The sequence below is a fragment of the Microplitis mediator genome, chromosome 6, assembly GCF_029852145.1.
Source record: "Microplitis mediator isolate UGA2020A chromosome 6, iyMicMedi2.1, whole genome shotgun sequence".
Classification (NCBI taxonomy): Eukaryota; Metazoa; Arthropoda; class Insecta; order Hymenoptera; family Braconidae; genus Microplitis; species Microplitis mediator.
This window is the reverse complement of record NC_079974.1, coordinates 6535171-6607259: the sequence shown is the minus strand read 5'-3', so window position 1 is coordinate 6607259 and position 72089 is coordinate 6535171. Positions and strand designations below refer to the sequence as shown.

At 31.4% G+C, this 72089-nt stretch overlaps 1 long non-coding RNA gene across 1 annotated transcript; it reads right to left on the bottom strand.

Annotated features, from left to right (window-relative positions):
* Positions 1 to 44326: 44326 nt before the first annotated feature.
* On the bottom strand, positions 44327 to 64429 carry LOC130670069 (uncharacterized). The gene is made up of 3 exons (XR_008990305.1): positions 64205 to 64429; positions 44762 to 44831; positions 44327 to 44693 (listed from the first exon to the last, which is right to left on the bottom strand). It is a non-coding gene; the product is annotated as an uncharacterized LOC130670069 (long non-coding RNA).
* Between the last annotated feature and the right edge of the window lie 7660 nt (positions 64430 to 72089).

Genomic DNA, 72089 nt, shown 5'->3' with positions numbered 1-72089 from the left:
TTTTAATCGTCATGAATCGTCTTTAATCGTAAAACAATATTGCAATTTCTGGTCCCACATGAAGTCTAAAAACGATTCATGATGATTTAAAATTTTAATCGTCATTAATCGTTTTTAATCCTAAAATAATAAATCGTTTTTTGACGATTGGAGACGATTTAATGTGAAAAACCATGACGATTATGACTATTGAAGACGATTAAATTTTTAATCGTCACAAATCGTATTTTCTAATCAGGGTAGTCGTACAAAAATTTAATTTGTCAAATATTCTCTGAAAATTGAAAAAAATTAAAAATTCATGACTTTTCTTACTTATGTAACTACAAATCACTGTTAATGGTTGTAAAAAAATAAATATCAAACATTAAAGTAATTAAAAACAGAACATTCAAAATAAACAACATTAAAAAACCTTTTTGTACAACGCAAATTTTGCAAAAATACTGAGAGTAATAACTGATGGTTCAAAACTAATTTGTGGAAAAAATTTTGATGAAAGTTTTTAGACGGCCTGTTTCATCAACCCGACTTACCATTAAACCTTTTCACTTCTCAAATTTCCATTAATTCTTTACAAAAATATAAATATTGTAAATGTAAATTCGATTTTGATATATTTTTTTTTTTATAAAAAAAAAAAACAACGGAAATTAAAAAAATATATTTAATTTTTTCAAAAATCCATAAGACTAATGAAAAAAAAAATAGCAATTGATCTAATGAAAATAACTCGCAAGACCTCAGTACCATAAACCAAAAATCTTACACGACCACATGAATATTCATATCCATCAAAGACATGGTTATCTAAACGCCTAGTATATTTTTTTTGTTTTGTTTAGAAAAATTAGAATGAGATACTTTAGCTGGTTTAAGTTCATCAGACGTTATACAAAATACAAGATATATTTTATAAAAATTATAATGATCGAATTAATTCAACACAATAATAACCAGTGTAATTACTTGAAGTTGTAAGCTGCATATTAATAAACAGAAACAAAACGGGTTGCTCAGCGCAATTAAAATCTTACATCAATTGCTTAGAAAAAAAAAGTAAACAAAAGATTATAATAATTTAAAACCTTTCCATCAGCACCAAAATATTTTTGAAAAATTTTCATGGAATAAATTCAGTATTTTATAAATGTTTCAAAATATGTCAATGTCTGAGAAAAATATAGACAAATAATTTTGAAAATTTTTTTTATTACTCATATTAATGATTACACATATTAATCTACGCTTAAAATTCCTCACAGGTTCCCTGGTTAAAAAAGTGAATTAAAAAGGATTAAAAAAGCACACATATTTAATACTACTTAATACTCTTTTTTTTTTTTTTTATAATTGTTCCAGTGTATAGCCGCATGTACAACCTTTTACACTTTTTGCCTTTACATCGCAACTGCTTCCTTTCTTTATCTGCTTTTCATTGTGCGGCTGTGACCCGACTTGTGCTTATACTGTACTGTACCATTACGGTGATACCCTATCCTCCACCTTGGCTGAGGGGGTATAGGGGCAAGGGAAACCACAGAGAAAACTATTGCCAGTACAGTTCGGTTTGGGTGAAGCTCCAGTGGTCGATAAAATTCTCATTTTACCGATCACTGGATCTTCATCCCGCGCCTAACGGTCAGAGACCTTCGTTCGAACCCAACGCGTGGCTAAACGGTCACCCAGCCAAGTAGTGGCCATGCTCACTGCTACTTAACTTCGGTGATCGCCCGAGCCACGCGTGTGCCGAACGGCTGCCTCAGCCGCTTACTTCTTAATACTCTTTAATACTCTTAATTCTCCGGAGAATTCAGATCGAACATAAAATGAATCTTTTTTAATTCTCCTTCATCTAGCGAAAAAATTATTATCGTTTTAGGATTAAAAAGAATAAAAAAGGATTAAATATTTTTAATACTAACTTATCCTTTCTAATTCTAAAATAATATTGCAATTTCTGATCGCGCGGAGGATTCGAAAGTATAAAAGAGGATTGGAAAAAGTTTGATTCTAACTAATTCTTTTTAATTCTAAAATAACTTTGAATTTCTGTTCTCGCGGAGGATTCAAGAGAATAAAAGAGGATTGGAACAAGTTTAATTCTAACTAATTCTTGGAATTTCTATATAATACTAATAATTTTGTTGGATTATGATATTTAATAAGTACAAAAGTTTATTTTATTTTGTTTATTTATTTTTCATTAAATTACATCTGTTTTTCATTGAACTTCGAAGATATTGGGTTGCTGACACACATATTCTTCATTTACAGTATTACAATTTGATTCCATTGGTTTTATATTTATGTATACAGTTTTACAAGTCATCACGCTTACTGGTATTATCTTTATTTCTTCTTTCCATTCTATCACTTTTATAATATGTTTTAATCCATCCAACGTATATGTAATAGCAATATTAGCTACGATGTATGCTAAGTTTTAATTAGTGTAAAAGTGGTCGATTCTTGCAATTTCTTCATTTTCCAAATAAACTACAGTATTATCAGTTTTGTTACTTCTCGTATATTTTCCACCGTGGTATATTGTACCTTTGAATATGCAGCGATCAAACTCATTTTCTTCCCTTATCACGGGATTTATTTTTGTATCTTTTATTAATACTGCACCATCAATTGTCCTCGTAAAATTTTTGGTAACTTCTTTTCGTTTATTTAATATGCTTTCACAGAATTTCCAGCAGGTACTATCTGGAACTGTACAAAGTTTTGATTTGAACATATTATTTCGCAATGATCGATTAAAAATTTGATTCATAACGCTTTTTGGACTAGTAACATTTTTTTTTAAATTGTATATATTACTTTCGAAAGTAAACGCTGAATAGTTGGATAGTGGCCCGCTTTTTCGAACACTTTCGACTAAGTGTCTTAGGCTGTGAACGTTAAAAGTCATAAAAGAATTACCATACATTTTTTGACAATCACATAAAAAGTGCAAAAGATCCACCTCACAAGCCAGTCAAATTTTATCTGTTAACTTCTGGGAGAGTAATTGATGAATGCTCTTTACTAAAAGTTTATAAGAATTCAACAGTTCATCATTCAATATATCTGTTAATACAGGAACACTGTAGAACAGCAACCATGATCGCCATTCTGTGGCTTTCCATGCCTCTTGATTTGTTATCGTTCTCGGCACTCGGTGAATTTCACTGGGTGGTCTTATATTAAGTAAACGATTTTATCAATCTGTTTTTTATCATTTACTGATAAGTGCGTATTTTTCCAAAATTTCCATAGTTGCTTGCTTAGCCCCAGAAGAACACCATGTATGTAGTCTGGAGGGAAACCCCAAACACAATTGAAGCCAGGTAATGTAGATAATACTGACGTTCCCATTATACCTCTAAAAACACAAGTTTTTTCCTTCCTACATTGAGGAAGTTTTTTATATTGTTTTTTTGCTGTTCCACATCTAGCAAGTATTTTTGATGAGTCCGTTCTTCTGGAATGTTTTTGATGAAAGTATACCTCATTGAACCTTCCTTGTATACTGATTGCTGATAGCACCAACTGCAGCCATGAATCGCATTGAATTGATGACGATTTTGTAGTATAAGTCTAGCAAGGGAATCTACCGGAAAAGCGAAAATAAAAAAAAAATACTGTTTTATGTTATAATCTTCAGTTTTAATTTCGATGCCTTTTTCTGTCAAGTTACCTACTTGTTTCAAAAAAATGTTCAAGTATAAATTCATAAATGATGGTTTCGGCTCAGAGGGGGCAGACCAGCAAGTAAAACTATTTGATGTCTGAAATAACTCGAAATTTCATTAATAATGCATTGGATAGGCCATAAACTATAGCGGCTGCTTTTACACAATGGTGCACCATCTGCATTTACATTTAATGTTAAAACAATTTTGTTAGGATCTTCTCTTGATAAATCCTCATCTGTCAAATACCTGCTACTATCGCAAATGTCGTTAATTTCATTTTTACTTTTTTCTTTTTGTTTCTGTAATTCATCGTCGATAAGATTTCTTACCGATTCATTTTCTAATATTGTTTTCAATTGATACTCTAAATTTAACGAAACAAAATAATTATTCTCCCTTGCTGATATTTTGTAACGTTCTTTACAATTTTTGCATATTTTTGTTTTAATTTTCTGCATTTTATACTTTGTCAACGGATCCATTAATGGTACACTACATGACTTGCAATAAAAAGCATACAACATAGCCTTTGGCGGTGGATGGAAAAATTTATTAATCATATACTTTGATAAATCTAATGCTTGCAATTCCGGACCCGCTAGAATTTTTAACAATTGCAAAATTGCTTGCTGAGTTTCGTCATTCAAATTAAAACGAATCACAATAGCAGTAACCATGTTGAGAACTTCTAACACTGACATATTCGAAAATTTAAACATTATCAAATCAGCCAACACTGGATCGTCTGTTTTACTGGGTAAATCTCGCCATTGTGGGTAAGTATAATTAGTATTAATGGGACGTTTTCACTATCACTTTCTTCAGATATAGATTCCGAATCATCATTGTCCTCAACTTCATTCAAATTATCGTTCGTTTGAGCTAAATTTGTTCTTACGATTTGCCGATCGACTGATCTATTGTGAATTCTTTTCACAACATAACGAAATCGAATTTTTTTTCTAACAGTTTCTCTCACTTCTTCATCAACTTAACTCGAATCCTTGGAAGATGGAGAATCATACTCACTTGAAGTAACTTCGGCCGCTGAAAAAAACAATTTTCAAACTATATAAATAAGATCAAAATTTTTGAATCTTAAAAGAATAAAGTTTTTAAAATATTTTATTTATGTTACTGTTTATTCCTAAATACCCTGATTTAACAAAATAAATAGATTATAATTAAAATAAATGGAATTTAATTAACTTTTCATTATTTTAAATATTGATAATTTTTAACTTCCCGCTAAGAAAATTGCGAATTTTCAAAAAAAGGAAAATTTTGGAATCGACTTTCCATCAGATGTCGACGTTTTGAGGTCCTAGGAAGCTATTCTGACTATGCCTGGATGGACGTACGTGTGTGTGTGTGTGTGTGTGTGTGTGTGTGTGTGTGTGTGTGTGTGTGTGTGTGTGTGTGTGTGTGTGTGTGATTTTTTTTTGTCCGACGATATCTTTGGAACGAATCAACCGATTTTAACGTTCTTGGTGGCAATCCTAAGAGCTCACCAAAACTTAGAATTGATTTGATTTTGAGGTAGATCGATCATGTAGTTTACAAGTTATACGAAGAATACAAATTAAATAATTTTTTTGTTTTTTGCGTATAACTTATAATCCACTTGCTCGATGCACCTTAAAATGTAATCAGTTTTAAGTCTTGTTGTGCCCTTTCGATTGCCACCAAGAACATTCAAATCGGTTCATTCGTTCCAAAGATATCGTTGGACAAGAATTTTAATATTTCAGTAAAGGTATGGTTAACCAGCCGAACAAATTTTTGAATTCGGAGAGCTCAAAAATTTACAAGTAATAATGTTTCCGAGCTCCCTGAGCTCGGAAACAGCGGAAAGTTTTGGGGCTGGCCCGCAAAGTCAGGCGGTTTTCAAATTTTTTTCTATGCTTTCGAATACTTTTAAGATCACAAAAAATATTTGCATTTCAGTTTACTTGCTAGAATTCAAAAGGATTTGGAAGTGTTAGAAATTATAAATACTTGTGAATACTTTATAATTCTAAACTAATGATCGAATTTAAGTTCTCTTCGACAGAACATGATACGATTTTAATATGTTAAAAATCTCAATTCTTCCTCATACGTTTGTGTAAGAGAGACTTTGCCAGAACCCGAGAAAGAGTACGAGCTGGGTTGCATGCGGTAGCATGCGTGACATGTGTACGCAGTAGCCTAAGGGTCCCCGCGTGTCGCACCGACTGCGACTCACGCACTTGGCTTCTAGCTCTCAGTGTGACTACATATTCTATAATACAAAGTTAATTAAAAGTGTCCTATAAGAGTTTTAATAAATATAAAAGTTAACTGCTAAACAAGATTATTATTTAACATCCACATCCCCGGACATTCCTTCCAACAGGTTATGGGCCCAGGTGCACGCATCACTGTGCAAATTTAATAATATTGTTAAATAAAGTTTTTTTGAGTTAAGTGAAAAGTTTTCAAGAGTTTCAGAGGATAAATTATTCTTAAGAATAATATAAGAAGGTAAGCTCAGCATTTTAACAACGAGTTCAATATAAATAATTAAACTCGAAACAAACAGAGATAGAGATAGAAGTATGCACATAAAATATTTAGATGATTTTGAATAAAATGCGTAGGAATTACATAAAAGTGATATTTGGTTATGGATGTGTGAATGTACACAGGAATCGTTTAACACACACACACATGCAGAAATCTATGAGAGGCGGTTGGCGCGTTCGGTATGACTTGAGCGTCTCCGCTTGCAACAAGTCTGTTCAAGCCGGCTCGAGCCTGCCGAGACGCGCAAGCAACAAACACATGAACTCGAGCCTTTTCCAAGAATGGCCGAGTATTTTATTATTTTTTTCTATACAGAGAACAAAAGATATATATATTAGGGTGATCCAAAAAATAACAAATTTTTTTTTTTCTTCCAAACAGGTTCAAAAGTTTCATTTAGATAAAAAAAGACGCCTGTAAAAATTAGAGCTCTTAATATTAACATTAAGAGGTTCCTCATCGCACTTTTCTATTTTCCATAAGAATAACATAGGAAAAATTTTTTTTACGTCTTCTGATTTTTATAAGTTGCTAACGATGCGTCATAGGAATAATTGGCAGGCATGTTTTTGTAGGGAATTGAATGTTCTACAAAAAAAGATTCTTATCATTTTTTGAGGAATCTATTTGTTCAAAAGTTATTTGAGGTTGAAGTCGAATTCATATTAAATTTTGAGATTTTCTACTTTTCCGGCGAAACTATCAGACTTATTACAAAATATCATTCGACCTTTTTTGTAGACAATTTTATTCCCTAAAAGTTATTCCTAATAAAGTTTTTTCGAATTCCGCAGCGTTTTCTAGTTATTTTTATTTTAATGTCGTGCTCATAAAACAATAGTCTTCTGATCGATTTTAAGAGCTTGACATTAAAATAACAATAACTAGAAAACAATGCGGAATTCGAAAAAACTTTATTTGAAATAACTTTTAGGGAATAAAATTGTCTACAAAAAAGGTCAAATGATATTTTGTAATAAGTCTGATAGTTTCGCCGGAAAAGTAGAAAATCTCAAAATTTAATATGAATTCGACTTCAACCTCAAATAACTTTTGAACAAATAGATTTCTCAAAAAATGATAAGAATCTTTTTTTGTAGAGCATTCAATTCCCTACAAAAATATGCCTGCTAATTATTCCTATGATGCATCGTTAGCTACTTATAAAAATCAGAAGACGTAAAAAAAATTTTTCCCATGTTATTCTTATGGAAAATAGAAAAGAGCGATGAGGAACCTCTTAATGTTAATATTAAGAGCTCTAATTTTTACAGGCGTCTTTTTTTATGTAAATGAAACTTTTGAACCTGTTTGGAAGAAAAAAAAAAATTTGTTATTTTTTGGATCACCCTAATATATATATATATTTATTTATTAAGATATAGATAATCAGCTTCCTTTAGGTTCTGCAGTGGAATTGCTTCTCGTACAAGTCTTTTGCTGTGAATTTGGAAGTCCTTCCAATGCTTCTTTTAAATCATCCTTAGTAATTAATTTTTTATCAGATATAACCGATTTTACTTGTGCAGTTACTGCTTGCTTTGACACATGTACAGTTTCTGCTGGTTTCCTTTCAGCAGAAATACTATTAATTTTGTCATTGTCAGTATCCGAATGTTTGTTTTGGGGAGTACGTTTACGATTTGGAGAACTGTCTTCACTAGAGTGATCTATGGCTACATGGTCACGGTTACGTGAGCGTTCCTCCTCAGAATCATCTGACCATCCATAGTATAGCGGTGGTGATTCTTGTTCTCTACTGTTTAGAGGCAAATCTGATTGAGAATCATGAGCATCTTCAGTGTAGTCCTGTCAATAACGGAAAATTATTGTAATAGTTAAATATCTGTTTCAACCTGAGAATTATGTAGTTTCCTTAGAATCGAATATGTCAATATATTTTTACATTGTATTACCGTATTTTTTGCACTATTCTCTTCTGAAAAACGAGCTGATGGCATTCTTGATGAACTAGCTTGACTGTATGGGTTTAATACAGCTACTGGTGACTTATGTGCCTTTTGTGTTGTAATTTTAATTAAGTATTTATGAAGTCTATTTTATCAAAATTGCTTGCATAACTAATAATGAGTTCTTTTTTTTTTTTTTACCTTTTTTCCGCTTTCAGTTACCGGCTAAATGAATAGAGTTTCATTATTAACTGGACCTGCATCAGTACTGCAAGATGCAATTTCTTGGTTTTTTATTATATTTTTTGATTCAGCCAGTAGTGACTCATTTATTGATGAATCCTGTATATTTTAAAAAATATTTATAAGAAAGGTTTTTTTGACTTCTAAAAATAATTATTAGCAGCATTGAAATCAAAACATTAATATAGCCATGGTTAATTGTGAAGTTTTTTTTCTTAACTGATACGTAGTATATCAGTATAATTTAAATATTTAAGTAATAATTTATAATTCATAGATATAGCAGAATTCACAGCTGAGGAATAAATTTTTTCCAAACATTTTTTTGTTTTTCGATACTTCCTAATGTACCCTTATCTCATATTATATTTAAGTAGTTAAAATTAAAAAAGTTTTAAAGAATAAATTTACAAAAAACATTCAATGGATTGATAAATTTCAAGAAGAATAAACATATAAATACTTAGAGTATCACAATGTTGTAAAACTCACTCTTTCTTAGCGTAAATTGCGTTTATGTTGAAAACACAATTGAAGTTTTCGATTTTGAAATTGTTTCCTGAGTGACAAAATCTACTTCATAATTGAAATTATAATATAATAAAAATCATAATTTAAATTCATTTTATAACATTATTTATTACCTCAAGTTTGGAAAAATATGCTGCATCTGCATTCTTTATGACAGAAGACTTAGAATCAGATAATCTTTTCTAAAAAAAATAAAAAGAAATTTCTATAATTAGTATTTTTTTAATAAACAAACATATATTAATGTAATGTATTATGTAAACTGTATTATAAATCGCAGTTAAATGATTACTACTTTATTGACAATTGTTTCCTCTTGCTCTTGTTGGAAAACTTGTGCTCTCTTTAAAGATTTTGGAATAATAGGACTGTCTGTATATATTTTTTTAGTCTTTATTGTTCTTTTACCACATGTAGACATTTTTGATAAATTTTCTGAAAAATCTGTAAATAAATAATAACATAAGTAATTTGTTTCAAATTTTTTTTTTTTTCAAAAAATTATTTACCGTCATTTCCAAGAATAGAAATAGGAACAGTTTTGTTTCTTTCATTAAAAATGACGTATACTTCTTTGTCATCTATTTCATTCTCAAGGACTAATAGATTATATTTAAGCTTCCCATTATTCAACTCTTCAATGTAAATTTTTTTCTTATTCACTATCTCGTCATGATTAGTGTCTTTTCGTTGAATAAGGAAATACTTTGTGATAGTCATTTTGCTGTAGTAATATAGGAACAAAATATGTAATATTTTAATAATTTCTAACCTAATATAATTTGAAAGTAATGTTGTCAAATGAAACTTACCTTAAAGGCAATGAAATTTAACAAACTTACAGAATATCACACAAAAGTTGTCTTTTTTACTTTGGTTCAAATTAGATAAAAAGTCCTGATAAAAAAGAAAAATATGTAACTGCGCTTAAACAGCACACTTGTTGATATCAATCACCCAATATTGTGTACGTTATCTCCTTTAAGTTAAGCTACTTTTAGGAACGAGTAAGAATTTATATTTTTTTACTACCAGTGAATTACGGTGTTAATTTCTTTTAATATAAATCCACAATATTCGATAGTTTACATTAAAAACAAAAATTCTAAACCTTGAGTAAAGGAAAGCAAAATCAAAAATGGCTTCGTATCCTCAAATGAATCGTCTGTGGACACAAAATTATACCTATATCTGTCCCAATGCTTTTTGAAAAACTTACAACATAATATCTTTACTTTCTGTAGTGAAATTCCAGTAGGTGCTCACCTAATAAGAACACATCTCAATTTTTAACCCTACTCAATACGATATTTCTCACACAAACCGTGTACACTATATATATATATTTATAATTCCAATTCGCTTGATATATGGCTAACTATGATCCTGAAGTTAATAGACAGTCGGAAATTTTTGGATTTTTATTTTCAAGTCAATATAAAAAAAACAAATAAAAAAATAAAAATATACACATGTAGAAAATTAAAAAAACTATAAGTGCAATTATTTTCAATTTTTTTTTAATGATTTGTCGATTTTTAAAAAATTAAAAAATTATCAGACGTCGGCTAACTTCAGTATCATGGCTAACTAACTTTCAGATGTCACTACCTGTTAATTAGGCGGTCAGTTTGAATTATATCAATATATGTATATTAGGGTGCTTCGTTTCCGGCGAAAGTATATTTTTCATTGCTCATCAAGCAAAATATTTTTTTTTATGCTGAAACAAAAATTCCTGCCAAGTTTGAGCTCTTAATTCCAATCTTAAGTACATTCCATTTGATTTCAAAGATTACCCATTTAAAATACACGTAAATTAAATTACTTATTTTTTAACTTTCTAATACTCAGCTGCGTTTTATGATATCGACGCGGTTTTGGTCGCAAATTGTAGGGCATTTAGTGCTCTTCAAAAGTGCCCATAGCTACTTAGCTGTGATTCCAGCTGTTTTACTTGTGTCCGTTGCGGAAGTTATTTTTCCTCTGAAATTGACCTTTATTGGCTTGCAGAACGTAAACCAATGAAAGTACACTAAAAATGCTAATGAAAATTTTATAGGAAATTTAATTCCCTTTAAAAAAAGTCTTATGAGTCAAGTCGCTAAAGTCCATAGTTTCCGAGCTATAGTAATTTTAATAGTTTGAAAAATAAAATATAAAAAAAAACAATTACAATTGATGTTTTATTTTTCAAATAAATAAAATTACTATAGCTCGGAAACTATGGACTTTAGCGACTTGACTCATAGGAATTTTTTTAAAGGGAATAAAATTTCCTATAAAATTTTCATTAGCATTTTTAGTGTACTTTAATTGGTTTACGTTCTGCAAGCCAATAAAGGTCAATTTCATAGGAAAAATAACTTCCGCAACAGACACAAGTAAAACAGCTGAAATTACAGCTAAGTAACTATGGGCACTTTTGAATAACACCAAATGCCCTACAATTTGCGACCAAAACCGCGTCGATATCATAAAACGCAGCTGAGTATTAGAAAGTTAAAAGAAAAGTAATTTAATTTACGTGTATTTTAAATGGGAAATCTTTGAAATCAAATGGAATGTACTTAAGATTGGAATTAAGAACTCAAACTTGGCAGGAATTTTTGTTTCAGCATAAAAAACAATATTTTGCTTGATGAGCAACGAAGAAAATACTTTCGCCGGAAACGAAGCACCCTAATGTATATATTTATATTTTTAATTTTAATTTTTGTATTTGATTTACCGTTGGTGTTTTATTATTCTGCGATTAATATAATTTAAATTTTGTCAAAAATTATTAAGTTATTTTAGCGGACACGTTCAATAATATTTTAATCTGAGTATAAAGTTATAAAAAAAGACACAAAAATTAATAATCACAATAATTTTAAGATTTTTATGAAGTTTTTGAATATATAAATTAGGCTATGTGTAAATTTATAAAAAAATAATGAAGCTAGCATTTATTATTTTGATTTGGAAACAAATAAAAATTCCTGAAAGATACATCAAACGTAAAATTGAAAATTAATCGTAAAAGTGAAAAGTACATAGAGTTATTAAAAAACTTAAAATTAGTATTTGCACATTTGCAATTCATCATATCATTTATATTAATGTAATGGTTTAGAATTATTAAAGTAAATAATTATATTTTATTAATACATACTAATTATAATTTAATAAATATTAATTTAGAAAATAATCCAGCTTTATTTACAACTAACTAAGCTAGATAAAAAAAATTTATACATTTTCGCAAGATTAATATTAATATTGACAATAAATATTTATTGTCATTATGTAGCTAAAAATAATCGAAAGAAAACAAATAATCTCATCCCAGAAGGTAATAAAGCAAGAAAGAACGTGCAACACAGACTTTAATCGGTCTCCCAACAATTGGCTAGTTTCAGAACATATAATCCATTTACAGTTGAAATTTCAATGGCTGGCTTAAAAACTTGTGTAAGTTTTATAAATACATTTTTTGTACTTTTTTCCACTAATTTAATGTATTGAGTTCCAAGTGCACTACTTTTTATGGTAAAACGATTCATCAAAAGTCCACGGATTAATTGATTGTCAACAGTAAAACTAACAATTTTAGTAATCTCACCAAAACCAAAGTTTTTAATATATATAATTGAGTTACAATATTTCAATTTTTGCTCATGTCTAGCAGTAAAATCTATACTATCAATTTTGACTTTTTTGTAGGCCATCACATCATCAATTGTGCTATAACCGGCAGCAAGTAATGCTTGTTTTTCAGAATCTACTAGTTTGCAAGTTTTAGGTTTACTCAAGTGGACAATTTTTTGTTTATAATCATGTATGTTATCTATATAATGTAACTTCAATAATTTAGTAATAAAAACTTTTGTTTCAGCAGATAAAAAATTGTCAGACACAGCTACTTCGATGAATTTAGCTATTAAAAACCAAGTAACTATTTGATCTGCCCTCGAAGTCGGGCTTGTAACTTTATCCATTATCCTTTTATTCCAGGACTCAAATGTAAAGGCATTGTTACTCCACATAGGTCCCCAGTTATTCACAGTGTCTGCCAAATGAGTCAATAGATGTATACTGAAACTCATATTCACTTTCCCAAAATATTCTTCAAAAAGTTTTACGTACTTTTCTAAAAGATTACGTCCTATAGTTAGGTCTGCCGCGGTAATAGAATCATTATTGAAAGTATGGATAGCCTGGGATAACAATGCTAAATGACGTATATAATTGGCACTTAAAATTCCATCTAAACACGAAGGTGCATAGTCCAGCCAGTTCCTCCATTCAGACGCTTTCCATGTTTTATATTTGGATATGGATCGTGGTAAGCGTGAACGTCGAACTGGTGGCCTTATTGACAATAATCGCTTATCAATTAATTTAATTTGTTTAGGTTTCTCTACTGAAAACGATTTTTTTTTAACGGTAAGCAATATCCTTGTATGCTGCTTGATAGCGCCTAAAAATACAGCATGCATTGACTCAATCACAACTCCTTTAGCTATATTGGATTCTGGTAGAGCGGTAAGCGATGACAGTCCTCTTATGCCTCTTACAGTAGTGTTTGTATTAAACGCTTTAATCATATCTTCCCTAAGCTCACTATCAGAACGAACTTTCCCGAAAATTTGACTTATTGGGAATGTAAGCCTTGAAGATTCATAGATACCTTCAGTATAGCAGAAAGAGCATCCATAATAACCATTATATAGGACTGTCCGTAAAAGCTTCACTCGAGCAGGAGAATCGACGGTACAAGTTGTAACAATGAACTTGTATGTTTTTGTAATAGCTTCTGATACTTTACACTCCATCCCATCTTTGTAAAGCCGCTTCAGATCATTAAGTATCGGATACAAGAAATTATTTATCACCGGTTGCTCTATATCCACATATATACCAGCCATAAGCATGTGTTTCTTTCTCAAATGGGGGGGGGGGGGGGGGGTAGTTCATTTATTTGTAAATAAATAGGCCACGCGCTAGCCTTTGAGGATTTAGAAACCTCACATCCATCCGTGTTTATCGTGAAAGATAAATGGTCAGGATCACTTAAGAAGTTACCTGGCATGCTAAGTTGACGATACATTTCACCGTCGTATATGTCTTCTATAGAATCTATATTCATCTTTTTTCTGGTAAATCTGTAGAGTAGTGATTTTCGAATACGTTTGTCTTGAAATAATTCTCTTAATTGTGTAGATGAGTCCAGCTGCAAGAAGTACTCTGCCTCACAATTCTTAATTTGAGGACCATTCGCTTTACAAGGGCATTGCTTGGTTACTTTGAGACCCACTCCTAGAGGACCTCGGCAATCTTTGCAATACAAATGTCGAGTAACAAAATTGTTGTTTCGATTTAAGCACTTCCACAATAATTTTTTTGTAGTTGGCAATTTGTTTGCATTATGAGACACTTTAGTCCATTTCAACATACTGAGCATTGTTTCATAACTAAAATTATATTTGCTGAAAATTGCTAAAATAGCAAGTAAGTGGTCTCCTTGATGGATGTTCGATTTTGAAGTAAAAGGAAAGTGAAACATAACTTCTGGAGCTGACATAAAATGTTGAAATTCGTTGTTAAGTTGAATATCATCGTGATCACAGTCTTCATCATCGTTATTATCATGCTCTTCATCATCATTGTTATCATCATCATCATCATCATCATCATCATAGAAGTTTTCATAAACAACAACAGTCCTACTATCATCTGCGTAATTATAACACAGATCATCAATATCAGCTTGTTCCTGATCACAATATATATGGATATCACAGATTACTCTATCACAGTGACAATCTGTAGTGGATTTTGTGCTTAATTTATTATCGTTTGCATCTTTAGTGCAACTTCTGATTTGTTGTTGATCTTCTTTCTCTTTTTCATCATCATCATCTTCTTCTTCTTCACCATCATCATTTTCATCGCCATCTTCTTCTTCTTCTGAATCTTCTTCTTCTGAATCTTCCTCTTCTAAATCTTCTTCTTCTAAATCTTCTTCTTCTTCTGAATCTTCTTCTTTAGAATCTTCTTCTTCTGAATCTTCTTCTTTAGAATCTTCTTTTTCTTCTTCTGCATCTTCTTCTTCTTTTTCTTCGCCTGAATCTTCTTCTTCTTCTTGTTCATCTTCCTCTTCGTCTTTAATGTCTTTGCCGCTATCATCATCCGTACTCATTTTTTCATCTATAGTTCCTCATTTTCCTTCATTCTTGTCCGAACAACCATACTCAGTCAGATTGGTAACGCGATCATCAAAAACTCCAGTCAAAACATCTTTACATCGTATTTTCTATTAAATAGTTAAAAAGAAAAAAGAGATACAATTAGCAAAATACAAGAAAGCAATAGTCATTAAAAACTACTTAAAATGATGGATAAATTTACTAATAGCATAGTATAAATTATAAGAGTGTATTTTGTGAATATTGATGACGGTTGATTATTTAAATTTTAAATTTATTTTAAAATCGACACAAAAATAAAGAAAGAGGGAAAATTACTGTTCCATTATAAGCAAAACAATCTGCTAACGATTTTGACAGGAGATACGAAAGTTTCGTTAGTAGAGAAGTTAATAAAGTAATAAAATTATCTATAAATCGAGAAACCTTATGCGTATCAAGCTTATTATGCATATTGCTAAATAAGAAATTACTTACAAATATAATAGTTACAAATAGAACAATAACTTCTTATCTCATCACTTCCTTAAATTTTCCATTTTGTCAAAACTGTTTTAATTTAATTGGAATACCAGAGTGGAAAAAATTCTTAATAAGACTGTTATATCTAAAGATCTACTCCATGTTTTTTCAATCGACGTTAATGAAATTTAAAATATTGCAGTTTATTAATTTTGAAGAAAAAAAAATTTTTTATTTGACAATTTGTATAAAAGATAATTAAATATAGTTAAACTAATTTTGTTAAACATATGAGGTACTCATATATTCAAAGTTTACACGACGAGCTAGAATAGTTATTGAATTATCAGTAAAAAATGTAAAGTTCGATAAGAATTTAAGTTTTGCTAATTAACAAACCATCTGTCAATGGTTAACTATTTTTTTTATTTTTTATTAAAAATATTTAATCGAATTCTCCAGAAATATTTTTAAACGTCATCAAATTCCTTTGTTTGGAAAAGTGTATTTAAAATTAATTAATGTATAATAACTAATTAATCAATGTTTAATATTGAGTTATCATAGTTCACAAATTATTTATGAGTTTTTTAAATTTATTATCAATTTTTTTCTACATGCATAATTGAAACGATATCAATAATAGTATAAATTATTCAATATTTACTTTTTTCAAAAAACCTTCTTTATCTCATATATCAATTTCACTATAACGTTTTCTTGGCGATTCTTTTTTTTCATTTATGGAATTTCCCATATTTAATTTATATAAATTTATGCAAAGCAATCTTTTATTTGAAAACACAAGTACTCGTCCACGTGCTTATTGACATAATCAATAATCTATATTACATGTTAGATTGTAACCTTAAATACACAATAATTTTTCACGATATTCCACCCAAGTGGCACTCTGATCATTCAACAATTATGTACATCCGGTAACTTAATTCTATAAAATATGATATTTCACGATAAGAAAATGATATCGTACGTCAGTACGATATTCAGTCATGGCTTATTTAAAACTGTATTAACCTACTCGACAAGTTCCTATCTGTATTACTATTAAAATGCTTCCTTTTTATTACATCAGAATAATACCTTTGAGAAAGAGATTATTAATTGTAATTTAATTTTATTATACAAAAAATTAACAAGCACTAATTATTAATTTGAATCGAACAGAAATTTAGCAAATTTTAATTTTGCCACTGGGGCACAATTTTGATAAATTGAACGAAGAAAATAAAATCTTAAACATTGCTTGATCTTGACGTGTTGAGAGTAGAGCACTACCTCAAACGCTTCGTGATATGAGGCGTGCAAAAAACGAATAAACTTCTGGCAAACCAGTACGGGTTCTGACACTTCGAAATCCACTCTAGTATTTTAACATCTAACACCGCAAAATAAGATCATACTACGGGAAAAATAGCGTAAATATACTGGAATAAAAATACGGCATTCTATATTGATGAATGTACATCAAATTATTAATTTTTTACATTTATTAGAAAAAATCAAAGTAGATCGAAAAATTAAAAAATTATTAAATTGTTATAGATTCTAATCTATACCTTTAATGTGAGAAAATCTAGGTTATCTGAATACTTGTAATGATATCGATGTAGATCTACAATTTGAAAGTTCGGTCAACACTGATGAGAACAGATTTCTTTACGATTTGAATAATATCCAGCACTACACAATACCAAATCTTAAAGACACGGTACCGAAATGTCAAGTAAAGACAGTTGTTTACAGTCAAATATCCTATTATCAACAGACATTCCAGTGAAATGCTTCACATTACAGTAAAATACAGCAAATTTACCGCAATTATATGGTGAAATACCGCAATTTTACAAAACTTCTACGGTAAAGTACTACACTGATACCACAACTTTACGGCGAAAATGCGGCATTTTTACCGTAAACTACCGTACTTTCACCTCAACATTGCCGCCAATTTACCGCAGCTTCACCGCAAATTTGCCGTAAATTTGCGGCATTTCGCCGTAAATTACGGCAATTTACCGCAATTTGCCGTAGATTACCGTAATTTACCGTAGATTACCGCAATTTACGGTAATTCTGCTAGGCACCGTAAATTACGGAAAATTACGGTAAATCACTGTATTTACCGTAATTCGGATCCGCTAGGGTGACTATTCAAAATTACTACTTAAACCTTAAAAAAATACAAGACACTTGTCAAAAAAATGTATCTGTTATTAATTTCTTACGTTCTACACTATAATATTTACTGACATTCGGTCCAGGCGCACTGTTGACGAGAATCTCAGTAATATTTACTAATTTGTTTTTCCGTGTAAAAAATAGTCCCCGATACTTAAAGTTTAAATATAAATGCCCGATGAAATATAATTTTTTATAATTATATATCATTATATATGACTCCATATACAATCAGATCTCAAAATTGGCCAGATTTGATCATATATAATCTTTAGTAAATTCATTACAAACACTCGAAAATTATAAAATACGTGAACTACGGTGCTCTCTCTGTGCTTACTACAGCGATTCTGTACCGTGTGAGCACAGTAGCTTCAGTATTCAATAATTTTCTTGTTTTTTAAATAAACCCTAGTATATTCGTTACAAACGCTAGAAAATTATATGATACGGGAGCTTCGGTGCTCACACTGTAAAAAACTTCATTAAATCGGGATTCACTTTGTGCTTACTACTGCAATTATTTACCGTGTGAGCAAAGTAGCTCTAGCATTCAATAATTTCCTAGCAAATTCGCCGTAAATTACGGTAAAGCTACCGTAAATTTTGATAAACTCGTCGTAATTTACAGTAAGTGGTAGTTTTCGGTGGATTACCGTAATTTACGGCAGATTTACCGTTCTTCGCCGTAATTTGGGTCCGTTAGGAATACTGTACAACTACACAATTTGTTAAAAATTTTGTAAATAACATAAATATAATATTTTAGAGGTGATTATTGAAATTATGGAAACATCAGTTAGGCATTTACAGTCGATTGCCGCAAGAATAGATCCTAGTAGAAGGAATGCCAAGACTCTAACGTCGAAAGATTTCATCGAAAAAAAAACGCTTCAACTAGAAAACTCTGATATAAGTTTAAGCTTTTATTTAAAACAAATGAGCACAGAACTTCAGAAGAGAAAGCCTAAATTTGAAGAGCCTAGTGATACGTCTGATGATGACAGTGAAAATAGGAAAGTTGATAGCAATGGTATGTGAAACACACACACACACACACACACACACACACACACACACACACACACACACGCACACACACACACACACACACAACTATTAATAAAAATAGAAAAATTAATATATTTTTTACAAGGCTAAAATATTTCAATAATCGTTATAAATCTGTATAGGTCAGGAATCAACCGAGATACCCATGCCGGCAGTTATTCCACCACACAGTAATGCCCGAAAATCCTCATCAACTATTACGAGCACTCAAGCAACTCAAGATATTGAGAAGCCGAAGCCCAAGGAGGTCTTGAAAATTATTTCAAACGAAATAATTAAACCTGGTAATTATGATCTAATCCTAATAGGTGTACCTCATTTTTTCAGTAAAACTAAAGGCAATTAATATTAAAAATAGAGTTGCTGTAAATAACAACAAAAAATTAATTTCTCTATTCGATTATATGCAGGGAGAAAAAACTGCCTCTATTCAAATGAACCAGTGAAATCCACTGATCCACTAGTGAATTTCACGTTCACTGGTTCATTTTAAGAGAGTGTAGCTACTACAGGACTCGTTTGTGAATACTACAGAACAGTACTGTAGCAGTTTTTTATGCAAAATACTGTGGACCTTAAAAAATAATTGTTACATTCCTAAAGTTTAACGATTGACAAACTAGTAGAGTAACTATTTCTACTATCCCTAAAATGTGCTTCACATTACTTGCTACAGTTTGAAACAGTACTCATTGCTGTAAAAACCCGTGGCTATGGTGGCCGTTTAAGTTATCATCATATATCTTGTTCTTTTGTATATTATATTGACCACATTACTGTTCTGCATACATTAATTTGTTTTTCTACGTCAACTTAATCGCTTTACAAGGTCGATACCTGTTGCATCAACAAAATTATTTATAGTGAAGTTTAACATTTGAAAAGTTACTTTTTTTTGCATAGGTAAACGATCTAACTACGTTCCAATCCCACTGATTCCTTCAGCACGCACTGCCGTCCGTGACAGTCCACCAGTTGTGTCAAGCACTGGATCAAAAACAAGCGGTAATTTTTAACTTCCCGCTAAGAAAATTGTAAATTTTCAAAAATTCGGGAAGTTATTGGTTTCGGGCCGATTTACAAAAATCGAATTTCTATCAGATGTCGACGTTTCGAGGTCCTAGGAAGCTATCCTGACTAATTTCACGATGATGTCCGAGTGTATGTATGTGTGTATGTAAATATTCATAACTCTTAAACGGATGAACCGATTTTGATCGTTGAGGTGTCATTCGACGCGGCTTGTTAATGTCTTGAAGCTGTAAAAATTTGAACTTAATCGGTATGGTGCGTTCAGAGATATTTCAAAAATAAAATGTTTTATTTGGATAACTTTTAATTTGCTCGATGGATTTATTCCAAAATCTAATCAGCTCTAAAACTCTATAAGCCGCGTCGAATGCCACCTCAACCATCAAAATCGGTTCATTCGTTCAAGAGAAACCGTTGACGAAAGAATTCAAAAAAAATTTTTTTTTTGGTTTTTTCGAAATTTCTCAAAAACGACTCGATAAATCGATTTCAAAATTTGATCAGCTTTAGAACTTGATAAAATACGTCGATTGCCGCCTCAACCATCAAAATCGGTTAATTCGTTCGCGAGATATCGTGGGAGAAAGAAATGCTAAAAAATGGTTTTTTACAAAACAATGGCATACAAAAGTATTTGCGAGCTCGAAGAGCTCGAAAATGTAATCACAATAATGTTTTCGAGCTCAACGAGCTCGAAAACAGCGGGAAGTTTTAGGGCTGGCCCGCAGGGTCAACTGACAGCCCGATTTTCAGTTTACAAAAAACGTAAAATCGTATGTAGGATTATTCGTTCAATTTTTGAATACCATGCTATAATAATCGAATATGAACCGAATTTAAAGCGGTTTTAATGAGCCATAGATTCTGCGTTCGTACATATTGCTTAAATTTTTTCGAACTTAACTATCTCTTGATAACAAGAAGTTAATCTCATTTAAAAATATTGAGGAAAAGAATAAAATTGCATTGTAATTTAGATATCAATTGTAACGTAATATTTTCTTACACTCAATTAAACCCAATTACACAAAATTCTTTACTCAATAAAATTACCCAATAACTCAAAAATACTCGAATTACTCAAAATCGGGCTACGTTACACTTCGCCCACCAATCACGCCTCTCATCTCCTCCAGATCCTGACGGGCACCAGCCGACTTTTATTTCCCCGGTATCGGCAACCGGTCTAAACGTACACGTAAATTAAAACCTAAAAACTCTATCCTTTGGAGATGAGAGACATGACCGGTGGTAGCGGCATGACCTGGTGCGCTCAGTATGCTAGGTTGTGGAGAGAGGGTCGCGGTTTTTTCAATGCGAAAGAAGCTGATTAATTAACTAATATAAAAGACATAAAATAGCAAAACAAAACTAAATAAAATACAATAAAGATAACGCGAGAGCGACGCGGAGGGCCCAAAAGACCCGCGGTCCAATACTCTCGGTCCATCACGCAAATAAATACCTGGGCAAGACATCGGGAACCTCTCGACGACGACGAATCACAAACTTTACACACTACTAGATAAGATATAAACTAAAATATAAATAAATAATGCGGTAATTTGCGACAACTATCACGGCAAACGGCTCCAAGAGCATCATACCCAGAGCCACAAGCTCCAAAACGACAGCAGTCCACGGGCGCGGTCGAGATCCACCCTGGCGGAATTTAAAAAAATTAGCATACCAAGAAATAAATTATTCATTGTAGAAAAAAATGTTATTGAAAAGCTGAAAAAAAAAAAAAAATATAAAAAATTGATCAATATGAAGTAAAATAATCAGTTTTCGAAATCAAATATATTGCTTTAATGATAAATAATGAATTTGTTATTGTTTCCCGCACGAAATTGCCATAACATTATTTCAAATGAGAGCGAAAAACTGAGTAAATTTACTCAGGTCTCGATTTTAGACACAGAAAAAGTGATGCCCACGCTGTCATGATAAAATTTCTATGAAAATTAACGTCTGTCGCACTTACCAATGGATTTGACAAATTTTAATATAATGATCTTGAGGGTAAGAAATTCGTGTAAATTAACTCGGGTCTTGATTCAGTACATAAACAAGCCGGAGCCCACGCGGTCATGATAAAATTTTCATCAAAATTAACGTCCGTCGCACGTACCGATGGATTTGACGAATTTTAATATCATGACCTTGAGATGATAAAACTCGAGTAAATTAACTCGGGTCTTGTTTCTGTACATAAACAAGCCAGAACTCACGCGTTCATGATAAAATTTTCATAAAAATTAACCTCCGTCGCACCTACCGATGGATTTGAAGAATTTTGATATCATGACCTTGAGGGTAAGAAACTCGAGTAAATTAACTCGGGTCTTGATTCTGTACATAAACAAGCTGGAGCCCACGCGGTCATGATAAAAGTTTCATAAAAATTAACCTCCGTCGTAGTCCAGTCGGCAGGGAAATATTAGGTCGTTTGTTTACGACTTCCAATGTAAATGGTGTAAAGTGGATTTTTTTTTTTTTTTAAATACTCAGAAAAATATGTAGATCATTCTTTAAAAAAAAAAATTCGAGGAAATTCAATTGTTTAAAAAATAGCCATTTTGCAAGTAGCTTTGGATTAAAATATCTCGGAAACTATGCAAAACTAGTCGAGACATGCTGCATATGAAATTTAGAGAATAAAATAAGGAACAAAATGAGCCTAATCCAATGTCTCTACGACTAATAGTTTACGAGATATTAATTTTTTAATGAAAAAACGCGCGGTTCCGCTCGAGCGCTCATAAATAAATAGCTATAACTCCGCAAAAAATCTTTCGATTTACTTGTTTTTTTTTTTCTAAGTTGTAGATATTGTTGTCCTTTATAAGCAAAAAAATCAGCTAAGCTGAAAAATTTTTTTTTGAATTTATTTATCGAATTTTCAGATTTTCGAATATCTGCAATAAAAAATAGTTAACATTAAAAAAAAATTATTTTTCCTTCATTAAAAAATTTTTTAAACTACAAAGAATCGATGTGAAGAACAAAATGTTAAAAAAAAAATTTTTTTAATTGCAATAATTCAATTAAAAAGTTTAAAAAAATATGAGCTTTGCGGGGACTCGATGCCCAGCTCCGAGACAGTGGGCATGCGCCATTCCCCTCCAACCATTCGACGGAGAAAGTAGGGGAATAAAAATAACAGTAAGCGAGCGCTCGGAAATTCCGAGAAATTTCATTCTGTTATTTTTTATATTTTTATCTAAGACTTAATTAACTTTTAAAAAATTGTTCCCACAATATAGGTATCAATCGATTCAGAATTTTATGAATCGAAAAGATATCCTATCGTGACGGGAACTTTTTTTTCTAAAATTTTTTCTATTTGTTTAAACATTTAGTTAATTATTATTAAAAAATATTGTTTCCACAATATAGGTATCAAATTACTCAGAATTTTATGAGTATTCAAGATATCCTATCGTGACGGGAACTTTTTTTTCTAAAATTTTTTCTATTTGTTTAAACATTTAGTTAATTATCATTAAAAAAAATTGTTTCAACAATATAGGTATCAAATTACTCAGAATTTTATGAGTATTCAAGATATCCTATCGGGACGGAAACTTTTTTTTCTAAAATTTTTTCTATTTGTTTAAACATTTAGTTAATTATTATTAAAAAAAATTGTTCCCACAATATAGGTTTCAATCGATTCAGAATTTTATGAATCGAAAAGATATCCTATCGTGACGGGAACTATTTTTTATAAAATTTTTTCTATTTGTTTAAACATTTAGTTAATTATCATTAAAAAAAATTGTTTCCACAATATAGGTATCAAATTACTCAGAATTTTATGAGTATTCAAGATATCCTATCGTGACGGGAACTTTTTTTTCTAAAATTTTTTCTATTTGTTTAAACATTTAGTTAATTATCATTAAAAAAAATTGTTTCCACAATATAGGTATCGAATTACTCAGAATTTTATGAGTATTCAAGATATCCTATCGTGACGGAAACTTTTTTTTCTAAAATTTTTTCTATTTGTTTAAACATTTAGTTAATTATCATTAAAAAATATTGTTTCCACAATATAGGTATCAAATTACTCAGAATTTTACGAGTATTCAAGAAATCCTATTGGCACGGGAACTTTATTTTCAAAAATTCTATCTCCTACAGAGGTCCTACGAAGCTTCCCCTACCATCTCTGCGCGCGCGCGCGCGCGCGCGTGTGTGTGTGTGTGTGTGTGTGTGTGTGTGTGTGTGTGTGTGTGTGTGTGTGTGTGTGTGTATGTGTGTGTGTGAGCATATGCGTGTTTTGTGATAACTTGTCTCCAACGCTTACTAGTATATACTTTTTACAAACCTTTTTTGCACTTCAAATTGTGCTTTTAATGTATTTTTAACTTTCCGCTAAGACAATCGAAGATTTTCAAAAATCGGGAAGTTATTGGTTTTACCCCTTTTTGAAAAAATCGAGTTTTGATCAGATCTCGACGTTTTGAGGTCCTGGGAAGCTGTCCTGACTATTCCTGCGATGGTGTCCGCGCGGCTGTATGTATTTGTGTGTGTGTGTGTTTATTTTTTTTCATACATCTATACTTAAAATTATTATAATCTAATGTAATACTTATTAAATTTACATCTTAAATTCAATGGAGGAGAATTTATAAAAAAACTAAAAAATTTTTATTTTTAGAAAATTTTTCAATATATTTTTATTGTCGTTATTTACTTTTATTGTTTTGACATATTATATTGATGTTTTCATCCCAGATGGTCCTGCAACACCTTCGTCTTCTAATCTTGATTCTTCAAGCTCTCGTTCGTCAACTGGTTCAAGCAGTTCAGATGATTCCTTTTCGTTATCGTTCATCTCTTCATTAATTATTTGCCAATCAGGCATACTGGCCTTGTTCGTACACATATCTGTGCATTGTTTACACAAGTGTGAGCAATGGAGCCCAGATTTGATGCATGAACAGCTTTTGCGCTTGCATCCTTTTTTGCAAGAGCAAACAATTAAGCTTAACAAATCCTTTGGAACTGGTGGTAATGATGTTGTTACCGGCAAAACAAGCGTGTTACCCACTATATGCCAACCCCATAAAATTGACGGCAAAATGTTATTTTGCCATCGCTGGACTAACCAATAGACTCGGAAAATATGATTGGCTGCTGCTGCTGATGTCGGGGGCAATGTTGCAATGTTAAAGCTAGTTTTTCTTGATGCTTTCATGGCTGCCAAATACTTTTGACACCTTAAGTCATTGAGATTTGTAGCTGTACCATTGTACATCATCATTATTATACGTTCTGCCGCTGAAATCATTTCGTAAATCTGTCCTGATGAACTTGCCAACGTTAATACATCAAGATATTGGGATACTTCTTTTTGTTTTTGGAAAAATCTTTTTAAACAAGTTTTCTTAGAGACATTAAAGAAGCTTGAAGTGACATCACAACCAGTTATAGCTCTAAAAACGTGCAAATACGGATACAACAGTTGATATTGCTTTTGAATAATCGACGTCGCATACCACTTCTTTCCCGGTGTGTAAAAATGAATATTACTATTATTTGGAGTAAATGTAGCAAGTAAACATAATGCATCAACATTACCGCTTACTACAGTGACGAGTTTTTCATTAGATTTGACGATAGCTTCATCAACAATTCTTCGATTAATGTCATCAAGCTGTGTTACTATCATCATAAATCCGTTGGCACGTAATACATTCATCAGTTGTTCAATGAATTTTGATTTATTTTTTTGATTTTGAAATAAAATTTCCTTCTTCTTAGTTGTTGATTTCGACTCGTCAAAATATATTTCCGTTGTTACTGTTGTCTTAGAAAATATATGTATTGGTCGTAAACACTTTTGTATGTGCTATTGATTGCCCATGAAATTTGTTTCAGCAATGTTTCACCATCAATCACAAAATAATTAATATTGTTCGGTTGATCTGTGTGATTAAAAAATGAAAAAAAATCGTCTTTTGAAGTACGGATCATGATTGGACTCTCGAAGATTGAAGGCGGAAATGGACACAGCTCGTACGCAAAGTAAGTTTGATAATTACTTGAGTCTGGCTGGGATTTTTCGAAACGACTAAACAATATTTTTTCATCAATGGGAAACTTATTTTGTCCAATTTTAATTGATCCACTGGAAATTGATAAAGGTATAACTTGCAAATTGTGAGTAAACTTTAAAGTTCCAAAATCTTTTTCATTCAGTGTTGTACTGCCATCCAGGTTATGAGAGTAACTTGGGATAATTCCGTTGTATGATTGAAGCCCGATGTATCTGCATTATAACAGTTGACATCGTGATTGTCGGTTACTCCGGTTGACAACGACATAATCGCATCAGCTGTTGGAAATGGTGGGTGCTCTGAGAACCATTTAATTAATGTTTCAAGGTCTTTCACATCACGAGAGATATTATGGTCCCGAAGATCCTTGTGTTGCTCACTGTAAGTACTTTCATACAGACAAAATTCTTCCAAATCATCGTTGATATATGCAGAACAATTCAAAGTGTTTAGCCAAGATGCTGCAACACTTTCAGTTATACCACGGCCGTGAACTAAACCACCCATACAATGGATTGATCTCATCATGGTTTGTTCAACAACCATATCAGTGCTCACTCCACTAAAAAATTTATTAGTTCGGCGTATGGTAAAGTATCCATTTGTTACATACTTTTGATATTCTTCAGGTGAATCCATTTTCAAATCCAGGTCTAAATTATCTTGTACATATAAATGAGCACATTTAGCATAATTAAAATGATTACAGACGTGAAAGAATGGTAACATATCAATTATTGTAGACAGATGGAGATTGAAGTTTCCAGTTCTTTCAGCCTGAATAAAACTGCGGAACAACGAAACCATCTTCACATATTGAATCCATAACCTAGCAGTTTGTCCTCTCTCTCCTACAACGTTCATTTGTAGTCTAACAGCATCAACAAATTTCATCACTATCGAATTGGCTTCAAGCTTTTCGAGAATCGTCTGCTCATCTGGTTTTGTTTTGAGTCCACTAGCATTAGGGTCAATAGCTGAAAGTCCAGTTAATAATTCGATGTCATTGAAATTACATTCTTTCAAGATTAGCATTAATAAGGCTGCTTGAGTGTAGTAATGAGCTCGAACTGCGCGACTATAACTTTTTCCACTGAGCATTTTCTCTGTAGATTTTTCAGCATAAATTAAGCTCCAGACTTCTTTTAACCCACTTCCTTCCATTATCTTTCCAATACAGTTTAGAAAAGACATAATCAAATGAAAACCACCAAGCCGAATGAAGACATGATCCATGTTTTCATCACAGTTTACTAATTTGTGTTGTACGTCTGCTAAAATTTCTCGCGCCTTGATATATAGTTGTTGATTAAAGGTGAAAAATATATTTTTTTGCTGAATTTTTTTAGCCTCATTGATTCCATACATCATCGCTGAGTATATCGCCGAATTATCTGTAGCTTTCAGGTAAATGAAAGGAAGGTATTTGATTTTTGTGACGTCGAAAATAGCCGAATTAGTCCGAAGCTCCATGAAACCACTCCAACCCGGATGTTCGGGAATTTTTAAATAATAACCAGCAGTCCATAATATTTCACCGGGTAATAAATGAGTATCATTGTTTCCCAATGTTCGGAGAGCTCGGACATCTTTAATTTTAATCTGCTGTAGTCCACGAGTTTCCGGTACCGCGTAATCATAAATTTTAACTTTAAATCTATTGGCAATGGCAGAAGCTGGTGGTAATTGTTTTAAACGTTGAATACTTAAATTGATTCCAACTGAACTTTCAGGTGTAATAGTTTCAATCCCAGCAGTGTAATGGAAGGTATTTTTGCCATCGATGGTATTGGTGTCGTAATCTGCATTGTCATAGACGAATTGAATAAAACTGTCAGATGTTGGTTGGAGAAGTGGCAACGATGTCATTACAGATGATCCTTCATACAATAATGTCTCATCATATGATACACATAGCCCCAAACGATGAAGAATACTAATAAGCAATTTAGATTGATATTTAGAATGTATGTAGAGTGATGTAGCTAGTTGCAACGGAGAAATAAAGGATTTAGGACGTGTAGCACACATAATTGCATGGCCAATAGCTATCACTTTCTTGGTATATGTACTTACAGCTTTCTTTTGAGGTAAAATTATATTGCCTAAAAATGTACGTAAACTTTCAGGCCATACATCTATGATGTTACCATCATCGGAGAATTCATTTGACGCGGGATAATAGTCATTGTCAATACCATTAGCACGTATATCATCCCGTAAATACTTGGCTGCTAACTTCAGAATATTGGTTTTTTTGTCGGACTCGTTATCAGATGGGATACTATTTTTAAAAAAATCTAAAAATATATCTTTACTGAAGCCTAGTAAAGTTACAATAGTTCGGTTTCGACCTCTACCACTGAAAATTATATTATTATCGTATTTTCTAGTTAAAACTTCTCTGACGTACTGTCTGGATGGCGAAGGGTTACCCAAAAACTCGATTATTTCGTCGAGAGTCCACTGCGGATCTTCTGCGGCTTCTAGAAAATTAAATAATCTCTCGAACTGTTCAACATAGCGACTATTTCCAATATTAACTGAAGGTTCGCGAGCTGTCAGCTTTCTAATGAAGATTACATCACAATTGTGATGGTACTTGGCTTCAACTAAGTGCAGATTTTCGACCTCAGTAAGCCTAGATGACACTTCACAACTTTCAGGGTCATTACTGTTTTCACAGGCTTCTAAGATTTTGCTTTTAAAATTAGACTCTGAAGTCACTACATGAATTTTTCTACGTCGATGAACAGGTTTTTTACCTTCTAGCTTAGCGCAGCATTGTTCCCCACAAATGGAACACAGTCTTTTGTAGTCAAAATTTGTTGACGCTGGAGATTCTGGTAATTCAACGGAAAGTTTTCTTCTTTTAGCAGCTGCAACGGCGCCCGGGTTAAAATAAGTAGTACGACATGATGTATGAGTTAAAAGTTCAATAAGTCCAACCCACTTCTCATAATTATTATCACCACGTTCGATACTTTTTTGTATTAAAGTTTCTAATCCACGTGGGCCTATCTTAGAAGATTTATCGGCGTCATGAATTTCACTATTACAAATCGCACAAATTTTATCAGGTTCAGCCATTATCACAGAAATAATTCACAACGCACAATAATAAACCTGCAGAACAGCAATGAATAATTACGATGCAAATAATGTAATAACGTTTGCCACGCACAAGAATTGAACGTAAAATAGCAAAAGAAATACTAAAGTGGATTTAGTTCTAACCAAAGACGAACAGCTGTTAAATACTACGTGGCTGAAAGAACTACGTAAGCCAAGACAACACATAGGACGATGGTCAGGTATACAGGTATACCTATCGAATAGACTGATAATAATGCAGAGACATACAAAATAGATCAAATAAGGCGCCAAAATTGAAATGAAAAACATATATAAGTTTAAAATAGAAAATTAAAAAAAAAAGTTGTCCACACGATAGGATATCTTGAATACTCATAAAATTCTGAGTAATTTGATACCTATATTGTGGAAACAATTTTTTTTAATGATAATTAACTAAATGTTTAAACAAATAGAAAAAATTTTAGAAAAAAAAGTTCCCGTGCCGATAAGATATCTTGAATACTCATAAAATTCTGAATCGATTGATACCTATATTGTGGAAACAATATTTTTTAATAATAATTAACTAAATGTTTAAACAAATAGAAAAAATTTTAGAAAAAAAAGTTCCCGTCACGATAGGATATCTTTTCGATTCATAAAATTCTGAATCGATTGATACCTATATTGTGGGAACAATTTTTTAAAAGTTAATTAAGTCTTAGATAAAAATATAAAAAATAACAGAATGAAATTTCTCGGAATTTCCGAGCGCTCGCTTACTGTTATTTTTATTCCCCTACTTTCTCCGTCGAATGGTTGGAGGGGAATGGCGCATGCCCACTGTCTCGGAGCTGGGCATCGAGTCCCCGCAAAGCTCATATTTTTTTAAACTTTTTAATTGAATTATTGCAATTAAAAAAATTTTTTTTTTAACATTTTGTTCTTCACATCGATTCTTTGTAGTTTAAAAAATTTTTTAATGAAGGAAAAATAATTTTTTTTTAATGTTAACTATTTTTTATTGCAGATATTCGAAAATCTGAAAATTCGATAAATAAATTCAAAAAAAAATTTTTCAGCTTAGCTGATTTTTTTGCTTATAAAGGACAACAATATCTACAACTTAGAAAAAAAAAAACAAGTAAATCGAAAGATTTTTTGCGGAGTTATAGCTATTTATTTATGAGCGCTCGAGCGGAACCGCGCGTTTTTTCATTAAAAAATTAATATCTCGTAAACTATTAGTCGTAGAGACATTGGATTAGGCTCATTTTGTTCCTTATTTTATTCTCTAAATTTCATATGCAGCATGTCTCGACTAGTTTTGCATAGTTTCCGAGATATTTTAATCCAAAGCTACTTGCAAAATGGCTATTTTTTAAACAATTGAATTTCCCCGAATTTTTTTTTTTTAAAGAATGATCTACATATTTTTCTGAGTATTTAAAAAAAAAAAAAAATCCAATTTACACCATTTACATTGGAAGTCGTAAACAAACGACCTAATATTTCCCTGCCGACTGGACTATCGCACGTACCGATGGATTTGACGAATTTTGATATTATGACCTTGAGATGATAAAACTCGAGTAAATTAACTCGGGTCTTGATTCTGTACGTAAACAAGCCGGAGCCCACGCGGTCATGATAGAATATTCATCAAAATTAACTTCCCTCGCACCTACCGTTGGATTTGACGAATTTTGATATCATGACCTTGAGATAATAAAACTCGAGTAAATTAACTCGGGTCTTGGTTCTGTACATAAACAAGCTGGAGCCCACGCGGTTATAATAAAAGTTTCATAAAAATTAACCTCCGTCGCACGTACCGATGGATTTGACGAATTTTGATATCATGACCTTGAGGGTAAAAAACTCGAGTGAATTAACTCGGGTCTTGATTCTGTACATAAACAAGCCGGAGCCCACGCGGTCACGATAGAATATTCATCAAAATTAACGTCCCTCGCACCTACCGTTGGATTTGACGAATTTTGATATCATGACCTTGAGGGTAATTAACTAGCGTAAATTGACTCGGGTCTTGATTCTGTACATAAACAAGTTAGAGCCCACGCGGCAATGATAATATTCCTATGAAAATTTACGTCTGTCGTGCTTACTAATGAATTTGATCAATTTTGATATCATGACCTTGAGATCAAGAAACTCGAGTAAATTTACTCGGGTCTTGATTCTGTACATAGACAAGCCGGAGCTCACGCTGTCATAATAAAGTTTTTAGTAAAATCAACGTCCGTCGCACTTACCGATAGATTTGACGAATTTTTTTTTGAATTGTGTCTTTGAGATCAAAAAATCCAAGTTAATTAATTCCGGTCTCGATTTTGTACTGATTTTGAGCCGGAGCCCACGCTGTTATAATAATATTTTAATTGTAATTTACGTCCGTTCCACTGACTGATGGATTTGCGACTTTCTTTGCTGTGGCCTTCAGATTATAAAATCCAAGTAAATTTACTCAGGCATTTATTGTATACGGGAAAAAAGTTGTGGCTACACTCTTGAAAGAAAATTTAGAGCGACATTTACATCTGTCGCACTTACTGATGGATTTAACTACTTTTTCTCCTGTGGCCTTGGGATTAAAAAATCCTAGTAAATTCACTAAGGTATTGATTCTGTACACAGAAGAGGTGGAGCCCACGGCGTCATAATGGAATTTTATCGTCACTCTTAAAAATAACACTTCTGGCACAGGATAGGTTGCTTTACGGTATTTTGCCCTGAAGAATATCGTGAGGACATTCTTTTGTGCTGCTGAGGGTCGTAGTAATTTGGGTTAGGCCATGTTACTAGTAAATAATTCCTGCCGGGATTCTATTGGATGCTTTACACTATATTGTCTCTAAAATATTCTAAGATCATTCTAGTGAGCCTCTGTGGGGTATAGGAAATCGGGGTTGTTATGTCCCCGTGAAAATTTTATGTAATTTATTGTATTTATATTTTGATTTTTAGAAATCTATAGATTTCTTGGAATAACTTGTTTCGGGGGATTCACGGGGAAACATGGATGTGAAATTTTATAATAATAGATTTTATTTCGTGGTTTTAAATTTTATTTAATCACACATTTGATTATTAAATACTTAATGAAAATTAACAAATTTAAAATTATTTAAATCCATAAGAAATTACTATTTAAATTTATATTTCAGTTACTTAATATAACTTGTTCAAGAATTTAATATTATTATTTGAATAATCATACTATTTTAAATTCAAAATCATTATTTATGGTTCACAACTTAACATTATTATTTAGATTCGTAATATTTTAGAATTCACAAATTAATTATTTAATGTTTCAAATACTATTGAAAATATTAATTTTTCAAACTTCACAAATTAAATTAGCTTCATAAAATAATATTTTATAATGCACTTTAAATTCGCAAACTACGATTGATTATTATTTCATAATTCATTGCTTAAAGTGATTATTTAAATTCGTAAAATAATATCTTGTAATGTAGTTAGTTTCACAAACTAGACTTAATTATTTAAATTATTATTTAATTGATTATTGAAAATAGTGTTATTTCATAATTCACAAATTAAGATTATTATTAAGATGCAAAAAATACTATTTTTGTAACATATCTTAAACACAAATTAAAATTATTATTTAGATTCAGAAAGTAATATTTTGTCATATATTTTATGTTCACAAATTAAAATTAATTATTTAGATTAATATTTAATTTATTATTGAAAATAGTGTTGTTTAGAATTCACAAGTTAAAATTATTATTTAAATTCATGAAATAATATTTTGTAATATATTTTAAACTTACAAATTAAAATTAATTATTTAGAGTAATATTTGAATTAACATTGAAAATAGTTTGTTTCACAATTCACAAATTAAAATTATTATTTAAATTCATAAAATAATATTTTGTCATATACACTTATCCAAAAAATTAAAGGAACAAGAAAATTTTATAAATTTTTTAGTGATTTTTGGAAGGCCGTATTTTGGTGAAAAATGGTCGCATCGAAAAAATAAAAAAAGCAAATTGAAGCTTGAAATCTCTAGTTTGAAGATCTTCCAGCAAAATATTTTTTTGAGCCACGGTTTTTACGGAATCATAAGAAAAAAGTCGAGACAAAATTTTTCTAAATTTTTTAGTTTTGTTTTTTAGGTCTACGGGGCCGGGAAAAATTTTTTCAAAAAAACGAATTCATAGCTCGTTTAGGAAATTTATTCAGCCACAATTTGCTTTTTTTTGTTTCTCTGTACGACAATTTGCTGCTGAGATATCAGCCTTTAAATGAAAAAGGAGCCTTTTGTCTTTGATTATTGATATCTCAGCAAGTAATGGTCACACAGTAATTTAAAGGGCAGTTTAATAAACTTGAATAAATTCCCTACAAGCTATATTTTCGATTTTTTCAAAAAAAAATTTGATTTCATCCTTGATATCCATTTGAAAAACCCACAAAAAATGACCATTTTCTGGTTTTTTAGTCAACTCATCGCTACTCTGCAAATATTGATAAAAAAAATAATGTTGCCAGGTAATTTTACAGCTTAATGTATCCCCAAAAACCCTGGAAATTTTCAGATTGATCCATTGAACCGTTTGTCCGGTCCGATTGCTCAAAGTTTTGCAAAACAATTAAAGGAACAAGTTTTGTTCCTTAAATTGTGTAATCATTACCAAAATGAAAAAATTAATTTTTTTCGGATTTTCTTTCATTTTTGCGTTAGTTATTCAGTAAATGTAAGGTCAAGAGGAAAAAAAAAAATTTTTTTCCGAAAAACGAGACCAAACAAGAATTTTTTTACATTTTTTTTTTTTTACGTTTCATTCGGGGGGTTAATTTTTTTTTTCGTTTTTCGGAAAAAAATTTTTTTTTTTCCTCTTGACCTTACATTTACTGAATAACTAACGCAAAAATGAAAGAAAATCCGAAAAAAATTAATTTTTTCATTTTGGTAATGATTACACAATTTAAGGAACAAAACTTGTTCCTTTAATTGTTTTGCAAAACTTTGAGCAATCGGACCGGACAAACGGTTCAATGGATCAATCTGAAAATTTCCAGGGTTTTTGGGGATACATTAAGCTGTAAAATTACCTGGCAACATTATTTTTTTTATCAATATTTGCAGAGTAGCGATGAGTTGACTAAAAAACCAGAAAATGGTCATTTTTTGTGGGTTTTTCAAATGGATATCAAGGATGAAATCAAATTTTTTTTTGAAAAAATCGAAAATATAGCTTGTAGGGAATTTATTCAAGTTTATTAAACTGCCCTTTAAATTACTGTGTGACCATTACTTGCTGAGATATCAATAATCAAAGACAAAAGGCTCCTTTTTCATTTAAAGGCTGATATCTCAGCAGCAAATTGTCGTACAGAGAAACAAAAAAAAGCAAATTGTGGCTGAATAAATTTCCTAAACGAGCTATGAATTCGTTTTTTTGAAAAAATTTTTCCCGGCCCCGTAGACCTAAAAAACAAAACTAAAAAATTTAGAAAAATTTTGTCTCGACTTTTTTCTTATGATTCCGTAAAAACCGTGGCTCAAAAAAATATTTTGCTGGAAGATCTTCAAACTAGAGATTTCAAGCTTCAATTTGCTTTTTTTATTTTTTCGATGCGACCATTTTTCACCAAAATACGGCCTTCCAAAAATCACTAAAAAATTTATAAAATTTTCTTGTTCCTTTAATTTTTTGGATAAGTGTATTTTAAGTTCACAAATTAAAATTAATTATTTAGAGTAATATTTAAATTATTATTCAAAATAGTATTGTTTCATAATTCACAAATTATAATTATTCTTCAAATTCATAAAATAATATTTTGTAATATATTTTAAATTCACACTCAAAATTAATTATTTAGATTAATATTTAAATTATTATTGAAAATAGTATTGTTCTATAATTCAGAAATTATAATTATTCTTCAAATTCATAAAATAATATTTTGTAATATATTTTAAATTCACACTCAAAATTAATTATTTAGATTATTATTTAAATTATTATTGAGAATAGTATTGTTTTACAATTCACAAGTTAAAATGATTATTTGGATTCATAAAATAATATTTTGTCATTTGAATCACTTATCACTCAATTAAAGTTAAATAAATTGTTATTCTAATTGTCCGTCGGAAAGAGAACACACGTTCATAAACAAATCATTACCTTTTTGTTGTGATTTTTAAAAGAAATCCTAAAAATAAAACTTCACAAACTTGTTTTAATATCACTGGATTTTATATGCTTCCACTAATAAATTTTAATTAAATTATTTTAATTGCCCATAAATTTCACTTCACAAACAAATAAAAATCACTGCACCCTTTTATTTTAACGCAGGGGATGAATTTAAATTTATTGAGATTCTTGAATTGAAATGTGTAATGGTGAAAATCGAAATGTCCTTGAAAATTGAATGAGAAACAAAATTTTAATATCCTTGAAATTGAACGAATGATAAAATTTGAAATATTCTTGAAAATTGTATGAATGATAATCCTTGATCGGATGCAAAGCGGGATCACATCCGAGTACTACACTTGAAAACTTCAAATAATAAAAAAAAACAAAACGGGGTCGCACCCGACGAGAACGGGCTTACGCCCGACGGTAACAAAATTACATCGCGTACTGATGAATTTTTCTGACTGACTCTCATTAGCGGATGCAGTAACTTTTATTTTACTTTGTAATTTAAGATGGTCTCCCATGGTAGGGGCTATGAGAAAAGACGTAGAAACACTCTCCCATAGTTATTGTTTGTTCATCAAAAATTTTATCGATGATCCAGGTTTTCTCTGAATCTTTATTTATTTAAATAAATCTGATATACCATATCAGCAATTTTTATTTATTTAAATAAAATAAAAAGTACTGCCATCGGCAGTTTAATTTATTGCATTAATAAATAATAAAATTATAGATATTTTCCAAAATGCATAGGTAAAAATTTGTAAAACTGAAATTATTATTAAATTTGATGTTTCGATAAATTTACTATTAAATTTGGGGGTATTACAGCACTCTGAACGATCTTTTTTTGATTTTTGGTATTAGGATAGCAGCAGAAGTAAGTTGGTCGTTTACTCTTGCTGCGGGCGTTTTCATTAAGTAAATCTGGGCTTCGCTCTATTGTTTTGCTCCGCCCGGTACTCAGGTTACAGCACGGTATTCGCGCCCACTCATATGTAATGTTTCTATCTACTCGTATGCTCTCTTTCGTACAAGATGGTGTACTTATTTATTCTTATGAATATTTATTTATTTCTTTATATAAATATGTATACATATATATTTATTATTTAACGTTGAAATGTATAAATCGTATATTGGTCAGTAATTTGTATATATTTAATTTAATTTGGAATATATATTTAAACATTATTTAGTTTAAAATATATATTTCATTCCATTTAAAGTATATAAATTATTTTCCAATTATTTAAATGCTCATTCGGTTTAAATTTATCCGATTTTAATATATATATATATACATTATCTTAATTGTGTATATTTATTTTTATCCATATATATATATGTGTACCCACATATATATACATGCGTAAGGGATAAAGGATGCCGGGTCGTAACAGGGTACTCCAGGCCCTCAAATTAGAATCACTTATCAGTCGCTATTGTGTTCTTGACACTATTTTGTCCCTGAAAAATATGTTAAGAACATTCTAGTGGGCTGCTGTGGGGTGTAGCAAATCAGATTAGGCTATGTCACTAATGAAGATACATTTCTCGAACGCTTTTATGTGGCTGACACTATTTTGTCTCTGTAGAATATCCTAAGAACATCCTAGTGTGCAGCTGTGGGGTGTAGAAAGTTTGGGTAGGCCATGCCACTAATAAAGTAAGACTGCTAGGACATTATTGGTTGCTTTACAGTATTTTGTCCCTGGAGAATATCATAAGTACATTCTAGTGTGCAGGTGTGGGCTCTAGCAAGTTGGGCCAGGCCATGCTACTAGTAAAAATAGACTTCTGGGATGCTGTTGGGTGCTTGAGACTTTGTTGTCCCTGAAGAATATCTTCAAGTCGTCTTATGTTGCAGCTGGAGTCTAAACCAAGCTTGGGCAGACCTTCCTACGAATGACAAGACAAACGTTGGATGCAGACATGTGCTTGACAGCATTTTGTCCCAGAAGAATACTTGGCGTTTGTGGTATGGTGCACCCAGAGCATGAATCAACTATGGACAGACCGTACCATAAATGTAAATACCATTCTGAGATGTAGTCAAGTGCTGTAGACCACTTTGTCCCAGAAGAATATCTCGCGTTCGACGTATCATACGGCTCGAGGATGAACCAAGCCGATGTAGGCAAAACTACGAGTGCCTGTATATTGCACGGACGCTAACAGTCGCTTTCTCTCGTTTTTTCCTATTTTTAGCGTCATACTGCCATCTATCATCAATTTTTCAAACTGTTTTATCACGCGCGATCGATGGTAATAGTCTCATTCGGAATTTTTTCAGTTAGGTCAAATGGTATATGCCCGGTTTTATAGTATCAAGCTCATGTTTTACTTACTTAAAGATTTATATAAATAGATTAATTATCGGAAGGATACGTCTATTATGTAAATATACATGGTCTATTCTAAAACACATAAACATTGCATCAAGATTACCCTTGCTTAAATGAATACAGCACTGATAGTTTGACTGAAATTCATATCTTTTCTGTCGTAACCTCATTGTTTTATTATAAAAATATTTGAACTATGACCAAAAAAAATGACTAAATTAATTAGTGAACTATTATCATATTGACCAATGTTAACAATATAATGATATATGTCCATACATTTTTTTTTATAAAATCTTTATATAGTTAAATGAATTCATTAAATATACTGCCAATTCTCACTGTTCTCAATTACAATATGAATATTTTATTAGATTGAAAAACTTTAGTTTGTTCTCCTATAATGAAAGAATAATGATAAAATATCTGTATCGGCAGCATTAAGTATATATTTACTGATAAAATATAACATTTCAAAATCAGATCTCTTACTTAACATTCCCAAGAATTTGAAAGTTTTTGAAAATATTGTATGTTAAAGCGGTTATAACGCAATCATTAACTAAAGGAAATTTCATCTTCATACAACCAATTAACTCAACTTTTTTTCAAAATGACATTTATTGTTTTAAAACCTTGTAAGATTGAAGATAAAAAAAAAACATAATATTATAATAATGTCTAGGAAATTTCATAATTGTGAAAATTCATTTAACAAAAAAAAACATTTTGATTCATGTAATCTGTAATATCATCAGAAAAAAAAAAGTATCGTTTGTTGTTATTGGTAAAGGTATATTTGAAGTTAAAAGAAATAGCTTTGTGCCAAGAAAAGATTTTATCTTGCATGAAGTGTTAAATTATTTTCGCAAAAACTAAATGTGATTTTTGTAATATTTTTAAGTTTTGCTCGAATAAATTTTCTTCAATCCATTAGTCTTATGTTAAAAATAATTATATTACTTTGTTAATTAATTTAATTTATATTTAAAATTTTTTTTGATAGATCATATGTTTTATATATATACTACCAAATAAATTTATATGCGAGTAAAACATTATCAAACAAATGCCACATGAGTTTAAGGTAAATATTTCATAATTCTATTGAACTGCTTTTAAGTTTGATGATAGTATTATTGTATTAATATTATATAATATATATTTTATACGTAGGCTATGCTTTCTTGATATAAGATTAAAATAATTATGATCTGATATTTAAAAATTTAATAAAAATACAAAGATTAACTTCACAAAATAAAAGTATTTTTTTAATGATATTTCAACATTTTCATCAACTTTTAAATACTTCGTGAGACCTATGGATGTATGACATCAGTAAAACTTAAATTTCATGGTTTAATTTGTTTGTTTCATGTTAGAAATTACTTCATTTTTCTAACAACTTATATCTTTGCCTGTTTACAACAATTTTTCTAAGAGTAAACATAATTTAATCGAGTTGAAAAGAAAATTTTTCTGCTATCGAATTTTTTTTATTATTTATAAAAAGTATGGATTATATACAGAATAATTATATAATCGATGTATAAAAGTGTTGATCGAAAGGATTTAATTTATTGATTGATTTCAGATACACAGAAAAAAAGGATATCTTGGCGCAAGAAATTTTTTCTTGCCGCAAGAATATTTTTTGCAATTTTGAATGAAAACGAAAATTTTCTTGGTTCAAGAACAAAATTTTCTTAAATTTAGTCATCTTGGCATAAGATTTTTTTTTTATTCAACCGATATAATATATGTTTCTTGGAGTAAGAAATATTTTCTTAAAGTGAGAAAAATAAATATTTTGCCCCAATATATAATCCATTGTCCGAAAAGTAAAATATTCTTTGTTTAAGAATAATTTATTTTGAATCGAGATAATTTGTGACTCGAGTCAAGAATTAAAAGTACTCGACTCAATGGTAAGAAATATCTTGGTTCAAGTATTTTGTTGTGTTGCGGCGAGTAAGCGTAGACGTTTGAACCAACAGCAACTGCGTTCACGGCCCAACGCAAAAATTCTCTTGGGAAAGCTAACTGTACTATACTAAAGCGGCGGTAGTGTAGACTCTACATTGTACAGTGTGCTTACTGGATATAGGTAAAGTAAACGAACCTTCGGAGAATGATCGGATAGCATAACTGGTAAAGCTCTCGCGTGATGCTGAATCGGTCTGGGTTCGATTCCTACCATGAGCAAACCATTTATTTTTTCTTAAGTTGTTCATAAACCATTAATCGAGGATGTTTATTTCTTATCCCCTCTACTGCCGTATCATGATATCCTGAATATACACATATAATTTCCTGCTTCACAACATTTAATAATTTATACTTGGTTAAATTCACTCAAAAATATAGGACGATATATTTTTTCAAGTAGAGTCATTTATTTTCTTGAATCGAGACTACATTTTTTTTAAGTCAAGAAAAAAAATCATCAATAGGAGAATTTTATGTCTTCCGTGAAGTAAATATTTGCATGATTCAAGAAAAATTATTTTATTAAGTTAAGATTATAATTTATTTAAATCAAAATTAAAATTTTCTCTTTACAATAGACCGTTGTCTTGAGTCGATAATGTAGTTTTCTCAAACTGAGAGTAAATGTTCTTCTGCCACGCAAAAAAAGTTCTTGGTTTGAGATGTTGATATATATTGTGACAATTTACTATACTCACCAACCAAGACAGAAAAGTATCTTGTTTTGATAGTTTTTTTTACTTGGTTGGAAACAAAACAAATTAGATTTAAAATAATTATTCTTGAATCAAGATTATTTAACTTGAATTAAAATTTAATTATTCTTGACACAATATTTTTATAATATTAGTCGAAGAAAATGTTCTCGGATTAAAAAAACCCAATTACTCAGCCCAAGAATAAAAAAATGAAGGCAAAAATTATCTTGGGCCAAGTCAACCTTTTTTTCTGTGTAATAATTTTAGCATTTATTACTACACTTTTTTGAATAGAGAAATTAATTAATTTATCTTTGACAATTATGATTTGGTTGAAATATCTGTTCTACAGCTTAAATTTTATAAGGTTTTACTAATTTCGTGGTATATGAGCATTACATACATGTATATTTGATCACGTAATAATGAATATCTATCGGATATGACGTTAAAATTTTCAAAGATATTGATCAATTAATTCTATTCTCTTTTCGATAATAAGTAGAAACTGATATGTGGACTAAAATATTAATAAAACTAGGTAATATATCATAGTTTTAAATAAAAAAAAAAAAAAAAATTTGACAGTTTATGAATATGTAAACATAAAAAAAAAAAAGGCCATTCCGCAGCCGAAACGGAAGGTAGATTTTCTAGTTAATCTATATAAAAGGTTACATACATACATATCTTGTGATACATGTTAGTGTATAGTCATGACATGAAATTACGCTCGTTTTCTTAGAGTGAGGGTTAAAAAAGACAACGACTATTTTCGATAGCGAACTTCAGATAGTTGATTTGACAAAACATTATGTAGGTAACGTATCAAACTAACCTTCACGTAAACAAAGTATAGAATATTTAATCAGTATGAGATCATAATTGTAATTGCTATTACGATGGCAAGATCAGATATAGTTATAGGATTACAGGTACGATTGAAACATCATAAAAATTAAGAGAAATACTTTTAAAATATAAAATAGCTGTGAAATTTACAGGTTATTTTGTTCACAATAAAAGACAACTGACAAAATTGTATTATAATGGGAAATACATAGGTTATGTGGAATGAACACCAAATTTGCAAAATTTGTTGATTCCATTAGAATTTTCAAGGCCATCAAATTATTGGAAGAAATGGTCAAAACAAAGTTTAAGGTCAAATATTAAAGCTTACTAAACAAGATTCATGATACTTTTTACTGAAATTGTCTATCAGTTTTAGTTTTAATGTTATATGAACTTTAACAGTGGATAAAAAATGATTCTTACAAAAAACCATAAAAAATTCCAAACAGCGATAATTTCAAATTTATTTTTACGATTCAGCCCATCTTTGAACTTGATCAAGGTAATCGCCTATAGAATGAGTGTGAAAAATTTCATTAAGATCTGATATGAACTGTGGGTACTATCGTAATGACAAGACCAGTGATAATCATAGGGATTAGAGGTACATTTGATACATCATGATAAATAATAAAAGAAATACTTTTAAAAGATGAAATAGCAGTGAAATTTACAGGTTATTTTGTGCAAAATAAAATACAGCTGACGAAACTGAATTATAATGGGACAAGCATAAGTTATTTGGAATGAAAACCATATTTTCAACCTTTTTTGATTCCATTAAAATTTTCAAGGTTAGCAAATTATTGGAAGAAATGGTCAAAATATAAAGTTTAAGGTCATAAATAAAAGCTTATTAGTTAAGCTTTAAAATACTTTTTACAGGAAATCTCTATGAATTTTAGTTTCAAAGTTATATGGACTTTAAAGTGACTAAAAACTGATTTTTTCGAAAAATCGTTAAAATTTAAAACAGCCAAAACTTCTAAACTAATCGACCGATTCAGCCCATCTTCGAACTTAACCGTGGTAATTACACATAAAATAAGTGTAGAAAATTTCATTAAGATCGGATAAGAATTGTAGACGCAATCGTGTCCTCAAAAGTCCGTTATATTACATAAATATATATATATATATATATTAGACCGGTTCAAAAAAATTGACTATTTTTTTTTCTCTAAACCCGCAGTGATATATCTTCCTAGTCATGAAAAAAGAAGCCTGTAGAAACAGGAGCTCTTAATATCAATTTTGAAAGGCCGCTCATCGTAAATTTCTATTTTACGTTTAAATAACATGGGAAAAAAAATATTTTGTTTTTTTATTTTTCTAGCTCTGCATTTGCACGTTATATAAATGAGTCCATAGCATATTCTTGCACAAAATTTAACGCTCTACAAAAAAGGTCTCTTATCATTTTATGATAAATCCATCCATTCGAAAGTTATCGGAGCTGGAAGTCAAATCTATAGTAAATTTCCAGATCTTTGTACTTTTCCAGCAAAACTATCAGACTTATCAAAAAATGTTATAGGTTCTTTTTTATAGACAATTTTATTCCCTACAAATTATTTACAATGAAGTTCTTTGAAATACCGCATTGTTTTCTAGTTATTTTCATTTTAATGCCAAGCTCGTAAAAATAATAGTCTTCTACTCTATTCTGAGAACTTAAGATGAAAACGAAAATGACTAGAAAACAATGCGGAATTTAAATAAACTTTATTGATAATGATTTATAGGGAGTAAAATTGTCTATAAAAACGGCTTTGTGACATTTTTTGATAAGTCTGATAGTTTTGCTGGAAAAGTACAAAGATCTGGAAATTTACCATAGATTTGACTTCCAGCTCCAATAACTTTCAAATAGATGGATTTATCAAAAAATGAAAAGAGACCTTTTTTGTAGAGCGTTAAATTTTGTGCAAGAATATGCTATGGACTCATTTATATAACGTGCAAATGCAGAGCTAGAAAAATAAAAAAACAAAATATTTTTTTTCCCATGTTATTTAAACGTAAAATAGAAATTTACGATGAGCGACCTTTCAAAATTAATATTAAGAGCTCCCGTTTCCACAGGCTTCTTTTTTCATGACTAGGAAGATATTTCACTGCGGGTTTTGAAAAAAAAATAGTCGATTTTTTTTAACCGGTCTATTATATATATATATATATATATATATATATATATATATATATATATATATATATATATATATATATATATATATATATAAATTTTTTAACGAATGGTATTTTTGAACTCTACTCAACTAATTATGATAGTTTATGACGAAATCCCTTAAAAAATCGACCATTAGGACAAATACAATAGTTAGATTTTTAAAAAAATCTACCTAAAAGTGATACACCGTTGAGATAGTATTTAAAATTCTTTTCTAAAGAAAGTAATCGACTAAGATAAAATTGAATTATTTGACTATAAAATCACATGTTTTAATATCCTACATTCAATTTAATCATAGTACATATTGAGATCTATCAAATGGCTAAGACAAAAATGACATAAATGTACTTCTGTGCTTAAAATAAATTTGTCTAGCTGATGAAAACATGTAAGTTTATTGCAAGATGTGAATTATTTAACCTAATATTAAATTAATTTGAAGAAAACACTATTTCTATTAGTTAGGGAACTATCTTTTCAAATACGTGAGTTATTTATTCTCGTGAAAATTTTATACTTAAAAAGAAAGAAAATAACTTTAAATATCAAGCATAAAATCAATTAAATACGATACATTTAAGCCTGAAAAAACTTTAATTACATAAATTAAAAAAATTGAATATTTTGTGCGAAATCATAAAAGTTTGTTTTTAGAATTTATAATCTGAACAAGATCGATTAAATATGTCAAAAAAAAAAAAAAAAAAGTTTGTTTGATCGTTATGAATCAAAATATTTCTTGTTCATAATAGTTTTACTTTGAAAAAAATACGTCAAATCGATTGAATTGAGAATTCAATACATTTAAAAAAAAAAAAAAAACTGTAGATGATTTGAATAATGTTTCATTAAGTAGTTACTAAACAGTTTCTCACAATTCCTCAGAAAATATTTTCTTAATAGAATAAATAAAATTTTATACAGATATTCCGATAAAATTCACTGTTGTTTGAACCGATTATCAAGAACAAAAAAAAAGAAAAGATCAATATTATTAATAAATAACTTTCATATTAAAAAAAAAATAAATAAATAAATAAAGCAAATATCAGGAGATCTTAAGCCGTCCTATCCAACAAATCCTGGATGCAGTATAAAAGATCCTGGATGGGGACCAGATCACCCTCATAGTGGTACGGCCTATTACATTCCTCAATGGAAATTCGGGCACGAGTATACCGTGCAATCCGTACATCATTAACCCGCTCGAGGTGGTAGTAGAGATCGGATAGGATGACAGGGGGGTTAAGGCCAGTGACCTGCTCAATCTCATCTATCAAGTCCAGAGCCATCAATGGTGGAAAGTAGCCTTGGTACAGGATCCCCAGGATGGTGGCAAGCCTTCGATTGATCTGAAAAAAAGGGGGGTGTATTACAGGACAAGATCTGTACATAAAAAGGAAAGACATAAAATACTTACATCCCGTGAGAAATGAAGTACGCGGTAGTAAAAAAACCGCATACCCATGAAAACCGGCATGATTGATTATCTGAAAAAAAAAGAGAAAGAACGTATTTTTCTTTATTTGTTCCCTCGCAGTTTTGGATCACGGTGGAAACACCGTGTAAGTGGAATCACCGTTTAATCACTGTGGATTCACCGCGTTTTTACGGTGCGTTTGTTCCATTTGCACACCGTTTATACTTCGTGATTCCACTGTGTATTCACCAAAATACCACGGTGTACTCACTCGATATACACGATAAAAAAACCACGGTGGACGTACCATATAGCAACGGTGTTTCCACCCGGTTTACACGAACATCAACCACGGTCCATACACCGAGCAACCACGGTGTTTTCACCCGGTTCACATGAACATCAACCACGATCCACCCACCAAGTATCCACGGTGTATCCACCCGGTTTACACAAAAATCGCACACGGTGAATACACCCGGTTTACACGAAAATCTAACACGGTGAATACACCAACTAACCACGGTGTATACACCCGGTTTATACGAACATTGCACACGCTGAATACACCAAGCAACCAGGGTGTATCCACCCGGTTTATACGAACATTGCACACGCTGAATACACCAAGCAACCAGGGTGTATCCACCCGGTTTATACGAACATTGCACACGCTGAATACACAAAGTAGCCACGGTGTATCCACTCGGTTCACACAATCAACAGCCACGCTGGATGCGCTGAAGAATTATGGTAGATACACCGAAAAACGTAGTAAACTTCATGAATTCGAATAATCAATAACTATAGGGTTTATACAAAGAAATTACAGTGCATGGACCATGTTTATATGATTGATAATTGAATATAGCAAATAAGCTCGGTACACTAACTGTTTTCACGCACACATTACTAACGATGATGATTTTTTATACAAGCGTCCGTTTAGTCTTGCACAGCTTTATTTATGCAACCAAAATGTTTTGATTAGAGTTTTTATTAGCGCGTGGCTATATGTCTATTTGTTAATGAGTAATAAAATCTAAAAAAATGGAAATTTCCTTAAACACATTAAATTTTGAGCTTTAATATCTTTTGAACGGTTAGAATTACGGAAAAAATCTAGAAACCGATTAACTCTACGGGCCAGCCCCAAAACTTCTCGCAATTTTCGATCTCGACGAGCTTAAAAAACATGATGGCCTAAGTGCATCTTCGACCTCGAAAAAAATTTCGTTTCCATTAGTTTAAATAATTCGAAAAATTAAAAATGATTATTAAACAATGAGATTTTTTATTTTTTAGCTCCATAATTATGATAAATTTATAAAAAAATAAAGGATTTAAAAAATCCGAAAGTGCATACCTCAAACGCTCATGCAATATTTCAAGTAGTAAATGTACTTATATTAATTGCTGATATCTTTTGAACTAATAACCCTGATTAAGAAAAATGATTCAATCCATGCTAAATGCATAAATATTTATTAGTCCTGAGAAGATCCGAATTACGGTAAACTATTTTAATTGATCGTAAAATACCGTACTTTACGGTATTCTTAAGAATTACAGTAAATTACGGCCAATATGTAAAATGCCGTATTTTTATAGCAAATTTGCGGCAATACTGTGGTATTTTGCGGTAAGAGTGCGATATTTTACCACAAATTTGCGATAAAATACGGTCATGTACCATTATTCGGATTCGGTAGGGGTTACTTCAAATGGTTGTGAATCATTTTTCTGTTGTTCAAATGATATTCGATGCAAATAATATTCCTTGACTTACGGAAATATGTTATTGATATAGTGGCAATAACATACTTCGAATGAAATATAATTTCTAATAAATATTTTCTTGATTTAAAATATCGTCCATAACGTAAACAATTAACTTGAATTCTTGAATCATTTTTCATAATGTACAAGAACAATTTATATAAATCATTACTATGCTAATTCAAATTTAAGATAGATATCATAACCAATAGAAAAATTCAATTATTACATATGCTTATTTTATTTACACAAATATAAGTTAAATATATTTTACAAATTGTTTATATTACATAGTTTTACATTTTAAATACAAATTTATAAAAAGATTAACCCATTTATTCAATCATGGATCCTATGCTCTTTGCAAACATTTATCACGATGGCCACAGATTTTTGAGATTGAAATTCCCTGACTTCCCCAGGTATTCCAGTCAAATAATTCAAAAATTCCCTGACCATATGTAGTAGCATTAAATAATGGGAAATATTCATTTAATTCAAAATAAAATGGTATAAGCCAGTTCAATAAGTAATCAACCATTGTACATTAATTTAAAAATATAGAAATTCTCTGTCATTATTATGACTTCTCATAAAATACTGATAACAATCACTCATCAAAATCTACGGTAGTAAGGCTTTATATATACAATCACCTTAATTTTTTTATGAAACGCACACGTGCATTAAGCTTTTTCTGTAACTTTATCCTTAATCTATTAGTAATATCCATACATGTGATATACATACAAAATTGTGTAATAATTAAATAATAGAACGATTACAGCAGTAATTGTTTTGTTCTAATCCTATTTTCTAACGTACATTAGATATTTACGAAGCCACGCTAATTCGATCTCATTGGTGGAATATTATACATCTATATATACAATTTATATAACAGTATACTTTAAATTATTAAACAACAGCACGTATGCTTGCATAAGCGCATCGAACATAAACTACACTCTCAACCCGCATAGCAATAAATATATACAAGATGAAACCAAGATAAGATCAATGGTAGCGGTAGTGACAATCATTTGTGATATGATTAATCTTTGAGATCAAAAAATGCTAGGATCACATATTCACTTGTTTTTAACGCATATGAACATGCGAAATCGCTTACTAACCCTTATTGCCATGTCAACTGGACATCATTTAACGCATAGGATAACTTTAGATGAATTATAGTAGTTGAAATCTCTATATTATAACAAATTAGTTCTATTATCTCACCGCTAAGTTCGGAAAGTACTCAATCGTAATGATAGTTGTTTTAAGTACAATCACCATTGTTACAAATGTTGACGTTATTTAGATGAAAAAAAAAAATTAATAAAACATACAAGTTTATGAAAAAACTACTGTCTTTGTAAATCATGTGAAACAAATAAATTAGAATCTGATTTAGGTTATTTTACGTTTTCTAATTTAGTATCATACATTTAACGAGTTATTTGTACACTGTATATAAGCAAGGTATTGAAATACAAATACTACAGAAGAAAAAGTTATATTAATGCGATATAAATGTATATTTATATACATATGTAAATATTGAAAAGAAATATAAATCATTGTCAGAGGATAATTTTGATAACAATGACACAATTTTCCGTCAATATCTAATACAGATAAATACTTTGAATTAAATTTGTGTAACATGAGTGTATTACCATATTATGATTAAATTAATGAATATCCATACGAGTAAAAAACGTGCTTTTCGCAGTAGTTTATGCTGATACGCAACATTAATGAACCATTTTTTACGCTCGTTTAGAATTGAAATGCGAAAGCTTTATGGTCTGATATCACGTCTAAGCCAACAAACGCAATAGAAATAGTTTCAATATTCGTAGTATCTACGAGTAGATTATGTTTCTTTTGCATGTGTAATATCTATACAATAATCTAATCGACAAAATGGATGTTCATACTGATACCCAGTTGGTGAAAATTTCATTCATGATAGATTTGTATATTTTACAAATTAAGGTTTCCAAAAAGATTGATCAGATGCTGAAATACGTTGAGACAATGTGAATTGTCATCTTCTCCCTCAGCCTTGCGGTTCCCATTTTTCCCCGTCTCGTTGCCGTCTGAAACCACCTAAAGCTAGTCATAGTGCCATGGTCACATGACTAGTTATCACCTCAACGCATGACCGTGAGGGGAAGTGGGGAGCGAGCCCAAAAATTCAGCCCTAAGACCCTACGGTGATTGAACTTCACTTCGATCCTGGATCAATTAGTGATAAGACGTATAATTTAGTTTTACTGTCATATACTAGCAATTTATTTGCGACTTTGTTAATACGGATAACTACTTTGTAAATCGGGAAATTAACTTGCGTTATAGTTGTATTAATAGCAATTCTCTTGCGATATACTTTACTGTCCAAGTTTACTGATTATTATAAACAAAGTTAGTTCCATTAAATATTACTGTACGTTACCGGCGATATATTCGCGATATAAAATTATACTGTGCCACGTATCTGTCTACATTACATCCAGCGCTTGCACTTTCTTGTAAGTAATTTTGATTATTATAATTGGCAATAAACTTGCAAAGAATTCTGATTAATTCCTTTTATTCCATCTATCACTGTTCATCCTACTTATTTCCTATTTTACTGGTAATATTATTAAATAGTCTGATAAAATAAATATTAATTAAGTTACAAATAGTAATTTGACCATCAATAAGAATATTCTATAATTTTATAAGCCGTGAGGTAAGTTGATAATTTTCTCATACGTTGCCGAGTTTGAATAAGTGCGGGTCTTTGCTTTGCAAGAACCCCAGCCCACTGCTCTGTCCAAGTAAAATAAAATTTGTTAGAGGCCAGCCTAAGCCAGGGTTCAACCCGCGAATTCTGGTGGCTGCTGGTAAAAATCGCGAAGACGAAAAGCGATTTGTCTCAACGTGCAAATATGGCGCATATTCAACAAAGTAAAAGTATGTAACATGGTTTAAAAAACATTTATTACTCTTGTTACTTTCATTATTTAATATATTTAAAGGTGCCATAGAGTTCATGCATTTTATCTTTTTAGGAGCTATTGAACAACATACAAAAATGCTTCTCCTATCATACGATACTTGTTAAATTGGCAAATCCGATAATGAAATAATAATAAATAGGTAGCTGTTCATTACTTATCAAACCACCATCTCATAGATCAAGGAAAGTTAAACCTATTACTGCTTATAAATAGTGGCATGTATGAAGATTGACTTGACTATGCTATAATACGTTTAGCAAAAGTAAAACATAAGAGATATCCCAATCATATTGGACTTTTAATGGGAGCAATGCATTACATGATTAGTGATTCAGTCATCTTAGCTCAACGGGATCGTGTTAAAAAAATTGTTCGAAAAAATATGTGATGTTTTTCGAAAAATTATTTGGGATGGAAACTATGACCTCTAATTACATTATTTACTGACTCATTGTTTTGAAAAAGTACTAAATTGAAATCTACTACAGTCTCACTCAGCGTTTATTATGGAGTCATGAAATAAAAACGTAATAGATCCTATAACAAACTACGAATCTCAGGTTGATCTCATTGCAACCCGTTTTTCCTCGCGAAAATTTTTGTTTTTCAATGTATAATAATTCAATAACAGTGTGAACAAAAATTTCATAACAAAACAATAAAAATTTCCATGGAAAACGTAACAGAACTTGAAATTGATAAATTGATAGTTTAGCGAAATCAATGATACGTAAACTAAACAGAGAAACGATGCTGCATCTAAAGTAGATGGTTATAAACCTATCTTCATAAAATATTACTGAAAATTGATATTAAATTGTGTTAAATAAGTGCAAAAAAGAATGATTTAATAAACTTTGTAACTCTAAAATATTCTAAGACATTACAAAATTCAAAACTACAAAAACAATAGTACAGTTATCTAATAATTATGAAGAATTGAGAGTGATTTTTATAAAATGCTTCAAGCACTTTAAGATATGCATTTAATACTGAATATATTACGAAATCAACAACATAAAACGAATTAATTATTCTTACAAGGTACGGATTTCATAAATCCGGCTATTCAAATATCTTTGTGAAGAACAATATGTATCATAAAATTAACTAATTGTTGAGGAACTGAATAAGAATCATGGTGACCACAGATTGTTGAAACTGTAATTCCCTGACTTTTCCAGGTATTCCAGTCAAACAATTCAAAAATTCCCTGATCATGTATAGTCATGTCAAACCATTGGAAATATTTATGTGATTCAAAATAAAATGGCATAAGTCAGTTCAATAAATAATCAATCATTGTCCTTGAATGAAACTTTATTTTGTTATTTGTCAATGTTCATAAGTTTCTTTTCATTCATTTAATAAATAATTTTTGATTTTTGATTTTAAATATATGCAGACTTGTTCAAGAATTTAAAAAGATCGTTATATTTTTATGATTAAGTTTTTCATTTTCACTAGAATTAATTTCATAAATAGAACGTTTTATAGAATATTAATAAAATATTAATGAAGTACACGAATAATAAATATAGTGAGACTTATTGGTTCAATACACGTGTATACTTTTAATGTTTTTAGTATCTTGAATTGTCAATATGCCTGCACAGAAAAAAATAATTTCTTGGTGTAAGAAATTTTTTGTATTAAAAATTGAAAACAAAAATTTTCTTGATCCAAGAAAAAATTTCTCGGTTCAAAAAATTTTTTCTTGCTCTAAAAAAATTTATTCTCGCTCCAAGAAATTTTAAGTTTTCAATTTATAATTCAAAAAATTTCTTGAGGCAAGTAAAAATTTTTTTGGAACAAATAAAAATTTCTTGCACTAAGAAATCCTTTTTTTCTGTGTGTTAATAGCTCATAGATCTTGACGATTGGTTTCTGCAAAGACTTTTTTTTCTAAAAGTCTTATTAATTATTACTGCTTCATTTTTTCGCTGTTAGAATCAATTTTTCACTAATTTTTAACTTCCCGCTAAAAAAATTGAAAATTTTCAAATATTCAGAAAGTTATTGGTTTCGGTCAGATTTGCAAAAACCGAATTTCTATCAGATTTTAACGTTTTGAGGTTCTAGGAAGCTATCCTGACTAATTTCACGATGATGTCCGAGTGTATGAATGCATGTACATACGTACGTACACGGAGAAGTAAATATTGTTCTGAGAAGTATACTGTATAGTCACAGTAACAATACTAAAAAGTTATCTACTAGGTTGTTACTGCAACGATCTACTGTATCGTTCCGACAACAATACGGTAGATAGCTCTGAGACCTATATCGTATCGTTCTGACAGCTAAACCGTATCGTTCTAAGCCCTATCTGACGTTACGTGCGTTGCAAATGATATGAAACCTTTAAAAATCTTTATCATTAATAAATAAATGATCAATAAATAATTTTGATTGAATAAAATAACTTATTTATTAAGCGTCTGCTAGCAACAATTATACCTGATACACAAAATAGACGCAAAAATGGATGTTTAAATAGGTTAAACGGTGGCGTGTGAGGTGACGACTACGGAAAGTTGTTAGGGCTCATAGCTATCTAATAGATAGTTACAGGAACGATACGGTATTGTTACCACAAGTATACTTATTGTTGTGGTAACGATCTACGAGTTGCTATACTTTACATCGTTCGAGGAACAATATTTTTTTCTCCGTGTATGTAAATATTCTGTAGCTTTTGAACGGATGAACCGATTTTGATTTTCTAGGTGTTATTCGACGCGGCTTATTAATTCCTACAAACTGTAAAAAATTGAGCTGTAATAAAATTTTTTTAAAAATGTTTTTTTTTTATAACTTGTAATGTGCTCAATAGATTGATTCCAAAATCATCTAGGCTCTTAAGCTTTATAAGCCGCTTTGGTTTTTTTGAAATTGCTTAAATTTGACTCGATAAATAAATTCGAAATTTAATCAGTTTCAGAACTTGATAAAACGCGTCGATTGCTCCCTCAACCGTCTCAACCGGTTAATTCGTTAGAAAGATATCGTTAATGAATGAAATAATAAAAAACTTTTTTTTCTGAATATCTACAAAAAAATTGAATCCATTGATTTCAAAATCTAATCAGCTCTTGAACTTTATAAAACGCGTCGATTGTCACCTTAACCGTCTCAATCATTCAATTCGTTTAAGAGATATCGTTGGTGAAAAAATGGTAAAAAACGTTTTTTTTCGAAAACGACAGCATACAAAATTACTTTCGAGCTCGAAAAGGTATTCACAACAATGTTTTCAAGCTGAAGGAGCTCGGAAATAGCGGGAAGTTTTAGGGCTGGCCCGCAGGGTCAACCAATAGACCGACTGTTTTTTTTTTCAAGATAGTATTACAATCACATTCATGTTGCGCCACTTTCTGAGCTGTTTTGTAAAAAAAAAATTGGTCTGTTAGTTGACCCTGCGGGCCAGCCCCAAAACCCCCGTTGTTTTTGAGCTCAACGAGCTCGAAAACACTATTGTGAATTCATTTTCGAGCTCTTCGAGCTCGCAAATACTTTTGTATGCCATTGTTTTGTAAAAAACCATTTTTTAGCATTTCTTTCTCCCACGATATCTCGCGAACGAATTAACCGATTTTGATGGTTGAGGCGGCAATCGACGCGTTTTGTCAAGTTCTAGAGCTGATAAAATTTTGGATTCGATTTATCAAGTCGTTTTTGAGATATTTCAGGAAAAATAAAAATTTTTTTTTTTTTTAATTCTTTCGACAACGGTTTCTCTTGAACGAATAAACCGATTTTGATGGTTGAGGTGGCATTCGACGCGGCTTATAAAACTCTAGAGCCCAGTCCATTTTGGAATTAATCCATCGAGCACATTGAAAGTTATCCAAAAAAAACATTTTTGAAAAAACTTTATTTTTGGAATATCTCTGAACGAGCCCTACCGATCAAGCTCAATTTTCTCTCGGCTTCAAGATATTGACAATCCGCGTCGAATGGCATCTTAAAGTTCAAAATCGGTTCATCCGTTCAAAAGATACAGGTATTTACATACGTACGTACGTATAAATTATAAAGCTAGTTAGGTTTTAAAATCGTTTGGTTTAGTTGTTTCAACGATATTTGCAAAAAACCGTTTTTTACCACTTCTTTTTCCCCTAATATTTTTTGAACGGATCATCCAACTAAGCCGGTGCTTACTGCAATCAGCGCGTTTTATTAAACTTTAGAAATTAAAAGATTTTGTAATCGATCGATTGAGTTGTTTTTTAGAAATTTTGAAAAAACTAAGAAAAAAATTTCTTTTTTCACTTTATCTCATATATCTAAAAGTTATTTGACCAATTGATATCACATTTACAGGATAGTTGATGGCTTGAAAACTTTTTCGACTGTCGCGAAAACCATTAAGGTTACATAATTAGTTTAAAAGTTATAAAGAGTTTTCATACAATCACACACACATACATAAAACTCGCCGACATCATTCTGAAAGTAACCAGAATAGCTTTCTAGGACCTCAAAACATCGACACCTGATAAAAACTCGATTTTTGAAAATCGGAATAAAAACAATAACTCCAAGAATTTTTTGAAAATCTTCGATTTGGTTAGCGGGAATTGAAAAAACTAGATACGCTTTTGCACATTGTCCATACACCATTGTTCCGTACATTCAGCCACACATTCAACTTCACATGGCACCGGACGTTCAGCCTCACTTTGGCCCATACATTAACCAACATATTTGGCCACTTATTATTCCACGTATCATCTCATTATTTCAATTACAGATTCACTCACACAGTGTCCCACAATTTGTATTCTAATTTGTATTTTAATGTCATCTATTGTGCGGGTCAGTATGCAAAAAAATATTGTATTTCTTTTCGCTTCAATTTTGGAAGTTATCGCGGACGTATAGAACAATTTTTCTTAAATAATCGAATATTCGCACCTATGTTATTTAAAATTTTTTTTACTTTCAATATTTTCTATTTAAATATCTTTCAATTGCTTGTTTTTCAATCTCCGGCATGATACTAGTAGCTATGTTCGTTTTAGATGTCTATGTATTGTATATATTTATAATGCGTATACTTATTACTCGACAGAACGGAAAAAATTTCAAATGTGGTTTCCACAGTTCGTGCTGTCATGGCATTTACGAAAATTCACATATTGAAGATCACTGATTACCAAATCCAGTCGATCATACGTATATTCTATGTTCGTTTTTTTTTTTTGTTTTTTTTTTATTAAATATACTAGTATTTCACCTCCCATAAAAAGTCCTTGACTCTGTTCATTACAAAACCTAGCATGAAAACTGAATTAAGAAAATCGGGAAATAAAAAATGGTATCAATTTTTTTCATTAAAATTCGCAAGAATATCGTATTTGTTATTTAATAATTGTATCCAACGCATGTCTGATTATCGAGACTTATCATATTTGCAAAGCAAACCTTCAATGACCATTTACCGATCGGTGGTTAATAACTCGTCAAAAAGCAAATGGCGTCTCATGTTCCATAACGCATTCTTCAAAAGTTATTTTCGACCGTTCTCATAAACAAACTACTATTATCACCAATGCAAATAATCTCCACAGTAAATATATTCCGAATGAGTAGTACAATCAATCTAACAACTTTGATGTTAGTGTCTACGTATAAATACGTTGTTAATTTTTTATTAATGAAAATCACTCAAAACATAGTGATGAGAGAAGTCAAGAACTAGCATCATATAGATCCCCACCTGATTTAGGGTTTACTTTGCTTATATAATAATTCGCAAAAATCAGACAATTGTTGGATAAAGTATAGTGCATAGCACGTGGGTTGAGTCTTTATCTGTCAAACACAATGTTCTTAGCACTCGTCTCCGGTGTACACGAAGCACTCGCTGGCGCTCGTGCGTGTGTACCTACGACTCGTCTTATAAACATTGTGCTTCCCGGATAAAAACTCACCTAACCCACTTGCTATTCAATATACTATCATACGCTTATCCACAAAATGAATAATACATACAAATTTTTTTATAATTTTTTGAGGGCTGTAACCTCATGAAAAATAATCATACAAAAAAAAAGTAGTATTATAAAGCTGGAAATTCATAGTTTGAAGATCTGCCGTTGAAGATTTTTTTAAGCCACGGTTATTTTTTAATCATGAGAAATAATACGAGACACACATTTCCTCAATTTTTTTATTTGTATTTAAAGTCATGAGCTCGTGAATTTTTTCAGGTTAACGAATGCAAGGTTTAGTGTGGAAATTTATTCATCTACAATTTTTTTTGTCTCTGTATGACAAATCGTAGCTGTGATATCGCCCTTCAAATAAAAAAGGATGATTTTGTCTTTGATTATCTAAATCTCAGCAAGTAATAGCTGTACAATAACTTTCAGAACTTTTACAAAACAAACAAAGAAACGAGTATTGTGAAATTATCATTAAAATAAACAAATTAATTTTTTTTTTGACTTTACTCCGAATTTTGCATTAGTTACTTGGTAAATGTCAGCCAGAAAAGCTAAATATTGCCGTACGGAGACATAAAAAAATCGGTCTATCAGTTGACCCTGCAAGCCAGCTCTAAAACTTCCCGCTATTTTCGAGCTCCTTGAGCTTGACAAAATTGTTGTGAGTACGTTTTCGAGCTCTTCGAGCGCGAAAATACTTTTTTGTCATACTTGCTCAGAAAATTCAATTTTCTAGCACTGGGTGGCGTCCGCAAAGGTGCCGATTTTCGAAAACCCAATTTTACTGTCTGTACTTGGTCTAGGCCGCAAAATGTCTCTCAACTGTACTTTCTCTCTACAATCGGACAAAAATGAAAGGGGCTGTAGAGAAAAGAATCACATTTTAGCTTACCAACCGAAGATTTTGAGTAGTTTGTCAATTTAATTACTATTAATAACGACGCCATTTCACTTATAACTAACTCACGTTGTAGTCCAGTGATTAGTGTGGTCTTTATTACAGTATTTAAAATATTTGTTAAATAATTAATAAATATTTTACTGTAAGTGATAGAAAGTAAAAAATGATTAATGAACCCTTGAGTAATCGCTTACGCATGTAAAAATTGAAAGTAAATATAAAATTTTTGAGGCTACGCATCTCTCAAATTGAATTTTCTGAACCGAAATGACAAAAAATAGTGTATGTCATATGGCCGCTCAGTGGCGATTCAGACAATCTCGATTTTACGATATTCGCATTATGTTTGTGACGCTATTTTACAAAAACGAGTATAACAACCGCCCGGAAGCTTCGCTTTGGGCGTTATATTTACACTCGTTTTCGCAAGTTCGTGCCACAAACTTTAGGCTCATATCACAACATTGAGATTTCCGGAAAATCGCCACTTTACGGCCTTATGACGTAAATATCTATTGTATGCCATTGTTTTCGAAAAAAAAAGTTTTTTACCACTTTTTCTCCAACGATGTCTCTCAATCGAATTGACCAATTGAAACGGTTGAGGAGGCAATCGACGCGTTTTATTGAGTTCTAAAGGTGATCAGATTTTGTGATTGATTTATCTGATCGTTTCTGAGATATTTCAAAAAAACTACAAGAAAATTTTTTTGTATTTCTTTCGACAACGGTTTCTCTTGAACGAATAAGCTGATTTTGATGGTTGAGGTGGTATTCGACGCGGCTTATAAAGTTTTAGAGCCCAGTTGATTTTGGAATCAATCCATCGAGCACATTACAAGTTATTCGAAAAAAACATAATTGAAAAAATTTGATTTTTTTGGAATAACTCTGAACGAGCTCTAGCGATCAAGCTCAATTTTTTACAGTTTGTAGGAATTAATAAGCTGCGTCGAATGCCACCTTGAAGATCAAAATCGTGTGATCCGTTCAAAAGTTACAGAATATTTACATACGTCCGTACGTACAAACATACATACACTCGGACATCATCTCGAAATTAGTCAGAATAGCTTTCTAGAACCTCAAAACGTCAATATCCCTTAGAAATTAGATTTTTGAAAATCGGACCGAAACCAATAACATCCCGAATTGTTGAAAATTTACAATTTTCTTAGCGGGAAGTTAAAAATTATAGCTGAATGAATTTCCAGTAACCTAAGCTCTGGTTTAGTTGATAAATAATTACCCGGGCCCGTGGACACTAAAAACAAAACAAAAAAATTTGTGTCTCAACCAATTTCGCGCAATAAGCGTGTCTCAAAAAAAATATCTGCCAAATGACCTTCAAACTAATGATTCAAAGCATTAAATTTTTTTTCTTGTTTGATAGTCCATTATTCACAAAGATACAGCCTTCTAAAAGTCACTAAATAATTATAAAATTTTTAATTTTTTTTTTTAATTTATTTGAATAAACCTAGTAGATTTATTTCCATTAATTTTATTTATTATTAAATTTAGATCACTGTAATCGGAGACGTACGCATCCCGGCTGAAAAGTATGCAACAATATTGCAGGCAAAAACTATGAGAAAGAGAGTTAATTGCGTTCTTAAACTGCTATGGACACCAGAAGAGTTGCAATCGATGTACATTAAAACAGATCCAACAAAAGTTTTTCAAATAAAGATCGATAAAGATCATGAGAAAAAAGTGTCAGGTATGAATAAAGATTCCTCGCTAATCCTCCTTTTTCTTCGATTTGTAACCTCAATCTTCTACGATCAAGCTTTTCGTGTAATTTTTTACCTGAATCCAACTTGCACAATGGTCGATATGACGATAACGTAAAGGGAGTACCTTTGTCCAAGAGCACCAGACGTTGTACTTTCCAGCATTCTAGAAAATAGCCAATCCTAGCACAACTTTAGTAAATGTTCAACAGTATCTCTGGGCATGTTTCTGCTATAAGTTTCTACGCCTCCCTTCGGAATCATGCCAGGCTCCGGTGCTTTCCTATTTTTAGGTACATTTTTTCAAAAATCGAGGTATTGTATTTGTTCTCATGGTAGATTTTTCAAGGAATTTTGTCATAACCTATCATAATTGTTTGAGTAGAGTTCAAAAACACCATTCGTTGAAAAATGTATGTATGTATAAATATATATGTATGTAATAGAACCGACCTCTGGAGACACGATTGTGCCCACAATTCTTTTCTTGTCCTAATGAAATTTTCCACACTTATTCTATGTGTGATTATCGCGGTTAAGTTCGAAGATGGGCTAAATCGGTTGATTAGCTTAGAAGTTATGGCTGTTTGAAATTTTCACGATTTTTCGCAGAAATCAGTTTTTATAAACTTTCAAGTTCATATAATTTTAAAACTAATACTCATTGACTATTTCCGTAAAAAGTATCTGAAAGCTTGTCTAATAAGTTTTAATTTTTACCTTACACTTTATGATTTGACCATTTCTTTCAATAATTTGTTAGTTTTGAGAGTTATGATGGAATCAAAAAATTTTGAAAATATGGTTTTCATTCCTCATAACTTATTTATTTCTCATTATAATCCAATTTCGTCAGTTATATTTTATTGTGAACAAAATAACATGTTAATTTCACAACTATTTTATATTTTAAAAGTATTTGTTTTATTACTTGTGATGTTTCAAATGTACCTGTACGCCCTATGATTATAACGCTTATTGTGATACACTTTATTATGCATGTATATTTTCGTTTCTCAGCATACGAGTATATATAAACATTAAGCAGACTTCAAATGTACTATCAACAACTTGGTCTATAGACACAAACTCGCTCATTTAAAGCTAGTTTGTCAATCCAGCATTTTAGTAATACGTAATTACATTAGTATTGCTCTTACATTTATTGATGAATATATGAATATACTAAAAATATTTAAATTGCAGATTAAGACTATCAGATTGAAAAACTGACCCTAAAAAAATGATTCAACCCTAGTAAAAATGAACAAGGGTCGCCTTCGTTTTAAACTAAAAGCGAGCTATCGAAAAATCAGGGCAGTGCTGAAAATTGTCGAAAAATCTATCTTCCATTTTGGCTGCCGAAGGCATTTTTTATGATTTTCACAGCTTAATCAAGTTCACTTCTTGAAAACGGCTCGAAGTCTTTGGTTATTGGCAGATCGAGTAGATCGCGTTTCGGATGTATAGGGAGTAAATCTTTAACGATATTACCCATGATTTCTGGATCTTTTGGTATGACTGGGGCTGATTTGCTAATTTTCTTGGTGACGATTTGGAAACCCGTTCCATCAGCATCGCTATTGACGTCTTTGCAGATTTGACTCCAACACCTTTTTTGCTGTGTTTGATTGCCCCATTAATTGTTTTTTTTGGTCTCCTTATTATACCTCTGTTAAACTTGATCTGGGCTTCCTTTCTTTACATTGACGGAGATGAATTCTTCTAGCTCTCAGAGATTCTCTCCTCAACTATGCGATCGAGTCATCCTACCAGTATCGGGCTTTTTACGTACATTTGGTTGTCACCCGGGCATTGAGCGGTTGCAGGCTTCGGTGATAATTTCCACTATCCTGCTGATATTGAGACTTGCTCTCATCTTAGTCTGTTCTGGCTCAAGTAGCCACTTGAGGATCTCACTACTCATTTTGATTAAACTGCGCGTCTTATCTCTATCCAGTTTCTTCACGTTCCAACTTCTGATCTCTTGACTTTTTAATTTTTTTCTGCTGTTAATGCCTTCATCTTGTGCAGTAAACGTAATGTATTGGTGATGACTTGTAGAGAATTATTCACGTACCTACCAACATCTTACTTTTGGAAATACCCTTAAAGTTCCAAACGTCACGTCTATAATGGAGCCTTCACAGCCTGCTGGGTAACCACCCAAATAGCTGCTTTACTTGATTGATCAAAGAACCAGTCCGGTCCCGCGGCTTTAAGGTAATGCCCCAAATAAGTGATATAGCGACTTTCTATTCAATGGCATACTGGTAGAGAAGATTGTGTGTTAGAGCACTGTACTGAAGGCTTCCCTGGACACAGACCTTATTCTCTCTGTTTTCCATTTTTGCAATATTATATGCTCTACAGTCTTTTTCTCTTTGTATGTAATTTGTTGCCACGCCACTTCCTAGTTCCTTGCAAAGAAAACAGTCTGGAGGGTTCTTTTACTCTTTAAACTAGTGCTCTGTCGCTCCACAACGCCAGAAAGTGTTCGTATGGTCGGTTCCGATGCATTTACGAGCAATGTGGTCAAAACCGCCACATTTGTAACACCGACTTAGAGCTTCGTTGATCTGCAAATCACATCATCTTGTCTAGACTACCATTTGTTCGGTTTTAAGAGGTTTACTTATATAATAATAATACTAAAAAATTTGTCTATCGGTTGACCCTGCGGGCCAGCCCCAAAACTTCCCGCTGTTTTCGAGCTCCTTGAGCTCGAAAACATTGTTGTGAGTACATTTTCGAAAAAAACCGTTTTTAGCATTTCTTTCTCCCATGATATCTCACGAACGAATCGACCGATTTCGATGGTTGAGGCAGCAATCGACGTGTTTTATTGAGTTCTAGAGTTGATTAGATTTTGAAGTCGATCGTTCGAGTCGTTTCTGAGAAATCAATAAAAAGCTTAAAAAAAAAAAAAATTTTCCGTAATTTGCCAATATTTTCGAATCTACTTGATCAAATGATCTGAAATTTTCAGAAAAGTTGATGGTCAACAAGCTCTTTCGATTGCTGCCTTAACCATCCGAATCGGTTCATTAGTCAAAAAGTTATAAGCCGGTCACACACACACACACACACACACATACACGCCCACACACATACACACCCACACACATACACACCCACACACACATACATACATACAGACACTCGGACATCATTCTGAAAATAGTCAGAATAGCTTCCTAGGACCTCAAAACGTCGACATCTGATGAAATTTCGATTTTCGCAAATCGGTGTGAAAACAATAACTTCCCAATTTTTCGAAAATCGTCGATTTTCTTAGCGGGAATTTAAAAAATGATAATTTTATTTGTTGCAGATTTGTGCCTGTACTTGCAGAAAAAACGTGAGTTAAAGTTTGCCGATGGATCCGCAGATGACATTAAAATTTGGCTGCAGCGATGGATGGGCGAATTTTTTAAAGAACGCCGCCGTCAAAATAAACAAAAATTATAACTATTTTTAAAAATATTACTATAACTAAAACTACACGCAGAGAATTTTACAGTATTTTTTAAATCAAAAATTTATAAAAAAATTACTATGTCATAGTAACATAAGGACAGTATAGAATTATAGAACAAATTACCGATAACCTAGAAATTTTTAAAATACATCGAACAGAATTTACAAGGTGCATTGTAATTTTGACAAAGCAACAGATGAAGAAATTTAAATTTCTTGGATAAAATTACAATTTACCTCGTAAATTCTGTTCGATATATTTAAAAAATTTCTACGTTATCGGTAATTTATTCAATAATTCCATACTGTCCTCATGTTACTATGACATGGTAATTTTTCTATGAATTTTTTAAGTAAAAAATACTATAAAATTCTCTGCGTGTACGATAATTTATCTATTGTTAACATAATAATAATTACTATTGATATTATTGTTATTATTATTAAAATTACTACGTTTGTTTCTTTGTTTGAATACCTCATTGATTTGTTACAATTACAATTATTTTCACAAATAAAATTAAATTTCATTCCAATACTGTTTCCCAACGATATTTTGTATGAGTGTGAGTGTGGTCATGGGTGTGAAACCTCCAACTTTTTATAGTATACTAGACATAACATGCTCGCTTCGCTCGTCTTCATTCTTTCAAGAATCCCGCCACTATCTCAGTCGACCAATCGACAAGCGAATAAAATAGTCACAGAAGTGACGTGAAACGATACGACATCCGGCCATCAACTCTTTAAAAGAGGATTCAACAATGGACAACACCGCACAAATTCCACAGATTATTCCTCGCTGCGTTCACCCATATAACAACGTCCTTGGTCTGTTGAGAATGCGCCACAATATCAGACTTGTGACGTTATTCCTACTCTATCGGAATCCCTACCACACATGTGGATCGAAATGACTATTGCCTGTTCAACTGTTACTACGACTGTTGCTTGTTTTATGCGATGTTAAGCGTGCTACAAGTGATTGCCACACGCAAATCATCGTATACAACACGCTAAAGTCGAAGTAACGGTTGAATTCAAAAACAGTAAGTTGTCGGAGCCACACCGTGTAAACACGGTGATTTCACTATGTAAACACGGTGATTTCACTATGTAAACACGGTGATTTCACTATATAAACACGGTGATTTCACTACGTTTGCACGATAATTTCACCACGTAAACACGGTGATTTCACTAGGTAAATACGGTGATTACGCTGTGTAAACACGGTGATTACACCGTGCAAACGGGGTGATCGTACCGTGTTTGCATGATGAATATTCCGTGTAAACACGGTGGAGAAATTGTGTCGCCACCGTAGATACACCATGTAATCTCAGTGGATACACCGTGAGAACACTATGAAATCACAGTGTACAAATGGAACAAACGCCTGGAGTAAACACGATGGAATCTCTGTGGTTTACTCGGTGTTTCCACGGTGTTCTCACCGTGATCCAAAACTGCGAGAGTTCCTTTTTACTCTCCACTCGAAAAAAATTGAAGGAAAATGATTGATTAAAGATATTTCAAATTTTACTTTTTAAATTTTATAGTTAATTAGAAGTATTCTAATTTCAATTTTGGGAAATAGGAAAAATGTTTAGTCTAACTTTAATATTAAAATGAATTCAAGCTTTTAAAATTGAGGAGAGTAATAGTCGATCAGAGGTATTTAAATTGTTTATTAGAATTTTCGGGATGTTGAGAATTAAAAAGTATTTTAATTTTGAAAAAAAAAAGACGAGAAAATTATTAAAGGCATTTCAAGCTGAATAGTCGTTCAAATTTTTAGAATTATTTTTTAGGAAATTTTTTTTTTTGTAATCCAATGAGTAATTAAATTAGAGTAATTTGATTTTGGAAAATGAGAGAAAGAAATGTTAGGAAACAGAAAATTAAAATTACCTTAGATTTAAATTATAGGAAATTAGACGTATTTTAATTTTTTTTTTATCTTCTTTTGTTGGGTACAGTTAATTAAGAGGTGCGAAATAGCTAATTGAAAGAAATTTTTTTTTCTCTCCAAAAAAAAAGGGAATGAGCAGTTAAAGCTTACACTGTTAAAAATAATTTGAAAATTACAGTACAAAAGGAATTGAATTTTCATAACTAGATATTTGAATTGTATTTTTAATGAAAAAAGCTTTAAATTTTATATACGTAATTTAATAATCAAGCTGGTATTCAAAATTAAGAAAAATATGAATTTTAATAAACGTACTTAAAATCTATACTTGATTTTTAAATTTTCAAAGCAAGTATTGGAAATTCTAAAACATTGAATTTTAAAAAATAATTATATTTGAAATTTCATAATACGTATCTGAAAGTTCAAAAAAAAAAAGTATTTTAAAGTCTAAAGTGTTAATTTGAAAACTCAAAAACGTGTATTTTAAATTCTATATGAAATTAGTAATGAAATTTCAAGCACAAATGTATGTGTTTATTGCGTTATATACAATCTTTGAAAATTCAAACAATTTTTTTTTATAGTGTAGAAAAAGGGAAAAATTTTGTCAAAGGTAATTCTATTATAAAAAGAAAACGAATAATTACTCTATTATTACCTTGTATGAAACGCAATTTTAAAACCACCGGAGTTGTGCAGGATGCAGGTTCAAAATTTCACTGGAACACTACACTTATAGTTTTCATAGTTTTAGAAATTCATTTTTTTTTCTCTTCTCTATCACTTAAGACACTTTTTTATAAGACAGCTTCGACACACTTTACTTTTATAAGCGGAAATTTTCGAAAAACAAAAAAAAAGACGAGGGAACGAATGAAAGAATGTTGAGTCTGATGCGTCGACGATGAGAATCAGAGCCGAATGAAGTCATTTTTGTGATTTCGAAATTCGGTAATGAGATACGTTTACAGTAGATAAGAGATCAGTCAGCGTGGATTGAAACCTAATTGTATGTACTCGAACGAGATGAACTAAAAATCAATTACTACTATACCAAAACCGCAAAATAATAGGATAATAGAATCCCAATGGAATTTATGGGTTTTTTGGATAGTTTCACATGCATGCATTTACATTCTAGGTATATAAAGGAAAGAGGAAAAATGACGAAAAAAAATATATATATTTTCCTTGTCGATAGAATATGATAATATAAATTATTCAAATTCGCGTCTTTTGTAATTTTCTTCACTCGTTTATTATCTTATATATTTCATGGGTGAAATAATTAATTGTTGGGAATCTTTTAACCGACGGAGGAAAGAGAAGAGATTTTTGATTCAAGACGAGATTCAACGATCAATAACATTAATCGATAAGTACCAGTCCTGTAAGTAACTTTCCCCTCCGATGTACATGAGTACTGACGCAAGTACGGGATGGCGTAAAACATTTGAATTTTTTTTTATCATTGTTGTTTAAGCTATAAAAGTCACGACAAAATTTAAGATAATTTCCAGTTTATAATTAATTACTCTATTATTGTTAAATAATTATCTTACCTCAAGACTTCTGGTTAAAAAGTTAAATAAAATAATAAGCACCTACCTTGAAATTTTAGCAATGTATAAATTTCGACTTAAATGAATTTTTCTTGAATAAACTATAAATGTTATGATTAGACTTTTAAATGATTATTAGTTTAAAAATTATTGCCCTATAATTATATTATAAATATAGTGCCTTAGAATTTTAATTTGGAAAATTAGGAAAAATAATTTGTATCTACTTCAAATTTCAAGCAGCGTAGAGTTTTAAAATGAATAATTTTTTTTCAGACAAATTATAGATGACACGATTAAGCTTTTAAATACTTTTTAGTAAAAAAATTAATGGCCTTATAATTATACTATAATTATTGTATTCTAGAATTTTGATTGAAAAAAGTTAAGAAAGGTAATAAGTGCCTGCTTTGAATCTTAAGCAATGCATAATTTTGATTTAGAAGAATTCTTTTCAGATAAACCATGAATAATAGGATTAAAATTTTTTATGCTTTTCAGTTTAGAACTAATTGTTCTATGATAATATTATAATTATTTGCATCGTAGAAATTCGGGTTAAGAAGTTGAGGAAAATAGTAAGCGCCTACTTTTGAATTCCGACAGCGTAAGAATCTAATGCAAATGAACTGTTTTTAAATAAACTATAAATAATATGATTAAAATTTTAAATGATTTTTGTTAAAAAATTAATATTCCTATAATTATATTACAGCTATTGTACCACAGAACAAGTTGAAAAGTTGAGGAAAATAATAAGTGTCTGCTTCAGGTTTTAAGCAGCGTAGGATTTTAGAATGAATAAAATTTTTCCAGATGAATTATAAATTACATGATAAAACTTTTAACGCTTTTAGTTTAACATTAATTGTTGTATAATTATTTTATAATTGTTGTATTTAGAATTTGGAAGGAAAAAGTTAGGAAATATAATAAGTGCCTGTGGCGACATTTGAGGCGGGTAGAATTTAACCTAGGTGAATTCTTTTGGTAAACTATAAAAGTTATGAATAAAATTTTAGATAAATGTTAGTTTATAATTGGTTGCCTTATAATTAGCTAGCAATTATTCTACCATCGGGCTTCAATTCAGAAATTTGAGGAAGATAATCAGTGTCGGTTTTGAAATTAGAGCAGGGGGTGAAAATTTAAATAGGAATAAGAAAAAAAATAAAAATAAACTATCAATGGCAGTAATAACTTTTAAATGATTTTTAGTTCAAATTTATTGTCTTATAATTATATTATAACTATTGTATATCAGATTTTGAATTAAGAGTTAAGAGAAACAATGAGCGGCTGCTTCCAGATTTTAAGCAGTGAGAAATTGTAACTCAATCAAATTTTCTGTAGTAAACCATGAATGATATGATTGAATTTCTGAATGCTTGTTAACTCGTAATTAATTCTACTATAATTATTTTTTAATCATTATATTTTAGGGCTTGGAGTTAAAAAAAGTTAGGGAATAATAAGAATCACCTGCTTTTGGGTTTCGGGCGACGTAGAACTTTAATTGGGAAATTTTTTTTTAACAAACTATGAATCTTAAGAGTAAACCTTTTGATACTTTTAAGTCAATAATTACTTGCCGTTTAATAATTTTAATAGTTATCACATCCTAAAAACCGTAAAGAAAAGTTAAGGAAAAACAAAGAGTGTCCGTTTTGGATTCAAAAAGAATTTTTTTTTTCTGAAACTTATTTTCTTTCAACCTTATAGATTTTTATTTTTACAAAGAAAGTAGAAAATATGTATAAGGATCTTAACTAATCGATTGCGCCTAATACAGCGAGACAGGAAATCAAGGCCCTGAAAAACACATAAAAAAAAAAGAGTTGAAATTTTTACTTTTGTCTTTCTCTCTATGTTATTTTTATTTTTTTTGAAACTTACTGTTCGCTAAAAATCTTATTGACTGCAATAACTTCAAGGTCAGATGACAAGCGATGCAGACCTTGGAACTCGGTAGTTCGACGAGGTGTAGCCCCCAGTTGTAGTGTTTGAGCATTGAAAAATAACCGCGTTCGAATGACTGACCCGGACAATTCATACTGCTGACCGGGAGGAAGGCACGAACGAATAAGTTGGTCGACCTGGTCACACAAGAAAACACCCCGTTGCGGAGGATGTCGATCATAAGTTAGGGTTCGGAGATAAATAAAAACACGGAGGATGATCTGGAGAGTATATAAAATAATAAATATGTAGTAGAAGCTAGGTTTCATTGTACTCAAGATAAATCACCAAGTTAGGAAAAACAAGAAAAATAAAAATGTAACTTACGCCGACAGGGACGAATCGCTCGCAACATTTTTCGAGGGTAAGGGGTTGATCCATGTTAAAATTTTTGTTAAACTCCACCTGCGTATTAGAACAATTAACTCGGTAGAACGAACGATTGCAATGGTAAAAGACATGAGGAGCAGGCAAAGATATCGCGAAAACCGCAGCATCAGCTCAGGAGGCTGATAACAACAGACGGATTGTCGAGACGCACACGTGCAAATAGAGCATCGAAAGAGAGAAATTAATATCCAGATAAATTTTTTTTTTCCCGATGAAAAAAAATCGAGTAAAGTTACACAAGAAACTCATAAAATTTTAAGAATATTAATCTAACATTGAAGATCGTATTTTATAATTATGGAAAATTACGTAAGGAATCCAGAAGGAAATCAGGATGTTTTTTTTTTATTTTTTTTACCTAAATCATTTTTTTTTGAAAAAAAAAAAAAAACATAGACATTAGTAAGCGGTATAAATTTTTTTTCCTCTGCCCAGACCAGAAATAATAATTCGAGCAGATTTCTTTTATGACTATTTCTCGGTTTTGGTCTAATAAAATTTTAACTTATAAACAAGTTATCAATGAAATTTTTTACTTAGAGCGAATTTTTTTTATATATTCTCACACCTTTTATTTTTATACGTACATTAGATGTTTCCTTAGGTAGTAAATATACATACATGTAAATTGCGGGTAACATACTTTTAGAAAAAAATATAGATTTTTCTGGAAAAATGATGAAATAATGAATTTTTGTTAGAATTTTTTATTTAAGAGAAACCACTGTTAAATTTTGAACCGAAAGGTAGAGTTCTATATGGAAAACCAATTTTGCGAAAGCGATAGTTTCATTGAACTAGGTCAGGAGTATCGTAAGGGGTACAACAAAGATACTTACCTGTAAATACACTGTAAGTAGGAATAAAATAACGTCGGGTGTGGATGAAAAATTTGGTAGTTGTAACAATTAAATCAGAGCATTGAATCAGAGGGATTGATTTCATTAAGTAAAGAGAAACCAGGTTCGCGAGGACTTCAAATTTTGTTTTCTCCCTCTCTTCGTTTTTCCCCTTCCCTTTTGCCCTTTCCAAAGTTATTTAAAGAGCATTTGAATGAGGAAAACGGGGTAATGAATTTCGAGATAGATAATATAATACAATAGAATTTGGGATAAATAATATAATACAATATAATCAAGTAATAAATAAAATTTTAGATAATAGGATGCATCAATGGAATTATGCACAGTCGCGATTAATGATAATAATTAGCTTCGCTAGATAACAGAGGGTGAAAATTATAAGTTAATAATAAATTAATTGTGACGAGTATATATGTGAATCGCAGAGTATTGTAGAATTTTGCTAAGTTACAAAAAGATTTGTTTGAATACAGGACGGAGCGCAAGAATAAAATGGTACTGCTTGCAATAATCCTGTTGGCTCAACCCCTACAAGCACAATTGGGGTACGATTGCAGGGGCATATCTATGAACGTCACTACCATATCAGCAAATAAGGTGGGCGAGTGTGACATACTGTTGAAGAATCCAGAGGAAAAGCCGGTATCGCTTCAATTACTTCAGTTAGCAGAATTTAGTAACACGGAAGTGTTTGAATGTCGGGTAGAAATAAATCGGGTGATAACATATTGTGGAGATTGGTATCATGCATTCATAGTGGCAAATGGAAGAAGAGAATATATTTATGAATTAGAGTACAGACAATGCAAAATGTTACATGAGACTGGCAGCTTGAAATTGGGTTATAATGTAGAATTGGAGGGATTAACAAGAAACGCAACACATTATCGGACAATTATGCTGGCAGGAACTACCACGGTGGATGGAAAATGTGCGGAAACACAATATAGTGACCCGATTGGTACTTGGGGTCAAGTGATTGTGGAAGCGACCGTTAGAGTAACAGTTAGGAACTATTTTGGCACAGTGGAACGTGCAAGCAATAAAGTAGTTCTTAGCAGTGGAGCAAGATGCGACTGGGCTGAAGGAGGGTGCATAGATCAAACAGGAGGTAACACATTTTTGAAGGTCATAAGGGAGGAATCATGTCAAACAGCAAATCACATAATTTTGTACGAGGGACCTGGCTATTGTCTGGAGAAAAAGGAGAACCAGAAATTTATACGATCAATACAGAGGATATAACATTTGCTCTAGCGAAGAAAATGGAGAAGAAAATATGCGGTTACACCTTAATACAAACGGAACATCCCATACTATTAATTAAGGTGCTCAAGCCAGGTGGAGAAACAGAGAAAGTAAAATCAATCTCGACTCAGGACTTTGACATATTTGCTTACATAAATTCAAAATTTGTGTATGTAGAAAAACACATTAAACGACAAATGAGATTTCTTTACAGAGATATATTAACACACAAGTGCGAGGTCGAACGGCAAGTAATATTAAATGCGCTGATGTTATCAAGACTAAAACCAGAAGAATTCGCTTATGCGATAATTAAAGGAACAGGATACTACGCAACAGTTGCAGGAGAAATTATTTACCTAATCAAGTGCATACCAGTAGACGTCCAATTAAGAAAAGTGGAAGAATGTTATCAGGAGTTACTGGTGACTTATCAAAATCAGAGTTGGTTTGTTATGGCTAAATCAAGAATGTTGACTAAGCAAGGTACTATTGTAGATTGCAACCAGTTACTATCGGTCGGATATGAAGTAGATGGGGCATGGATCGTTATGAAACCGGGATTTGAAGATATCCAAGAATTACAAATGCTAAAACCAGCGACCATACCAACTTGGGATTATGAGGATACAAGATATTTGGCGACAAGTGGGATATACACGGAAAAGGATTTTGAAAAATTGAGGAATAGAATAATGCTGCCGGTAGAAACTCCAGTTTTTGTTAATACCATAATAAGAGGGGCAACAGGCCGCACTATTGTTGGTAGTACGGGAATATCAATGACGCAGTTCATGGATGAATCAGTAATTGAAAATTATGCAAAGAAGCAATGGGATAAATTTTGGGGAGGATTTTTAATATTCGGAACGGCGAGTGCAGGCTTGATAGGCATAATGATAAGTATAAAAATGTTGAAAATGATAATCGACACAGTAGTACATGGGTATATTTTACATCGAGCATACGGCTGGAGTTAATATTTAGTAGGCACAATTTTATCGTCAGTAACACATTTATTGTTACAATTGGCGGAAGAACCGTCAAAAAGCAAGAAGAAGAAGAAATCAAGGGAACGTAATAATAGAGGAAGCCGGTTTCGGAAACCGCAAATTAAGACAAGCAAGAAAAAAAACAAAAGGGAAATTAGTTGAAAGATCGGTTATTTTATTTTTGGAAAATTTCTTTTTCTCTCTCTTGAAAAAAAAAAACAAAAAAAAAGGAGGGAAGGGTGATTATGATTTTAAAATTGAGAATTAAATGGTTGCAGTGCCACGTTGAGAACGGGAGAAGGGACTACAGGAAGGATGATAAGATTGGATAACAGACGGGGATTGTATTTAGAGGATATCGGGGAATACAGGGTTTTGTCGCATGAAAATAATAACATTCATAGATATGTATGAGGAAGAAGCTGAGACGGATCGGTTAGTGAAGGAATTGGATAAATTAAGGGAGCATGTCAAAGTAAGGAGGGCCTTATGGAATCGGAAAAACGAGTAAACCTAATAAAAACCTGGGTAGAAGAAAGTAGCGATTGGTGTAGGCGGAGAGCAGCGGAATCAACGCCCGATTTAATGGATTATTATGAGAAAATATCTAATTTTGTGGAAAATAATAATAGTTCAGTAAGGACAGGGGATAACGAGGTCATACTCAGACTCCAAGAGGAATTCAGCATTGGAAAAGGAAATGAAGAAGACAAGGTGAGTTTGGATCAGTTTGAGGGGGAGTTCGAAGTCCGCAAGTCCGTTAGTAAAAGAGTGTTTTTCGCCTCCTTTATGGTAACTGAAGGCCAGATTTTCAATGGGATATTGCCTGGAAGACAGTAAAGGGATGGAACTTCCTACTGGAACGGATTCAGATGAGATAAAGACATTGCTAGCGATCATAGATGCAGAGGTACAAGTTTATAATCAAAGAATTATATACATCTGGAGGGTGCCGCTTATGTTAAGAACGAAATATAGACTGATCAAACACTATTCATTTCCCACCGTGCTATCAACAGCACCGATGTATGGAATGATCATGATGCCGACTACACCATATACTGCCATAAGAGAAGGTGAATATATATCACTTACAAGGGACGACATCGAAAGGAGTAAGGTAATCGGTGATCGATTCTTTGGAGTTAGTAGAGTTGTCGCACATGAGTTGGAAGGTGGAAAGGGTTGCGAAGCAAGGTTGTATGCAGGGAAAAAAGTCGATATCAACGAGTGTGAATTGAGAGTGGTCAACTTGGAAAAGACATTTTGGATGAAGCTACATAATACGAATGCCTGGCTGTTTGTTGCCATAGGCGATGAAATTTTAAAAATTGGTTGCACCGGAAATAAGACCGAGGAAATGACCGTGAACGGAACGGGAGTGATGTGGATGCGGGAAGAATGTGAGGGAGTGACAGGTGAAACATTTTTAACTCCAACCCGAGGAAGACACGTCGTGGCAAAGATTATGGATAGAGAGTTGGGCTGGCCAGAGATTAGGGAAGAGTTGGGAAAGATCCAGGAAGGAA